General features: G+C 33.2%; 6 protein-coding genes and 2 long non-coding RNA genes across 15 annotated transcripts in view; 5 read left to right on the top strand and 3 right to left on the bottom strand.

The window, feature by feature from the left end:
* The window catches only part of LOC108469192 (FCS-Like Zinc finger 8-like), a 2,198-nt gene extending 752 nt beyond the window's left edge, over positions 1-1,446 (top strand). For 2 of the 4 annotated variants that reach the window (XM_053031629.1, XM_053031628.1), the window contains exons 2-3: positions 366-1,082; positions 1,172-1,446. In XM_053031629.1, the coding sequence (XP_052887589.1) occupies positions 366-1,082; positions 1,172-1,241 (787 nt within the window). In that variant the 3' untranslated portion in view covers positions 1,242-1,446. Of the gene's footprint in view, positions 1,083-1,171 lie in introns of all 4 variants that reach the window. The other 2 variants (XM_017770088.2, XM_017770089.2) reach the window with 2 other exon arrangements.
* Positions 1,447-2,616: 1,170 nt separating this feature from the next.
* On the bottom strand, positions 2,617-5,980 carry LOC108469766 (uncharacterized). Of its 2 annotated transcripts, none has more exons than XM_017770788.2 (3): positions 5,106-5,980; positions 3,010-4,986; positions 2,617-2,904 (listed from the first exon to the last, which is right to left on the bottom strand). In XM_017770788.2, exon 2 carries the CDS (start codon positions 4,635-4,637, stop codon positions 4,008-4,010), a length of 630 nt encoding a protein of 209 aa, XP_017626277.1. In that variant the 5' UTR covers positions 4,638-4,986; positions 5,106-5,980; the 3' UTR covers positions 2,617-2,904; positions 3,010-4,007. The 2 variants fall into 2 exon arrangements, with proteins under 2 accessions (XP_017626277.1, XP_052887587.1); XM_053031627.1 differs by having other exon boundaries at positions 3,010-4,645; positions 5,106-5,407.
* A 12,610-nt stretch (positions 5,981-18,590) lies between these two features.
* LOC128296425 (uncharacterized) lies at positions 18,591-28,960 on the top strand. Its single transcript, XR_008287045.1, has 2 exons — positions 18,591-18,676; positions 28,663-28,960. It is a non-coding gene; the product is annotated as an uncharacterized LOC128296425 (long non-coding RNA).
* A 3,712-nt stretch (positions 28,961-32,672) lies between these two features.
* LOC108469309 (uncharacterized) lies at positions 32,673-33,700 on the top strand. The gene is made up of 2 exons (XM_053018387.1): positions 32,673-32,767; positions 32,848-33,700. The coding sequence occupies exons 1-2, from the start codon at positions 32,684-32,686 to the stop codon at positions 33,148-33,150; spliced, it is 387 nt and encodes a 128-aa protein (XP_052874347.1). The 5' UTR covers positions 32,673-32,683; the 3' UTR covers positions 33,151-33,700.
* Positions 33,701-34,011: 311 nt separating this feature from the next.
* On the bottom strand, positions 34,012-34,598 carry LOC128279431 (uncharacterized). Its single transcript, XR_008269582.1, has 3 exons — positions 34,335-34,598; positions 34,184-34,219; positions 34,012-34,093 (listed from the first exon to the last, which is right to left on the bottom strand). It is a non-coding gene; the product is annotated as an uncharacterized LOC128279431 (long non-coding RNA).
* LOC108469530 (late embryogenesis abundant protein D-34) lies at positions 34,585-37,119 on the top strand. 4 transcript variants are annotated; one of them, XR_001869124.2, is made up of 4 exons: positions 34,730-35,364; positions 35,450-35,621; positions 36,376-36,618; positions 36,783-37,119. XR_001869124.2 is itself a non-coding variant. In XM_017770403.2 (3 exons), exons 1-2 carry the CDS (start codon positions 35,215-35,217, stop codon positions 35,609-35,611), a joined length of 312 nt encoding a protein of 103 aa, XP_017625892.1. In that variant the 5' UTR covers positions 34,730-35,214; the 3' UTR covers positions 35,612-35,621; positions 36,376-36,744. The 4 variants fall into 4 exon arrangements, 2 of the variants coding, with proteins under 2 accessions (XP_017625893.1, XP_017625892.1); XR_001869123.2 differs by lacking the exon at positions 36,783-37,119 and having other exon boundaries at positions 34,730-34,966; positions 35,080-35,364; positions 36,376-36,744; XM_017770403.2 differs by lacking the exon at positions 36,783-37,119 and having other exon boundaries at positions 36,376-36,744.
* A 21,482-nt stretch (positions 37,120-58,601) lies between these two features.
* LOC108469341 (transcription repressor OFP12-like) lies at positions 58,602-59,624 on the top strand. The gene has a single exon (XM_017770230.2). It carries the CDS (start codon positions 58,751-58,753, stop codon positions 59,348-59,350), a length of 600 nt encoding a protein of 199 aa, XP_017625719.1. The 5' UTR covers positions 58,602-58,750; the 3' UTR covers positions 59,351-59,624.
* A 1,011-nt stretch (positions 59,625-60,635) lies between these two features.
* LOC108469771 (uncharacterized) lies at positions 60,636-68,741 on the bottom strand. Its single transcript, XM_017770797.2, has 8 exons — positions 68,513-68,741; positions 65,678-68,416; positions 64,884-65,019; positions 64,652-64,734; positions 63,929-64,167; positions 63,187-63,273; positions 62,688-62,787; positions 60,636-62,299 (listed from the first exon to the last, which is right to left on the bottom strand). The coding sequence occupies exons 2-8, from the start codon at positions 68,231-68,233 to the stop codon at positions 61,256-61,258; spliced, it is 4,245 nt and encodes a 1,414-aa protein (XP_017626286.1). The 5' UTR covers positions 68,234-68,416; positions 68,513-68,741; the 3' UTR covers positions 60,636-61,255.
* Positions 68,742-72,089: the final 3,348 nt, after the last annotated feature.

Raw genomic sequence — 72,089 nt, 5'->3', positions numbered from 1 at the left:
TGCGGGGTTGAGTGAACTGAAGCTTTTGTTTTTATCAATATTTTGATTTTATTTACCTGGAACTCCCAGGAGTGTAGGATCAATGATCATGTGCTGTGGATGATGTATGTTATGATGGGTATCGATTCCTTTCCTTGTTGAAGCAGTTGATCCACCAAACTGACACAAAAAGACAAATAGAAATAGGAAAACTGACTTCATTTGTTTATTTACTGTTCTGTCATGGAGCCTATGGAGATTTAGGGATCCATTTCAATTCCCCACCACAGTATGTGTTTTGTTTTGGTTTTTTTATATAAGAAAATTGCAAGGATTTGCAATAGATTTTCACCATTCTTCCCTTTGCTTTTCTGGGTTTTTTTCAGTTGTTTTTCAAGTTACATTTCTGATAAGACAGGCAAAGTTATGTTGAGGAATAGGTCCAGGGCAGTGACCAGCAAGCAGCAACCATTAATGGCTGATCACAGTTCTCAATCGTCGTCCCCCTCACAGAATCACACCACACCAATCCCATCTTTCTTTGGTTCTCCAAGATTCAAAGCTTTCACTACAAAATGTCTCCCCGACACTGAACCTGTTGTACTCAAGAGCCCTACTTCAATCCTCGACAACAAGCCATTGTTTACCTTTGGCAACCTCTTTGGTTTCGATTTAAACCAATCAAAATCCCCCAAAACATTCATCTCACTCAATAACAAGCGCCACCACACAACCCAAACATCGGAACCAAAAGGTGTTGGTCTTGCCATAGTCGATACTCTCAATGATAAGCCAACTAAAGACAACAAGGTTCCTCCCAAGACAAGTAACAACAAGGTTTTATTTGGGACCAAGCTCAGAGTTCAGATTCCTTTCAATTGGGGTGTTCCCGTTAAAGAGATGGAGTTGTCTGAGGATTATACATGCGTGAAATCCCACGGACCTAATCCCAAAACAACCCATATATATGGTAGCTGCGTTGTAAAGAGCTACTGCAGTAGTGTATTGGATGAGCTCAAGTGTGCAGAAGAGAGTGATTTCCTCAGCTTTTGTCACACATGCAAAAAGAATCTTGAACAGAAAATCGACATTTACATTTACAGGTTCGGTCCCTTTGTCCTGCTTATGAAAAATCCAAACATGTATTTGAATCCTGTTTGTTCTGAATTTGATTGCTGGTGCTATAATGCAGAGGTGAGAAGGCTTTTTGCAGTCAAGAGTGCCGCTATCAGGAAATGGTACTGGATGGAGAAGAGAAATAAGAATTTTTCATTTCATCACTACTTTAGATCATAAAATTATTTTCAAGTTTGATAATGATTCCATAAACCAAATCTCTTTGTAGTGTTTAATTTAGCTTTGGTTTTTAAAAACCCTCTCCACTGCAGATAGTGATAAGAGAGGATGAGATGATGTAGATTTAATGTTAATTCTTTATATGACTGCCAATAGCCTTTATTTCCTCAATCATCATATTGAGATTCCAACTTATAATTAAATTAAGCTATGGTTGATTACAGGAATAAAAGAATTAAATATTAGCAGTAGTTGGGAAATTTTGGATACTTTATGCAGAGTTATCAACAAAGAAGCTTTTTCAACGTGAATTATCAACCCACATCATTGCAAGGTCCCTCTACGGTTGTCCCATTTTTCTTTTTCACAAAAAAAAAAAGAACTATGCCAATCATGATGATAAGGAAGAATAATGATGGTGTCCCTCATACAAAGCATTGACAAATACGGTAAAATCCTATGATTTATTGTATTGATCAAGTATGGTTTAGATAGTAACCACGGCATAAGCAAAGATTAGGAAGGTTACAAAGGAAATGGATCAAAAATGATACATGTCATCATCCACCCCTGAAAACAGCTACCACCTTGCCTTTAATTGAAACCAAAATATGCAGGTGATACTTGAGTATGTCCGAAAATGCATTGAATCTTTTTGTCAATAACAAAATTGGTGGAAACAAGTAAAAGAAAAAACCCCAACCATAGGCCATTGAGATTAAGGGATCAGGAACCAAGGTGGTATAAGGTTTTAACATCATGGACCAAGCCCCTTTGATGTTTGTGAGTTTAGATGGCTAATCTTTTCCATTTGATCAAAGGCTTGAATCTTTTAATATCGGAAAGGAAACTAAGAGCCATTTACCAAAGGGAGCCAAGCCCCTACTCCACTCTTTGGTTAATCCATTTAATCTTCTATGAAAGAAAGCAGCTCCCATGTCTGGTGGCTACGAGATTAGGCATTAGGTTTGGGTACTGTTGTTTGAATTTAATATAAGATAAAATATGGTGAACGGTGGTGCTTGATTAGATGGGCCGATTCGATTTACTTCTACCTATATGCCTTGTCGCTCGCTTTGTATGGAAACTATGGTCCAAAAACTCATTCAACCCGCATTAATTGATCTCATTTATGTGATTGGCCCATCAAATAATGAAAACAAAACAAAGACATGGTAGGGACCGGGACCGAAGACCAGAACAGCTCCCTTTTATTCCGGGGATAACTAGCTGGTTCACACATGCACGATCAGCAAATCACAATTTAAGGCTAACAGTGATAAAGACCCAAGTAACGTTACGACTAAAATACGATAATATAATATTTCCATTAAATTCATATTTCAACGCACTTAAAGCATTCATAATGCATAAATAAATAAAAAGTGAGAAACACCAGTACCAAAAGAACATACTGCACTTTGAAGTTTGAACATTAACATGGCACTTTAACCAAAACATAAGACCCTGCTCAAACTACTCAACAAACAACAGACACTGAAAACAAACATTCCCGAGACAGTCCCTGGATACAGATGGTTTCCTAAAGGCTTGCATTAAAGACATCTAACACGAGCACATCTCTACTTTTAACAAAAAGCCTTCTGAAATACTTATCCCAGTGGCTACCTGTTGAAGAAGATTATATTAGAGAAGATCGTTAGTAATAGTTTTATCAAAGATTTCTAAAACAAACATGATTATCTAAAATCAATATCATGGAAAAGAAAATACCTAGTAAGTAGCTTGGCACAGTCGACAATCTCCATGATAGATGGCTCTATGAAACGTTACAGAGTGGCATTACCCACTAGGATGAACAAGACACAAACAACACTTTCAACTGGACATGGAACTGATTAACCTAACAAGCTTCAGAGGTGACAAATAACCACTTTACTTTTTTCCCTTCCTACCTTTTCCTTCATAAAAAAACAGAAAAAGATGGCGAGGAAGAGAAATCCCAAGTAAAAGAAAAGAGTATTTTGAGGATATTTGATTGTTAAGCAGCCAATTGAAGGCAATGCTGGAGAGAGGAAAAGAGTTGCAAGACAAAGAAAGAACATCTAGGATGGCTAATTTAGACTAGGTTGTAAAAAGAAACAAAGGGGCTAATCCAAGTTAGACAATTAGAAACAAAGGACACTAAAGTCTAGACCAAGGAAAGAAGGATAATGGGAAAAAGAATAAGAAAAGAAACCTAAGGATTTGGGGTAAGCAATTTAGAGGTGAATCTACAAACTACAGTTATATACATTGTATCAGACGCTTAAGGAAGACATTAGCTTAAAGACAACAACTGAACAGACACTAACCGCTGAGGACTTGATATAGTAAAGTTTCATATAACATGTACATAGTTTCCTTCAAGTCCATGATTTAAGAAGGCAGTCATCAGTGCGATTTCATGTCATCGAAAGAGAGCACACAATGTTTGATTCTAATGTAAGCTCCCCTTTAGCTTCCTGAATAGTTTGAGTCATCTTCCATCCAAGCTTATAAAACCTGTATATCATGTACCTTGTGCATCTTGTCATTTTCTCGTAACCAACACCAAACTCTCATAAACCATCATAAAGCAAAATCTGGAGATTGTCGACCTACCATTGCCATTAATTCATACTGACTCATGCTACCAACCATCTTATTCAACCTATATACAATCTAAAACTAACTTCGGAAATTTGCACAGTAAACTTATTTACAGGAGCTGAAAAACTCCTACACTCTTTTCAGTCATCGGTATTGTCAAGATTGAGAATGCGACGCAAAGCCTTGGTCGCAGAGTCAGCACTACAAAAAACTTCAGCTACAGAAGGGTCAAGCTCCCTGGTAGGAGATGCAGGTGCAGACTTGGCAGTTTGGTGAACATCAACAATGGGGTAAGCAGCAGGCAAATCAAGAGACACTGTCCTCTTCACCCGAAGAGAGAATTTGGGTATTGGCAAAGAACTAGGCGGTGGTGAATTGGAATAAGCAGGTCCGGCCCAAAGCTCAGAGTACAGAAAACCTTCCCCAGGGATTTCCACATTAAAGGGCTTCTCATTTCTAGGGGCTCCATTGCAATTGATAGGAATAGGAGAGCTTTTCCTTGTAGCTTTCGAATGTGTTCCATCAGCAAAAGGAGATGGCGTTTTTGGGGAAGATGATGAAGAGGGAGGGGAAGATGGCCGTTTGGTTAAAGGAGTAGAGCTATACTTAAACGGGGTCGGGAGTAATCCTGCTCCAGACTGAAAAGTCCTACAATTAACCCCTCTGAAATTTCTAGATGGTTGTGATGACCCAAATCTGGCAGGCCCATGTGGCTTCACCCTGCTACAGTACTGATTCCTATGCTGCGCTACCACAACAAGAGTCTCCATACTTTTTCCTTAAATTTGATGATAAAAACCACAGATTCAACAACACAGTTCGGTCCTATTACAACCCAACAGAAAAAAAAACAAACCAAATCCTTCTAAAATCCCCTAAATCCTTGTTACAGATCACTGAAATATAATAAAGGAAACAACTTTAAGGCCAAATCATGCCCAGAACAACATCGTAAATTTCTCCGCCATCGCAGATGCGATAAGATGGTACTAAAATCGAAGTGATTTACTTACTGGATCAGAAAACCCCTTAGATTCAAAGGAAAATCACGGGAAATAACAAAAATTCACAACTTTATAACCTCGAATCAGACAAGATCTTCATAGATCAGTCATCAAACTGTAACAAAAACAAATTACAAAACCATAAAAAATAATTCAAAACTTAAACTAAAAGCAAGCATAAATTACAGGGTAAATTTCTCAAGAAAAAAAAAACTTAAGGAGTGGAAAAATTACCGGAAAAGTTCTGGAGTGAAGTGATGTGATATTCGTTAGATCTGAGAAGGGAGTGAAAGTTTCTTCTTCTTTCTTTTTCTTGTTCTTCTTCTGGGGAAGGATGATTTCATGTAAACTGGTGTTGGGTGAATGATTTTATCCTTCGGTTTCAGGATTTTTTAATAAAAAAAATTGTTTTGGGGGCTCAAATCATCAAAATGCCATGGAGATGAGATTGTGGAGAGCGTTAGAGAGAGAGAGAGAAAGGCAGCAAAGTCCCACGGATCTGAAATGACTTTCTCACAGTTAGATTTAAATATTGTACAGGTACTGGGGGGTTGCTCTTTCACGTTTGGTTTTACGAAACTAGTCCTCGTTTTCAACCCTATTTACGATTTTGACATTTTGTCTTTCTTCGGAATGCATCCCAAACAAAATTAGAAAGTAAAAAAAGGCGGTTAAGTATCCATTCCTTCCTTGTGATTACACTTTTTAAGTTTTAGGGTAAACTATCACCTATACTCGTCGAATCATAAAAAAAAAACTCATTTTAGACACTAAAAAATAAAAATTGGTAATTTAAATACTTACGTTACATAATTCAATTATTTTGATTTGTCAGAAATCTAACGTGGCAGTTAAATAAATAGTTATAATAATTAAAACAAAATTTAATCACCATATTTATAGCTTTTCTCAAAACTATAATCCAGCAATGGCCATGCCACCTTTCTCCTTTAGATAGTTGCAATGATACCATTTAGCCAAACATTTTAATGGGACATGGTGAGAAAATATAGGAGAAAGAGAAAGAAAAGAGCTTGATTGCGATCTCTGTTGGAGCAAGATCTGATACATCTCTATAACTTAGTTTGCCTGCAATTTCTGAAAATTTTGTAATTTAAGAGGAGAATATGGCAGAAAAATAAGTAAAGAAGGAAAGACACTGAGATCACATGATATTTCATAATATTTAAAGAATGTAAACAAGCAACCAGCTAACAAAGGCTTCACACCATCTCGTCTAAACATGGCGTACACCATAAAAGTATGAGAGTTGAGACGCATACCTTCCAATCAACCTGGGCATTTGCTTTAGCAGAATTTTTATCCCGAGGGGTGTGAGATTTTTATTTTATTTAATATTAGTATGAAATTTAAATTTATTATTATATATTTTTAGAATTTTTATAATGAAGATCAAATTAAAATATTTGTAAATTTTAAAATTAATTTTTAAAATTATGATTAAATTAATATAATATGTAAAAGTTGAGGGCTAAATTTATCATTATATCAATTTTTTAATTGGTTTACCTTAAATTTTTAAATTTTCTTTTTATGTTTTGATTCATCTTCAGTCTTTTCTTAGTATATATTTTTCTTCTAATTTTTCTTGTTGTTTATAAATTTTAGCGTTAATAGTAGTTTCATTTTTTAAAATTTATTTAAACACAATTAATAATAAATCAAAATTCCTTCTTAATCCACGTGTATACCAGTTTACAATTAATTATTTTTAAAAAAAATATATATTTTTATTCTTTTATAATAACTTTAATAATTCTTAAAAAATATTATTATTTTTAATTTGATAAATTTTAAAAAATTAATTAAATGTTGATATGTCATCCACATGTATGTCACATTAGTAAAGTCGAATTAACTTTTCTATTTATTTTTGAAGTGATTTGATAAATAACGCAAAATTAAGGACTAAAAGAGATGAAATTAAACGATGAATTAGAATGACTTTTTTTTAAGTTAAAATAGTTAAATAAATCATTTCCCCTAAAAATAAATTTACAAGAGCCTTCTTTTGGACAAGAAGGAAGCATGCAAAACAAGAAGTATAAAAGGGCATTACATTAACCGAACCCAACTTAAATTAACTTTTTCATGTATAATTTATATAATATAGAACTCGAATATAAATACTTCAAATCTCAAATTTTGAACTTTAATATCTTAATTATGTTAGAATTAAGTGACCTGAATCCTTATTTAAATAAAATATAGTGGTAAAATAAAATAAAAGAAGAATCTATATAGAATTACACTTCTTTTATTTTATTTTAGAATAAGGTTTTTAAACCTTATTAAATTCCATCTATTTAATATTGATTAGAATAAGATGTTTCAATTTTACTAGAATGTGGCTTTACAAGCCTATAAATAGACATAGTTTATTCCTTTTGTAATAATTCGAATTCGAAATAGTGAATTTTCTTCTCCTCCGCCCGTGGTTTTTTCTCGAAAGGGTTTCCACGTAAAAATATGTGTGTTCTTTATTTTATTTTTTTATTTTTTTTCAAATTGGTATCTGAGCTTCCGGGTTGTTCATGTCGGTCACGGTTATGACGTCTTTGAAGTATAAAATTCTGCTGTTGGATCGCAACACCAGATTTGCATTATGGCAGATAAAGATGCAAGCAGTTCTTGCACAGATGGATCTGGAGGATGCCCTGCTAGGGATAGATAAGATGCCTTCGACATTAACAGATGAAGAGAAGAAGCGTAAGGATCGAAAGGCATTAACACAATTACATCTGCATTTTTCCAACGAAATTTTGCAGGATGTGATGAAAGAAAAGACCGCCGCTGCATTATGGAAGAGGCTAGAACAAATATGTATGTCGAAAACTCTAACAAGCAAGTTACATATGAAGCAGCGTCTTTATGCTCATCGTTTGGAGGAAGGTGCGTATGTGCACGAACACTTAACAGTGTTTAAAGAAATTCTCTCAAACTTGGAGGCCATAGAGGTTCAGTATGATAAGAAAGATCTAGGGTTGATTCTACTTTGTTCGTTGCCCTCGTCTTATTCAACCTTTAGAGACACGATTTTATATAGTCACGAGTCTCTCACAGTTGATGAGGTTTATGATTCTTTAACCTCGTATGATAAGATGAATCATCTTGTGGTTAAACCTGATTCTCAAGGAGAGGGTCTCATTGTTCATGAGAGACAAGATCGAAATGCTGATAATGATCGTGGTAGGACACAGGAACGAAATCCTTGTGGTAAATCTAAGGGTAGATCAAAGTCTTCAAACAAAGGTAAAACTTGTAACTTCTGCAAGAAGAAAAGGCACATTAAATCTGAGTGCTATAAGCTACAGAACAAGATTAAAAGGGAGGCTGCAAATCAAAAGGGAAAACAACCAGAAAATTCTAAAGTAAGCGATGAGTGGATACTTGATTCAGGCTGCACCTTCCACATGAGTCCTAATCAAGATTGGTTTACAACTTACGAAACAATGTCTGAATATGTTGTTTTGATGAAAAATAATGCTTCATGTAAAATCGCAGGTGTTGGAACAATTAAAGTTAAGATGTTTGATGGAGTTGTCAGAACACTTAGTGACGTTCGACATGTTCCAGAATTGAAAAGAAATTTAATTTCGTTGAGTACTCTTGATTCAAAAGGGTACAGATACACAACTGAAAGTAGGGTTTTAAAGATTTCCAAAGGTTCCCTTGTTGTGATGAAAGGGCAGAGAAAGACTGCCAAGTTATATATTTTACAGGATTCTACTGTTACTGGTGATGCAGCTGTCGCTTCTTCTTTCTTGTCAGATGATGATATTATTAAACTTTGGCATATGCGCCTAGGGCATATGAGTGAGAATGGCATGACAGAATTGAGCAAAAGAGGACTTCTAGATGGGCAAGGAATTTGCAAACTGAATTTCTGTGAGCATTATGTTTTGAGGAAGCAAAAAAGAGTTCGATTCACCAAAAGAATCCATAACACGAAGGAAACGCTGGAGTATATTCATTCTAAACTGTAAGGGCCATCCAGAGTGCCTTCAAGAGGTGGAGCTAATTATATGCTAACATTTATTGATGATTTTTCCAGAAAAGTTTGGGCTTTCTTCTTGAAGCAGAAAAGTTAATAGATTGTTCCAAATAAAATACCTCCGTACAGACAATGGCTTAGAGTTCTGTTCTGATAAGTTTAATAGATTGTGCAAGTTAGAAGGAATCGTGGGACACTTGACAGTTTGTCATACTCCATAGCAAAATGGCGTTGCAGAACGAATGAACAGAACGATCATGGAGAAGGTTTGATGTATGTTGTCAAATGCCAACTTATCAAAGTCGTTTTGGGCTCAAGCAGCCTCTACTGCATGTTTTTTGATCAACCGATCCGCATCCGTTTCCATTGAGAAAAAGACTCCACAAGAGGTATGGTTTGGTAATCCTGCTAATTATTCTGATTTAAAGATCTTTGGGTGTCCTGCGTATACTCATGTTGATAATGGAAAATTGGAACCGAGATCCATTAAATGTGTTTTTCTTGGTTATAAAGCTGGTGTAAAAGGGTATACATTATGGTGTCCTGAAAATAGAAAAGTTGTGATTAGCAGAGATGCTGTTTTTGATGAAACTGCTATGCTACCTAACTTATCTTTTAAAGGCTCTTCCAATAAAGAAAATCAAGAGCAGGTGGAGCATCAGATTAATACAGAGTCTACTCTTCAAGCCAGTACAAAAATTGAGAATAGATTTGCTTCTTCACCACAATACTCTATCGCCAAAAATAGAACTAGAAGAGAAATTAGACCTCCAAAGAAGTATGCCGAAGCTGATCTAGTTGCTTATGCTTTAAATGTGGCTAAAGATATAGATGCGAATCAAGAGCCATCTAATTATTCTGAGGCGATTAGCTGTAAAGACTTAAAAAAGTGGATGTTTGCTATGCAAGAAGAGATAGAATCACTCCACAAAAACAGAACATGGGATCTTGTAAAACTTCCTAAAGGTAAAAAGGCTGTTCGTTGTAAATGGGTGTTTAAAAAGAAAGAAGGGACTTTAGGAGTTGAAGAACCCAGATATAAAGCAAGGCTTGTTGCAAAGGGTTACAGTCAAATTCCAGGAGTGGACTTCACAGATGTGTTCTCCCCAGTTGTTAAGCATAGTTCGATTCGAGCTTTGCTTGGTATTGTGGCCATGCATGATTTGGAGCTTGAGCAGTTAGATGTAAAAACTGCATTTTTGCATGGAGAACTTGAGAAGGATATTTACATGCAACAACCAGAGGGTTTTACAGTCTTAGAAAAAGTGGAATATATTTGCTTGCTGAAAAAGTCCATTTACGGTTTGAAACAGTCACCAAGACAGTAGTACAAGAGGTTTGATTCCTTTATGACTTCTCATGATTTCAAAAGAAATAGTTTTGACAGTTGTGTTTGCTTTAAGAAAAACAGTGATGGTTCTTTTGTGTATCTACTTCTTTATGTTGATAACATGTTGATAGCAGCAAAAGATAAAAGAGAGATAAGAAAGGTCAAAACCCAACTAAGTGAATAATTTGAGATGAAAGATTTAGGACCAGCAAAGAAGATACTTGGTATGGAGATTCTCAGAGATAGAAAAGCAAGTAAATTGTACCTAAGTCAGAAAGGGTACATTGAGAAAGTTCTTTGCAGGTTCAATATGCAGAATGCTAAGCCTGTTAATACTTCTTTAGCAGACCATTTCAGACTTTCATCAACTTTGTCTCCACAATCATATGATGAGATTGAGTACATGTCACATGTTCTATACTCTAGTGTAGTGGGATCTCTTATGTATGCTATGGTTTGTTCACATCCAGATTTATCATATGTAGTTAGTGCAGTTAGCAGATATATGACTAATCCCGGTAAAGAACATTGGAAAGCAGTTCAGTGGATTTTAAGATATTTACGAGGTACTACAATGTTTGCTTACAGTTTGGAAGAACTAGAGATGAAGTAATTGGGTATGTTGATGCTGATTTTGCTGGAGACCTTGATAGAAGAAGATCTCTCACAGGTTATGTCTTTACAATCGGAGGTTGTGCAATTAGTTGGAAAGCCACTTTACAAACTACAGTCGCTTTGTCTACCACTGAAGCTGAGTACATGGCGATTATTGAAGCTTGTAAAGGAGTTATTTGGTTGAAGGGACTCTTTAATGAACTTAATGAAGACCTTCAAATTAGCACAGTATTTTGTGACAGTCAGAGTGTCATCTTTCTTACAAAAGATCAAATGTTTCATGAGAGAACAAAACATATTGATGTTCGGTATTATTTTGTTCGTGATATTATTGCTCGTGGTGATATTGTTGTGAGCAAAATTAGTACTCATGAAAATCCTGCAGATATGATGACTAAGTCACTTTCTATAACCAAGTTTGAGCATTGCTTAGACTTGGTTGGTGTTCATTGTTGAAGTTAAACCCTTAAGGGGTTTTATGGAAGAGGTGGAGAACTTGTTCGTTGAGAGTTCGCGATGAAGAACTTGTTCATTGAGAATTCGTATCAAGGTGGAGATTGTTAGAATTAAGTGATCCGAATCCTTATTTAAATAAAATACAATGGTAAAATAAAATAAAAGAAGAATCCATATAGAATTACACTTCTTTTATTTTATTTAAGAATAAGGTTTTTTAAACCTTATTAAATTCCATCTATTTGATATTGATTAGAATAAGGTGTTTCAGTTTTACTAGAATATGGCTTTACAGGCCTATAAATAGACATAGTCTATTCCTCTTGTAATAATTCGAAATCGACATAGTGAATTTTCTTCTCCTCTGCCTGTGATTTTTTCCCCAAAGGATTTCCACGTAAAAATCTGTGTGTTCTTTATTTTTATTTATTTTTTCTCAAATTAAAATCTCGTTGACATCAAATTAGTTATTTAATTATTCACACGTAAAATTTTACATATCTTTTTATTTTTTATTATTTAATTTTTTTATTTTCGCTCAAGCAAAGCTTAAAGGAAGAAAAATTTCCATACAAAAAAAATTAAAAAATGAGAAAGTTGTATAGTTTGATACAAGTATCAATTTCAAATTTCAGTATATCGAGGATTTGATCCATAAAAATATACATAAATGGGGCTTTAGTTCAAATAGTCTTACATTCTTCGAGGAGGTAATGTAACATTATGAAATAATATTTCCTTATTTGGATTTTAAAGATTATCGTGAGTCAATAATCTTTTATTCCCATTAATGTCAAGATTCCAAAATATGAGAGGTAACCTCAATACCACATTTTCCTTGGACAATCTAACAATCCTACGATAATGTGAGATTTTTACAACTTTATTTCTTTTTAATGACTTTGATTATTTTATTTAAATCAAAATAAAACAATAATAACTAATAAATTAAATTCTCTAGTTATTTGGTATATTATTTAAGTAACATTTTAAATATATATTATTATTAGTTGATAATTAAAATAAAAAATTAATTTTTTTCTAGTTCATCCTACTTGAAAAGCTAAATTTATTATAACAATTTTACTATTTTTAATAGTGTTAGTCAAATTTGTCCTTATATAGTCACAAGTAGCTGATTGTACAAAATCCTTTGCCTAAAACAAAATTAAATTTCGTACTAGGGAAGTAGAGCCACGATTGATAAAAAACGAAATTTCGCAATGAAAACAAAATGAAATAAAAGTAAAACAAAATAACAAAATTTCAAAGTAAAAAAGAAAATTAATATATTGAGAATTTTTGGACACGAGTTTTGAATTGATCACAGATTATGGATACCGTCACTTGATAGTAATAAGTTATAGGATCGAGAAATAGCATAAAATCTCTAATTCAATGGTAATCAATTATAGAGATTGAAGAACAGTCTCAAACATTTGATTCTTCTATAGTGGTACAGTATTAACTATACGAACAATCTTATAGTTAACTCTTGTTAAACAAGTAACCTAAGATCAATTTCTACAATTTAATTTTTCAATAGCTCAAGACAACGACTTTAAATGCATCAACCATTTAAACTAAATTACTAATCCCTGGACATCACATAACAATATCGAATCAAACTACACCAATCTGTTTTGAAAAACCTAGCTTAAGTCAACCACATCAATTGCACAAATCATTTAATCTAAATCAGTAACAGCCTTGACATCACCTAACTGCATCAAATCAAACCATATTTCAGCTTGTATTCTAACCCTTTAGACATGCGATGCACCTATCCAGAAAATAATAAATAATGTACTGAAATTTGTAGCTTCCATGTCCAAAATTAATTAGAATAAAAGACAAGCATATTATCAATAGCATGTTTCAATAATAAAAAAATTTCTTCTCATGACACTTTAATCAAGGAGAGGCCCTAGCTATTTATTTTTGTTCTGCAATTTCAGTTTATTTTTTTTGAGAAAGAGATAGGTAGTTAATTTATTAGATAAATCTATTATTTATTGGGTGAGTAAAATTTCATTTGACTTGTAAAATTGAAAAAGTTTAAATTTTAAATTATTTGAATTGAATTAATCGAGTTAATTAAATTAATTTGATTTTTTTTTTAATTTTAAGTTTGAATCGAGTTAAATTTTCGAATTCGAATAACTCAAATAAGTAAAATACCAAACCCTTTTACTTTTCCTCAAAAATTTTACTTCCCTTGTACCCTAAATTTTTTTTCTTTTCTTTTCCCCAAAAAACTTATATTTCCCATTAAAAACTTTTACTTCCCCCAACCCCCCAAAAAAATTCTTTTATTTTCTCCCCAAAATTTTTACTTTCCATAAACTCCCAAAACCTTTTTTTTTCCGAATATATATATATATCTATTATTTATATTATTGAATTATTTAATAATACCGAACCTTTATTAATTTATGTTAAAATTAAATTATTAATGATGCCATAAAATATTCGTGTTAAATTTTTTGTTTGTATCAATTTCACATTTTATCTTTAAAATAATTTTATTAAAAAATCACTTTTTTATATTTAATATATTTTAAAATTTTAAAATACATGGTGACAAAATTAGAAGATAATTGAAGCAACTAATAAGCAAATAAGCTAACCCATACATAAAAGATTAATAAATAAATTATGAGGGGATGAAAGTTAATAACAAATTTAATTATGATGGGTGACAGTGATTAGGACTCAAAGTCATTTCTTTAATTTAACTCGTACAAATATAATCAATTTGATTCGATTTGAATTTCATCTCACCCGACTTGATTCGAAAAAATTTCAAATCGAGTTAGGATGATAAAATAGAAATCATCAACTCGATTAACTCAAAATTTATTTATTCGATTCGATCGATCGCTCACCCTTAATTATTTACAGTAAAATAAATAAATAAAAATAAATTCTATAAAAATAATCTAATAAAATATACTTTTAATTAATTTTATTTTCCATCAATCAACTAATAAAATGTTACATTCAAATCAAATAAAAATAATATAATATATTTGATAAAATGTAAAAATCAAATGTTGCTAAACATCATTTTACACTGCCTTGTTCAAAGCAAAAAAAAGTTGAATTTATCCAATAGAGATGTTTGGAGAAAAAAAAAAAGGCAGCTTTGAATAAGGAAGTAACTTTAGGCACCGATTTTGCAAAAAAACAAATAACTATTTTAAACACAAAACACGTGCAACTAAATAAGGATTTTAGCCATTATGGGCTTACTGCATGTGCAACCTGAATGATAATGTATAAGCGTCAGAATTTAATCGAGTCAAGTCGAATTGAGTTAAAAAATTTCGAGTCAGTTGAGTTGAAGAATTCTATTTTAATAATTGAACTCAATTTAAATTTTTTTCGAATTGAATCGAATCAAGTCAAGTCAAGTCAAGTCGAGTTAACAAATCATATTGTTTATACTAAATGTTACGTCTATATGAACTAATTATTTAACTAGTAGATGAAATACAAGATTATTTAACTACGTAATAAAGGTTGTTGGGTAAACATTTATCAAAATGACATAGTTTTGCCTTTTAATTTAATGGTTTTGACTTTTAATTTTAGAAAAGATAAATATTTATCAAAGCGACGTAGTTTTATCTTTTCTTATTTGGATTTTTGGATAACTCGAATTGTGTAATTCATATTCGAGTCAAACAAAAAAATTTAATTTTTTTATTCAAGTTGATCCGAATAACTTAATTAATTCGAACTATTTAATTCAAAATTTAAATTTTATCGAATTTTTTCAATCGACACAATTTTACTCATTCCTAATAATGTTGGGAGTTGTTAAGCTATAAAATTTTTAAAATAGAGTTTCTTGTTTTAATGGCGATTTGCATTTTATTTCATTATTACAGTAAGGGATGAAATTGATTTGGAAAAAAAAAAGAATTTTGAATCAATTTAAATAATTAAATTAATTTTTTGAGTTCAATTCGAGTTAAATTTTTACTGACTCGAATAATAAAAATGAGGTTGTTTCAAATTTAAGTGTAATTTCAATTTTAAAGTCTTTTATGGTTAAAAAAAAGCTTCAATTAAAGTTTTTTTTTTTTTTTTGAGTTTTTAACTTCATGCTGCTGCTGCCTATCCTCATTTTCTTCCCCACCCTAAATTTGGAATCCTATTTAATATATATTTTAATTAATATTTAAAAACTAAAATACATTAATGAAACACGTAAGTATTATTTAATTATGATTATAAAATTTAAAATGTATTATTAATATCTGAAATAATTAATAAAATAATACCTGAAATAATTAATAAAAATTATAAATAATAGACTATGTCACCAGTAAAAATTATGTAAAACATATATTTATAAATATCTATATAGAAGAAAAATAAAATTTTGATTCCATGAGAATTTAAAAAAATTATTTTGAGTTTAAATTATATAAAAAATAATTAAAGGTTTAATATATTATTTGGTATCTATGTTTAAATTTTTTGTGGTTTTAGGTTAATTTGGTAAAAATTAATTGTTAATATTTTATGTTTAAAGTTTTGATGATTTTCAGAATAAAATAAATTTAGTATTAATTGTGAATTGTGTAATTTTATATTTAATATTTGAATACAATTCGATGAATGTGATTTAATTCTAGTTCTAAGGTTGATTTAATGAAAGCTAATTGTTAATAACTAATTATAAATTCTTATTAAATCAACTCTAAAATTCTAATTAAACACTAAAAATTAACATGTTACATTCAAATACCAAAATATTACAATACGATGATATAAGTGATTAAAATGTAATTTTAAATAAATAAAATAACTATTTTAATAATTTACACTATTACTTAATAAAAAGTGAGCAAAATCAAAGTGTAATGGCTACGTGGGATGAGGACAAAAGAGTAGTAGTGGTTGGTTTGGTTGGAGTGTAGTAGGCAAAGGGCGCTGATTCTTTGATATAACACATCCACCAAATTTACGCGTGTCGCTCTCTGTTACCCCCATCTGCCTTGCTCTTTTACTTTAAACCGTTTGATCAGAAAATTGAACAAATTTAGTATCCAAGTAGTTCTTTTCTTTGCTTGGTGGGTCGGAAAAAGGACAAAAAAAAGCTGGCAAAGGAAAACAAATCGTCTCATTGAGCTTTTACAAGTTCTCACGCCGAAAGCTTCCTTTCCTTTCCTCTTTTTTTTAATTTCCATTTACATGTGACTCGGTGGTGTATAAATAACGTTAAAAATAAATAAATATTTTATTTTTATCCGTTTAAAAAATTATCAATCAAATTTAAACTTTAACCGAAATAAAAGAGTAACTTTAAGATTTAAAGTAAGAATATTAATAAATAATAAAAGATAAATAACTTATATAATAAATAATTAAAAAAGATAATTTTAAAAGCTTTACAAACACAACTTTATGCATATGTTTTTATTGAACTTTCATTTTATATATTTAGTATAAGATTATTTTATTGTAAATTTTATAATAATGTTGAGGATATTTATTTATTTTTTGGTTTAATGCGTGGGATGGTTTTTTCTTGTTTACTTTAGATTTGTTAAATGATAAAATTTTATTTGTAAAATTTGTTGATGAGTATTTTTATAATTAATTAATATTTTTATATTAGAAATTATTTAATCTAATTCATTTGATATATTTAAATATTTTATATATTATATATTTTTCTAAAATATCAAGAAATCCAAAACGGTATCTTGAAACAAATCAAGATGGGTACAATCGATGCGGTATTGACTACCTTGATATGTGTTTTAATTTAATTGATAGAGCTCAAAATAACATATAGGATCTCTGTGGACAACATAGAGTAGTAATTACACTTCCTTGTTATTACAAAGAATTGTAATTTCCTAAACATGTTTAGCTAACAAAATGTAATTGCATCGTAACTCCTTATGTTATGTTTAGTAACACAAATTGTAATTACTTAAGTTATACTTTTAAAAAATATTAATAAGATAAAAATAATTTCTAAATAAGTAAAAATATTAAAATCAAATTATCGTATGTATTATGTTAATCTAAAAGCGTAGTTGATAATATGATTACCAATAAAAATAACAAAAAAAATAAACATCATGTGCAATTTATCCAATTGCTTTAGTGCATATTTGTTGGGTTATTCCATCTTTAATATTTAATATATGTTCATTTTTATCATATGTTGGTCCTTGACTAAGTTCGTCATCATCTTAATTTGAATTTGCATAATTAAAATTATTAATATCTATTTTTTTCATGTATTCTTCAAAGTATGAATCATCTCAGTTCCACTTATAATTGAAGTTGTGAAATATGCAACAACTAGTCCAATCTAATCTTGTTTTTTATGCCATACTATTGAGTATGCCACGTATTTCAGTCAAATTTGAAAAATAATCTCCCAATTAATCTCTGTTTATTTGTTTCAATCGAACTTTGATTATTTTAGATTATTTTTTTATTATTTGACCTATGAAATTAACCTAGAAATAGGCTCTTTTACAACCTTAAAAAATGCACCCATTAAAATATTAGAACTCATAACACTTTTGTAGAATTTGTGTTTACGTTTTGAAGGTTCTTTGTTTTTGAGTTTCGAGGTTTAGTTTTTATCTTCATCTTTTGTATTTTCATTCTTTTGTCATTATAGTAAAATTATCTTTGCTCGTGATTTTTTTTATCCTTTTTGGAGGGACTTTTTCCATGTTAAATTTGTGTGTTCAATTTCTCAATTTCTTCCGTTATTTTTTACTTGTTCGTTGCTTAATCGGGTCGATCCTGTAACAGCCTAATTTTCAGTGGTATCGGGAATAGAGATTTGAGATCACTAAATCTGACGGGTGAGTTGAAAATTTAATAAATTAATACCTATGAGTCAAATGTGAATATAAAAACATTTTTGAATTAGTGAATTTGGTGATTTAAAAGAATTAATTAGGTAAATTGGGTCGAGAATGAGGTATCGAGACCTCGACTTCATAAATCGAGCCATAAATATTTTTAGAAATATTTATGGAGTGTTGGTGAGGTAGTAATAAAATTTAGTCAGAAAATTTTAACGTTTGGGTGGTTAATTAAATAAAAAGGACTAAATTGAAAAGGGTGTAAAAGTTGCTAAAAGGATTAAATAGCTCAATTTTCAAATGAGTAAGGACCTAAAGTGCAAATAAGCCCAAAGGAGATATTTTGGGCAGCAATAGCTGAGAAAAATCAGGAAATGGGTGAAATAAGGGCAAAATTGGAAAATTGACAAAATTGGCTAAATAAAAATGGGACTAAATTGGAATATCTAGAATTCTCTTCATTTCTCTTCATATTCATCAGCTGAAAAACAGCCATGGAGGAGGGTTCAAGCTGGTTTTCATACTCTAGCTTCATGTAAGTTTAATTCTTGCTTTCTCCTTGAAATTTTTATGTTTTTGGATTTTTACAATTGGGTCCAACTTACTATTTCATTAGTTTTTGATTCCATGTCTAATTTTTGAAGTTTTTATGGATTAGTGCTGGAAGTACATGATGATTTGGAATGGAATTAGAGCTTTAAATTGTTTATATTCTGATTTTATTGAAAGAATTGAATAGAAAGTGAATGTTTGGGACCTAATTATAAAAGAGTTTGAAGTTAGAGTTTTATGTGGAAATTATGAATTTCAATAGTTATGAAATAACTTATAATGTCTAGAAAAAGTATTAATTGAGAAAATTATCTTAATTGAGGGGTTAATTGAGCAAGGAGTGAATTGTATGGGGTGAAATGGAAATCAACATTTTGCACTAAAACTGTTTTGGGCAGCAGCAGTAGTTTAACTTTGAAAAATCACCAAAAATTTTAGAAATCAAATTAGAGGATGAATAAAATATGAAATTAAAGCTTATTGAGTCTAGTTTCTTATAAAAGAAATTATGTAAGCAATGGAGTTGTAAATCATGAGATACAATAACTTTTGTGAGATAAGGTCAGAATGATTTCGGGTTCCCCTATTCTGAATTTGGAAAATCATAAAAAATTAGATAAATATAATTAGAGGCTTAAATTTATATTTTTAGAATCCTGAATGAGTCTATTTTCAATAGAAATAAACGAGGACATTATTCGAATCCTGTACAAGAAGATAATTAATTTTTAGTGAAGAAGGGTCGGAACTGTCAGACAGCAAAACAGGGGAGACTTCAATGAATAAACTGTATTAATTGGCCCAACCAAAAATTATGAAATTTTTATGGTAAGAATACATATTAGTCTAGTTTCTTGGAAAATTTATGGATCTTAATTTGGAGTTCTGTAGCTCAAGATAAAAATAATTTAGTGACTATAACATGGATGGACAACTTGAATATTCACATAAGTAGATAGTGAAAATTATGGATAATGTTACCTACAAGTGTGTTGTTTATACTAAGGATGTGGATGAAGAGGAGGAGGAGGAAAATATACAAAAATATATGAATGACTCGTGTATAAATTGATCACATGCCCGATTATAATCGATAAGTGTTGGATTAGAAATGATATAATGTTTTATTTGGTATATTTATTATGAAATTATGATTATCGTTATAATATAAAAATTGAACTTGTGAGTTTATATGGCTAAATTTTAGTGATTATTTGTTAATTTTATGAATTTCATGATATGTTATTTCATATGTATTGATGATAAAATCGTGAATAATGTAAAAGCATGAAAATTGAATAAATGATCAAATTGAGCATTTCACTTCAGTGACAAGATGAATTGAAGGAAAAGACCATGGTTGGACTATGGCAACAAGTGATAAGTGATAGCTTCGGCTACACTTATCTGATCAAGGAAAAGTGAAAGTGAAAGTGATAAGTGATAGTTTCGGCTACACTTATCTGATCAATGACAAATGACAAGTGAAAAGTGGTAGCTTTAGCTACCTGATCAGTGAAAAGTGGTAGCTTTAACTACCTGATCAGTGAAAAGTGGTAGTTCAGGCTACTTGATCAGTGAAAAGTGGTAGCTCCGGCTACCTGATCAGTGAAAAATGGTAGCTCCGGCTACCTGATTAGTGAATAGTGGTAGCTTCGGCTACAAGTGACAAATGACAAGTGATTTCCGTATAAGACCATATTTGGGATATGGCATCTGTATAAGACCATATCTGGGATATGGCATCAGTGAGATATGTGATTTGTGTAAGACCATAGCTAGGCTATGGCATCGATATATGAATATGTGTAAGACCATAGCTGGGCTATGGCATCATTATGTGAAGATGTGTAAGACCATAGTTGAACTATGGCATCGAGAAAACGAAGTACTCAATTCCGTAAGACGTTCACTAATTTGACAAAATTTGGTAAGTGTTACATGGAATTATGCGATACAAGGAAGTACGAGTTGATAAGATACGAGTATAGAACTTGGTTGATAAATGAATTCATTTGTGATTATATAATTGTTCATTTTGAATGTACTGTCCATATGTATTGATAATTCAAATGTTTTAATGAATAAAATTCTGATATGGAATAAATTGAACACGAGACAAATAATTATGAAATTGAACTCGGAATTCATGAAAATGACGGTTATTGATATATGGAGACATGAGACATTGATATATGAATATGGAAAATGTTTGATAAATGTGTTTATTCATAGTTATAGAATTATATACCTCATGTGTACTATTTGCATAAAGATGATATTTCAAATACTTTGGTTATTTAAGCTTAAATATGAAATAGTCTGAAATCAAGATAAGTTGTTATGAAAATATATTTAGATTACAAAGATATGGCTGATATATGTTGTATGATTACATAACGTGAAATTGTGTATATATATATGAGAAATTGAATGAGAATTAAGCCCATACATGTTTTTTGTTATTTATATGAAGTGTACGACTGACAAGGGTGATGAAGTTATAAACAGAGAGTTACACGGGTTGAAAACACGAGCGTGTGACTCTCCAAAGTGTGAAAATTTTCTAAGTGTTGCAAAAGTTTCATATGTTTACGGTTTAGTCCCGAACCACCCTGAATGTATGTTTTGGGCCCTGTAGGCCCATATAAGGGACGTTAAACATATGTATGAAAGTTTTTAATTTAGAAAAAATTTTATGGCTGATTTTTTTTACATGATTGATCATATTAAGTTTGGTAATGCCTCGTACCCTATTCTAGGCTCAGAATATGGGTAGGGGGTGTTACAGATCCCCAACAAGTGATATCAAGAGCTAGTTCAATTTTCATGGATCAGCTTGTTCAAAGATGTCAACAACAAGGTTTGACATTGAGAAGTTTGACGGTGTCGAAAATTTTAATCTATGGCAAGTTCAGATGATGACAATTTTAGTTCAGACCGGCCTGGAAAAGGTCGTTACTGGGAAAAAGCCTAAGAGTCTAGATTAAACAGAATGAGAAGAGCTTGATGAAAAGGCCCTGTCTACAATCCAGTTGTGCCTCGTGAATAAGGTATTGCAGGAGGTATTGATAGAGAAAACTTCATCCGCCTTGTGGAATAAGTTAGAAACACTTTATGCGACTCAGTCTCTGGCTAATCATTTTGTGTTAAAACAACGTCTATTTACATTTCACATGAACGAATGTGAGCTTCTTAGAGATCACATTAGTTAATTTATTACTCTTTTGAATGATTTAAAGAATGTTAAGGTTAAGATTGATTATTAAGATCAGACTATGCTATTATTGTGCTCTTTACCCTTTTCGTACAAGTTTTTCAAGGAGACTCTAATTTATGATAGAGACAAACTCTTTTTTGAGGATATGAAGGGTCATTTGTTGAGTAAAGACAAACTCAACGATGATTTTGGCTCGGATAACAAAGCAGATAGACAAACTTCTATTTTGGTAGCGTAAAAAAAACAAGACAAAAGGTGCCGCTATTGTAAGAAGTTAGGTTATGTCAAAGCATATTATTATAAACTGCGAAATAAAAGGGCTGCTAAGAGTAACAAGAAAGATGTTGTAACACCCCGAAAATTTCTACAGTAATATATTATCCTTGATATAGTAAAATGAGGAAATAAAGTGAAAAGAAGAGGAAATTTGTGTTATGTCATTGGGAAGTATATTATGACATATTAATTCAAGAAAAGACTAAATTGTAAAAGTGACAAAAGTTTTGTTTCCCAAGAGTAAATATTTAAAATTTAAGGGGTTAAAGTGTAAATATAAAAAATTTGAAAGACCAATAGTGCAAATATTTTATGGGTGGAATGATCTAGAAACTAAGAAAAATGGATTAATTAGGACCAAATTGAATAGGTGAAGAATTATGAGGGACTAAATAACAATTTTACCAAATTAAGTGATGACTCAAGGATGGAATTTTAAAAGATCACAAAGGGAAATATGGTCAATTGGAAGATAGAGAAATCTAGAAAGTAATGATATGTTGATGATATTTTATAATTATTTAATTAGAAAAATATTATTTTATTAATATTTAATAAGATATTTATTATTATTTTATTATTTTATTTAGTATATATATATATGTGTGTGTGTGTGGAAAGAAAAAAAGAAGAGAGGGAACAATACCATCTATTTCCATGCATCCCACGTTAGAAGGAAAAGAGAAGAAGAAACTTTCCTTTCTTTACAATTTAATCTTTTCACAAAAAATTCACCATTTCACCTAGAAATCAAAAGAATTTCCATAACTACCAAGAGAGAAAAATGTTAAGGAGACTAAGGGGAGTTAGAATATCAAGTTGGATTCAAGAAACAGAAGCTGGAGGAGAGAGAAAAATCAAGTTAAAGATTGAAATCAATAGGACAAGGTAAGAACTTTAAGATTTCAATATATTTTAAGTAGAGTTTCTCAGGTAAGGTAATATCAAAGCATGAAAATGATGTTAAGGTAGAGTTTTCTTATATAAGGTTCTATGTTCTTGATATATTAGTGAAGGGAAATAAGAGAAAATGATGGGAAATATGGTAGAGAATGGAAATAAGGGTGTTATAAACTTGGTAATCAATATGTTGCACTAAAACAGTCTTAAACAGCAGCAGTAGTCAAATTTTGAAAAATCACCAAAAATTGTGAAAATTGAATTAGAGGTTGAATAAAATATAAAATTAAAGTTTACTGAGTCTAGTTTTTCATAGAAGAAACAATTTAAGCAATGAAATTGTAAATTTTGAGATATAATAAATTTTATGAGACAGGGTTAGAATGATTTCGGGTTCCCCTATTCTGACTTTGGAAAATCATAAAAAATTGGAGAAAAATAATTATGGGCTTAAATTTATATGTTTAGAATCCTGAATGAGTCTATTTTCAAGAGAAATAAACGGGAACATCATTTGAATCCTGTACGAGGAGATAATTAATTTTTAGTAAAGAGCAAAACTATCAGACAACAGAATAGATGTGACTTTAAAGAATAAACTGTACTTATTGGCTAAACCAAAAATTCTAAAAATTTTATGGTAAGAAGATATGTAAGTATAGCTTTAGGGAAAATTAACGGATCTTAATTTAGAGTTTTGTAGTTCAAGATATAAATAATTTAGTGACTATGACTCAAATAGACAGTTTTGAATATACATATAAGTAAATAGTAAAATTATTGATAATGTTATTTATAGCATGTGATATAAATTAAGGATGTGGAATCGAGAGGAGGAGGAGGAAAATATTTATGAATATTCAACTAGCATGACTAATTTGTATGTTTTAGGTTCAGGGACTAAATTGAATAAAAGTAAAACTTTATGGGTAATTTTGTAAAAATGTTGGAAATGACCATTTTGTATGAAATGGATTATATTATTATTTAAAACTGTAAGAATTTTATTTTCTGAGCCTATGGATGAAATCGTCATTAATTAAAAGTTTAGGGGCAAAATGATAATTTTGTTTAGAGCATTAATTGAATGTATTAGAACATAAAATAAATGAAAACAATTATCAAATTTATTTATAAAGATCCGGATGACTCAAATACGAGACTTGAACGTGGAAAAGAAAAGTTATCAGATTAATGAAATTATAAACATGAACAAGCAACGAGGTAAGTTTATGTATCTTGAATTGTATTTTTTTTTAAATGCCAGATGAAATAAAATGTCTAATAAATAAATTGGTAACTCCAGTAATGCTCCGTAACTCTATTCCAATGACAGATTTAGGTTAGGGGCGTTATAGATGTAGTGGTGCTAATTTGGTTCAACGAAAGCGGTGATGATTTCTTATTAGTGTCAATGGGCGGTACCTCCGAGCTTACGTCTGAGTGGATTTTAGATTCGGGATGTTCTTTCCACATGTGTCTCTATAGGGAATGGTTCTCCACATACAGTTTCGTTGAACGTGGATTTGTGCACATGAGAAACAATTCATCCAGTAAGGTAAGTGATATTGGTAATTTTAAAATTATGATACACGATGGGAAGATTACGACACTCTCAGATGTCAGGTATGTACCTGATTTACGAAAGAATCTCATTTCCTTGAGTATTTTAGACTCAAAAGGCTGTAGAATCAACATCGAGTCGAGCGACATTAATGTGTCTCGTGGGACTCTCATTTTGTTAAAAGGTAAAAAGATCGATAGTCTTTATATTCTGGAAGATTCTACAATGACTGGTGAAACCGGACGTCCCTCGTTTGTTACAGAGTCAAAATCAACTCGTTTGGAACAAAGAAAACTTGGTCATAGAAGGAAAAAAGGTATAGCCATTTCGTTGAAGAGAGGTTCTCTTTTAGATGCAGATTTTGAAAAGTTAAGATGCTTTGTTCGTGAAAATCAAACCCGTGTTAGTTTTGATTTGGCAGTGCAAAAGTCAAAGGCTGGAAGTCTTTTACCTTTTAATCATAGATTAGACTCAGTTAATTCCCTACATAGTTCAAGATAGGCCCGTGGTAGGCTTGGCAAAGATGACGTTGTGGAAAAACGAGTCAAGGTGGATATTTGTTGAGTATGCCATGTGTTTTTGTCAAATTTAAAAGATAACCTCCCAATTAAACTCTGTTTATTTGTTTTAGTTGAACTCTGATTAGTCTAGATTATTATTTTTTATTTGACCTATAAATTTAGCCTATAAATAGGCTCTTTTACAACCTTAGAAAATACACCCATTAAAATATTATGACTCATACCACTTTTGGAGAATTTTGTGTTTACGTTTTGAGGGTTCTTTGTTTTCGGGTTTCGAGGTTTAGTTTTTATCTTTATCTTTTGTGCTATTCGTTCTTTTTGTCATTATAGTAAAATTATCTTTGCCCGTGGTTTTTTTATCCTCTTTGGTAGGGTTTTTCCACGTTAAATTTGTATGTTCAATTTCTTAGTTTCTTTCGCTATTTTTTTACTTGTTCGTTGTTTAATTGAGTCGATCCCCAACACATACCAAGGTGATGTTGTTAATATGAGAAATATCAAATGTCATCTTAACCACATTTTGAAGCCTTAAATATCTCAAATTAAAGAGTTCATGAGCTATCTATGGTGCTTGTATCTAGCATCACTCTTTCAAATGGTATCATACCTCACGATATGGTGCAAGAAAATCTTTTTTATTTGCATAATTAGCATCAACCGTAAAACATTTGGGTTCACAATCCAAATAGTCTCTAGCTTTAATTATAAAAACTTATATAAGCTTGGTTTGGAGAAAGACTTATGCTAAGTTTTATCCCTTTTATATTACATAAATTAAGTAAAACCAATATAAAATTTATAATGTATAACCTTTATAAAAAAAGTTTTTGTAAGTTATTGAAAACTTTCATAATACTTCCTATAAATAATATAATTTTTCCTTAACTTTAGAAAATTATTTTTATAAATAAGTTATGATAAAAAATTATAATATTGTTTTATGAATAAGTATATTATTTTATAATATAGTATGGACACATAAAAAGTCATAGGCACATAAATAGTCTATATTTCTTAGCTATGACTTTTATAAATAAATATTTTATAACACTTTTATAACATTAAAATATTTTTATAATAAAATTTTTGGCTGTAACTTTAGATTTTTTAGGATTTAAATAATATATATTTGTTATATCTTTATAAAATATAAAAATATTTTCATAATATATTTTTAGGATTTATAATATAAGAAATTTTAGACATAACTATCCAAACACTTATATATATTCATGCTTATAGTATAATTTTTTTGAAGACGAACCGGTCATTTATTGTTGTTAGCAAAAGAAGTGACTTATAACCAGAAAAGAAATCAAAACCCAACAAAATTCAGCCTAAAAAACCACAATAAAGACCCAACCTAGAAAAGAGCTCCACACCATCCCCAAGGGCATTTAGAAAATGAAAAACCAGCAGTTCTTTAGAAACAAAAATGTCTCTTTTCAATAATGGAAGTTAAAGAGACTTTCTTTGTAACAACCCATTTTTAGTGAAATCAAAATAGTGGTTTCGAGACCACAAATTCGAGCCGGAAAAAAATTTATTTTAATATTATAGCATGATTTGTATTATGATAGGATTGTTACATGAAAATTCTGATAAGAAAATTTTATCGATTATGTGCTTAATTATAGAAAGGACCAAATTGCATAGAATGAAAAAGTTGAATTCTAAGTAGATAGAAGGATTAAATAGCCATGGAATTCAAAATTTGATGTCCTTATATGGTAATTAGACCATTAAAGAAAAGTTAGTAGATATTTTTGGTGATTCATCCATGGAAAATTACAAAAAGGCTAAGGACTAAATTGGAAATTGAATTAATTAAAAGATGATAATAAAAAAATATCATCTTATTTTCATCATCTCCCCAAAAATTTGCATGGAAACCCTAGAAGAGAGAGGAGAAACTAATCAAGCTTAATTAGGTATGTTTTCTTGTCTCGTTTTTAGTAATTTTTATATTTTTGAGATCGAGATAGTCTAATCTATCTATTTTGGGGATTAATTTAAAAAGTTATCTAACTAACAAAGTTTTTCCATGGATGAATATGCTGAAAATTTGAAACTTAAGGTAGAAAATGAAAGGTTGTTGATAGATAAACAACTTTTACAAAGTGAATTTTGATGAAACTATGATTTAAGGACTAAATTGTAAAGATGTGAAAGTTGAAGAAAAATTCTAAATTTTATGGAATACATGTGCTGTAAATGTTATACTAAAATTTCGGTTAGGCTTGGAATAAGGATTAAATTGCATGAATTTCATTTTCTGAGTCTAGGGATGAAATTGGAATTTATGAAAAGTTTAGGGGCAAAATGATAATTTTTCCTAGGGTGTAAATTGAATCCAATTGAATATGAAATATGATAAATTGATGATTAAATTCATTTATATAGATATGGAAAACTCAAATTTGAAGCTAGATCGAGGAAAAGAAAAAGTTCCAGATTAGTAGAATTTCTTGTACGAACGACTATTAAGGTAAGTTCGTGTAACTGAATTGTATTATTTATATGATTGTATTAAATGTATTATGTGATTGTACGAATTATAAATTTTTAAAGTATGAAATAAATTATATGCCCGACATAACTTGAATAAATGTCAAGTTCTTTTTGAATAATGAAATTCGATGGATATATGTAATTTCCCATATTGAATGTGAATCTGCATATGTTGCAAGCAGGATTTAGCTCAGACGAGTAATCCTGATATAGCCTTCTCGAGCATCATGTTATATAGTTCCTGCGAGCATCCCAATGGGTAGTGATTTTGCATGTGTTGCGCACTACAACTCTATATGAACGTCCTATTACATGATTTGATCGGCTGTGATCCAGCATATAATGCGGACACAAACACAGCTTTACGTGAGTGTCCTGATATAAGCTATTATGGGCTTTCTGACATGGCTCGCTTGGACTCCCTGTTACCTTATCCGGTGCTCCTTAATATTAACTCTTCAGAGTTATCTGTTAAGCTCTATGAGCTCCCTGAGTAAAACTCTCATGAGTTTCCTGATTATTCTAGATAAGTGTCCTGTTACATGGCTCTTTTGAGCATCCTGATATGTGGCTCGAGAGTGTGCTTTTTGATTACGTGTCCTAATGGGTACCCCTGGTTATGAATTGACGGTTTATAGTTTTGTACACCTTGAGTATCCATCGAAATTTCAATAATTCAATGGATAAATCCCTAAAATGAGAAATTATAAGATTAAATGAATTATATTTCGAATGATCCCGAAATACCTGAAAGTTTGTAACATGATAAGCTCATCTATACTTACTTGATGTATATGTGAATATTGTGACTAATTTGCTTAATTGAGTGTATGTAATTAGGCAAATTTTCCAAATTGATGGAAAGCATGTTATTGTATGCTTATTATAATGAATGTGATTGGTAAATTTATTTTCTGTTATACGAACTTACTAAGCATTAAATGCTTACTAGATTTTATTTTCTCTATTTATAGTGCTCGGAAGCTCGTAAAGGTTGGAGGTTGGTCGGAGCAACATCACACTATCCATCATCTTGTTTTGGTATAAAAAGTAATCTTATTTTGATATAATGGCATGTATAGGTTATCTTGGCCAATGTTGGCATGAAAATAGTTGTTGTAACTTAGCCATTGGAATGGCTAATAGTGGTTTGTTTTGGCAAATTTTAATAGGGTTATATATATATCATATCATGTTTAACTTATATGTATGTGGTTTGATTTGATTGAATTATGTTAAATAAATGTGTTTATAAAAAAATAAGGATATAAACATGAATACATGTAATGATATATCATATTAGATGATAGAATTTGCTTGATTTATATGACTTGAAATGGTTGGCAAATATATTGTTGTAGGTTAATGGCAAATTTGGGTGAGAAATAAAGCTAGGAAATGACTTTATTTTGTCCACACGGGTAAACACGTGTGTGACACACGGCCTAGCATATAGGCATGTAGTTTGGTCGTGTGTCCCCTGCATTTTAAATTTGAGAAACAAAATGCTCAGAATATGGCACACGGGCAGATACACGGGCGTGTGTCTCAGCTGTGTGTGACACACGACCTAGAACACGGTGTGTGGCTGGCTGTGTAGCACAAGTCAAAGAGTTACATGGGGTTGGACACGGCCTGTGGCACGGGCGTGTCCTATGGTCACACGGGCGTATATGCCTTGCATATAAGAATTTTTTTTTAAATTTTGTGAAAAATATTCTGAGATCCTGATTTAGTCCCGATTAGTTTCTAATGTTTAAATTGGGCCTTAAGGGTCCATTCAAGGGATAATATGATGATTTCCGGATATGAATAGTAAATGACATAAATTATCTGTAAAATTTCTATAAATTCTAGTAATACTCTATAACCCTGTTCTGGTAACGGATACGGGTTAGGCTTGTTACATTCTTCATTAACCTTTCTCTTTTCCCCTTCGAACAACCCCAGATCTGGTTACCGATTACCATTTCCTTGTTGTTCCGTCTTCTCTGACCACCAATTATCTCTTTCCACCACTTCCATCACTGACGAAGGCATTATATCAGTCAGATAAATAGTTCATCCTCCTCTTATGCCTTCTATAGGTAGTTAATGACTTGTTTTATTTGCCTTTCTGTCGATATACCTAAACATGCATTCCTCAAATCCTTGATTGGCTCATTTTGCATCTTCAATGTAAGCACTTATCACAAAATCATCTTGTCATTGTGTCTGTAGTTTCCTAGTCATTATGAGGTTTTCTCTTTCAACAACCACTTTCTTGAACCCAAGATCCAGATCCATTTAGACTCTTTGAAGGCAGAATAATGCTTTAGTTGCAAAAAGGATAGGTATATGGTAGTTTATTATCAATATTAAACCCATAATCTTACCTTCTGAAACTCATCCCACTAACCCCGAACAAGATTTATTCAAAATGCCTAGAAAAGATGCATAAAAATTTATCTTAACAAAAGGTGGCTCTGGTGGTCTCCATCTCTCTAATTGAATCCATCTTTCTAGGTAAAAGAACATTGATCTCATCAATATCTTGTACATACGATGTGATAAAATGTACAGTTCTTGTGTTTGGTCGATGTCTCCTTTCATGCACCTGTCTGTTTCTGTTCCCCCAAATAGCCCAGATTGCACATGTTATTTCCCTGCATTTATCCTTAGAATGCATAGAGAACAACCAGTCTATCCATTGTCTAAATCCCTCATTCGACTTATCTTGAGGCCATTGTATTTTTAACTTACTCTATATTTCCTTGATAGATGTGTAATATCGAAACACATGTTTAAGGTCTCCTTTCCATCAGAACATCGGGGGCATGCTACCTAATCCCTTAATATTCTTTTTTGTAGGTTATTATAAGTGGGAATATATTTTTTGTAGATTCTCTAGGATGTAATTTTTATTTTTTTCAGTAGCTCAATCTGCCATAGCCTCTTGTAAAACTGTCTAGATGTAATTTGGTAGAGATTAGGCGAGATATTACTAGACTCCTGTAAAAGCACCTTGTATCCACTTCTCACAGTGTACTCCCCTGTCGCTTCTCCTCTCCTCACTTTCCTATCATCATGAGAATGGCAAGAAAGATGGATGTTCAAGACTTTTGTGGCCTCTTCATCATACATAATACTGGTAATCAAATCTTCTTTCCACTCCCTCAGATTTTGATCAATTAGTTTAGAAACCATGCTTGGGTTTTGATATATTGGATTTCTTTGAAGCTTGTAGTTTTCTAAACTTGGCACCCATTCATCGTTCTATATCTATATACTGGTTCTCGTTCCCACCCTCCAACACATGCCTGATTGAAGCAATACTTTCACTACGCAAACACTCTTCTAGGTAAAAAAGGTTTGTTTCTAAACTCAAATTCATGAAATTAGAATCCGGGTAATATTTTTCTTTCAAAGTGGGGGCTAATAACGAATTTGGATAACATGACAAACACCACCCTTGCTTCGCTAATAACGCAATATTAAATTTGGCTAAACTCCTAAAACCCAAACCACCATTGCTTTGTTAATAACGCAATATTAAATAATTATCTATGTAATTACTCTAATCTCATTCTCTAAGAATTGAAAAGTGTAATTGGGGTGACCTAATTACACCCAATTTAGTGGGACCCATCAATTACAATGATTACCTAAACATGTCGTAATTGGGGTGACCTAATTACACCCAATTTGGTGAGACCCATCAATTACAATGATTACCTAAACATGTCACTCTTATGTAATTACAAGCAATTATATTTAAATTCAATTATTATGTGGCTCTCCAAACACTACCATATTATTTTCTTATATTTTGAAGGATTTGGGTTTGAACTCATTAGTAGTGGTAATACAATCGATCTATTATAACAAAGATGGCGTTAGAGGGCTAGAAGTAGTCTTAACTCTCTTAAAATGAAAAAATTATTTTAACTTCCAAAAATAATGTTTTTTAATTTAATCCTTTAAAATTATAAAACTAAACTTAATAAAATTTAATTAAGTTCTATAAAAATATGTAATTTAATTCATAAAAAATCTAATAGTTAACATTTATTTGATAAATTTAATTCATTAGAATTTGTAATTTACTTAATATAATAGCATAAAAACTGGGAAAATATTATTTAATAAAAATATAATGTGTTTAGTGAACAAACTTCGTAATGTAATATGATTGCTTGCAATGATGCAAATGGAGGGATCCCACCTAAGTTTGGTTAGATAAGCTTTGATTCTTTTAATGCCTTAAAAAACAGTTTAAAGCAATTTTCAGACAATCTTCAACTTTAAACTCAATGACTTTGACTCTTTCTAATTTTATTTTGTTGTGAAATAAAAACAAATTGCCTAATATCTAAAAAAAAGATGTTAAATAAATCTAACCTATAAATATTAACATTAAGAAAGAAACAATCACATTACTATTTACTTGATAAGCCCAAATCCATCCCAAGGTTGAGGGGCCTAAATGATTCGGCGTTCTTAAAGCTTGGACCCAGCCTAGTGTATATGCCGAAACGATCAACTTTGGTTCAGCAACTTAGCATTTATCCTCTGTCATGTGTCACTCTGGTTCGCATCTGGTAGCTAGATATGGAGCCCGACTACCACCCGCACCACCCCTTGTCAACTCGACCTCCAAATGTCACCTTCACTATCTAAAACCTGTAACACTTAATTCAACTCGAATGCCATCTCTTAAACCTTCCACAGTTACTGCTTTTTCTCACGAATTCCACACAAAAGAAATGAGCCAGGGACAGCCCATAAAGCCCCAAGCCGACCGACTTTCCAACCAGGAAGGTATCAAGTATGGTGATGTTTTTGATGTTACAAGCGGATTGGCATCTAAAACTATTGCACCACGAGATGTAGCTATTATGCTCGAGGCAGAGACTGAAGTGCTGAGAAAGCCACTGGACAGCTAATGCTGTCATGTATTCCGCAGCTACTGCCAACCTAAGAGTCGGTGTTGTTGGTCCCGATGAGAGCAACGAAATGGTCGAAAGAGAAGACGTAGCTGTATCTAAATCAACAGATGCCCAAGGGAAACTTGTTGTCAACGAAGCTATTGCTGACCATGTAATTTCATATCCATTTTCAGACAAGCTGTTATAATTATATTTAAAACCTAATGGATTGATTTTTTTTTTCTGGAGCAGATGGTATGTGAGTGTCAGTATAATCCATATGATTTGCGAGGCATTACCCTTTCTCCATCTCCATCTCCATCTCCATCTCCATCTCCATCTCCAACGATAATAAATGTTCAATGGACAGCTCCATCTCTGTCCCCGGCTGCGGCTCCCACCACGGGTGATGTTGTTGATCAAAGTGGCATCGCCATTAGAGAAGCTTTGGAGGCAACAATCCTCTCTGTTGGTGACAAACCGGTTGAACAAGGTGATGCCGCTACAATACGAGTGGCTAAAGCGAGGGCTGCTAGCAGCAGGAACTCAACATAGTGGTCTTGGCACTAGAGCTCAAGCTGCTGCCACTTTCAACGACCGTACGACTTATTGTCATAATAAGATCACTATATCAGATATTTCATCGATAAGTTTAAAGATCAATCACGAGGTCATTTGGTTGGATTGTTTGTTATTATTAATTAATTTTCAAAAACTATTATTTTTTGAATTTTCTTCGAGATGTGTACAAGATCTATGGAAAAGCTGCCTACGGTTAAAACGGTGAAAAATGAAGATGCAGAAGAGATGAGAGGGGCGAAGAAAAGAAACAAAGCTGACGTGATAGCCACGGCTGGAGGAGTGGTGGATACCATGGCGACAGCTGCGAAGTTAAACAGGGACATTCATACGCCTTGATGCTTGTCTTACATATTTATATATTATATGGTAGACTTTTTTAAGGACCACAACCGAATCTTTATCGTCCGAGTTTTATTAGCGTAAGACTCCATCTGGGTTGTACGGTGGCTCGTGTAGCTGTCTTCAACTTTCTGTATCGAAGCCGTTTTACCTGTGAATCTTCCTACCTTGATTAAATTAGAAATTGAGCCTTCAATTAAATTGTGAAAAAGAAACTCATTTTCATCATCACATTCACAGTAAGAGTGCTATTAAATCTAATAATATTTATAAGTTGAATAAAAACATGGCAAAAAATAAATAAAGTCTGTAGTTTAAAAGGAAAGAAAAAGAAAACATCATCATCAACTCCACTTCTTACTCCACTTTTGTTCAACAAATTTGCCAAAGAGGTAGTGAAGTTGGTTGGCTACCAGATCATTATTTTAAGGCTTTGGCTTGTGGAATTGAGTAATTACCTTCTCTTGAGATGCTATTTCAACATTAAAGTAGATAAAAGGTTATGAGTTCCTGGTTGATTGCCAACTGGAGTAGGCACCTACTTCCTTAAAATTAACTCCATATGTAGGCAGGCTTCCTAAATTAATTACATATTACATTATTAATTTTAGAGTTTTTTTTAAAATGAATCTAAAAAATCAAATAAGGAAAGGGAAAACTCTCTTACCATGCTTGATGATCTCTTGATAAAACAATATTTGACCTATTAAGCATACACAAATTGATTAAAAACCAAGTTAATGTATTTATTTTTCAAAATATAATTTCTTTTACCATTTAATGAAATGATAAGGAATGAGGTTCTCTCATACCCATACCTACAATATAATACTGCCATTGTGTCGATTGATTATTCACAATGAAATGATATTCATACAACCGCGAACCGCCAAAGCCTAACGAGCCAAGTACTTCCGCACTATCTTCTTTATATGCCATTTGTCAAAGTGGTTCCACAGCTCTCTTCACCACGCTGACACCTGTAATCCCAGGACTCCACTGTCACCATGGTTGTTTGCTGCACCGAACCAATGACTTCGTCCTTAAAGCACCCTATGTGATTCCGTCAGCAGCCACAGTGCTCAATTGCTTCCCTTTCTCACTTCTCACTAGTCAGTTCAACACGCATTACGCTAAATATCCGATCAACAAAACTATGAGCCAGCAACAACCATAACGGCTTAAGCCCGACCATTCTCATGATCAAGAGCCTATTAAGTATAGTGACGTTTTTAATGTCACCGGTGAACTCGCTTCGAAACCTATTGCACCACAAGATGCGGCCGCCATGTAGTCGGCTGAGACCAGGGTCCTTGGACAAACGTGGAAAAGTGGTCCCACAGCTGTCATGGAATCTACAACTGTAGCCAACGAGAGGGCAGCCTCGTTCGCCACGATCGAGCAAACATTACCGGATATGAAGGTGTCACCGTAACTAAGACCAACACAGGTGGTGAAGCTTGGATCACGGAAGCCGTTGAGGGACATGAATAAAATCATTATAAAATAACTTTAATGAGTTACGTTAAGCTTTAATTCTAATGTTGTTTTGATGAGAAAAAGGTTGTTGGGCAATACATTCAACCTGAAGTTCCGGCGGTGAACAATCCAACGGTTACTCCTGACCCAATAACAGTCGGAGAGGCTTTGGAGATGGCGGCCTTATCTACTGCTGATAAAGCAGTGGAGTAGAGCGACATGGCTGCAATTCAAGTAGCTGAAAGGAGAGCTACTGGCATTAATGAGACGTTGCCGGGTAGAGTAGCCGCTGAAGCCCAGTGTGTAGCCACTCGGAATGCTCGAACCATGCAGTTTGAAGATAAAACCACCCTGTCCGACGTTTTATATGTAATAATCTTACACCTAAAGCAAATTAATCATAAAAATATTGTGATGATCTTTTTTGTTAACAAGATTTGGAAAATTGGTGTAGGATGTAACTACGATGTTGCCTAGGGACAAGGCAGTGACCCCTGAAGATGCAGACAAGGTGGTAGCCGCGGAGCTGAGAAATAATCCATACATGAGTACCCCACCAGGGGGAGTGACTGCTTCCATGACTGCTGCCAGGCATAATGAGAACTCCACTACTTAAATCTTTGGAGGTATATATCCTACTTGTGTGTTGGTTAGTTGTTTATTTGAAGCCAAGTTATGTTTGGTGTACAAGCTTTTCTAATTTTGGTTGTGGTTTCGAGTAGTATGGTGATATATATACAGTTGGTTTTGAAATATATGCATACATATTTCCTGCTTTCAATGAATGCTCATGTTTCTTTATTGGGATGGGACCTGTCATTAGTATTTTCCCAAGGGGGCAAAAACAGTAAGCCTCCAAGTGTGATGCATAATCAATCATGGTATGGAAAGAGAAAACTGAAAGCATTCTACCAAAAGCAAAAAGAGAAATGGTGGATGGTATTAGTGTTGGCCCAAGCAATAGACTTCACATAAAATAGTTAGCCCTGGTTAGAGTCTCTAATCCATTTGGGGACTTACGACCCCTTGAGATGTGTAAAGCAAACATCGTTTCTGAACTTGGTTTTTTTGGTCGATTCCTGAATTTGGTAATGCAAAGCCTAACTGTGGCACGAAGGAGATTAATTCGATTATTTTCAATAACTCTTAAACTATGTTCAAGATTAAATCTTTTCTCAAGCAATTAAAATTAAAATTCCAAGTTAGATTATTTATCAATATATGGTCCATTGGCACATGAATGAAATACAGAGCCAATAATCAGTCTCATCAGTTTTAAGATTATTTTCTCGACTGTATAGCTAATCGAAATAGCGTTCCCCAATAGAAACCTGGATCTGAAATATATATGTATATATATATGATTCAATTATTTTGCAGTACCATGTTGGTTGGCAGCACAGTAAACATGTGGGAAGTTCCATAGACTGACCACGTTTGGGGTGGGTTATGGGCTCAGGCCTCATACTTTAGAGACCGCTCCAAGCAGGACAATTTCAACAGCTCAGCTACAAGATCTGAACCTTAGGATCCATTCATCTCTCTGGATTGTCACTGTACCAAACACATCACAAATCTTCTCTCTTTTTTTTATAGCTCAATGGTTAATGGCATATTTTGTAGGTATATCTACTCTGGTCTTTTCTTACATATAATTCATTAGAATTTGATATCAAACCGACGCACATGATTCTAGCCAAAGTTTGGCAATATTGTTGTTGCTTTGAATTTAGTCTTGCTATTGTAATATTGATTTTTGAGTTTTTATTTTCTTCTTAATTGTGAAGAAAACACAGAGAGAAACTAAATAAAGCAGGCGGGTAGTATAGGCGACGACATGCGAGAGGCAGTTTTTGAGATTCATTGGAATTCAGGCAAAGAGATTGCAGAAAGAAATAGTTTGGTCATTTTGACGTTGATTTCTCGAGCTGTCTTTTCGTATCTCGCAATGCGTTAGTGGTCACACTGTTGCAATAATGTCGTTTCTTTCAAACAAAAAATTTGGTGTCCAGTGCTTCTATTGGAGTCCGGTGGAGTTAAGTTGGGTTATTTATAAGACTCCATTTTCGGACTTTACCTCTAAACCCAACATCACATTAAAAAAAAAAAAAAATCAATAGTTTTAATATATGAGTAGCACTTCCTTTCGCAATTTATTATTATTATTATTGTTATAAAAAATTATTTTAAAAAGTTTATAAATGATGATTGAATTATTCGAAAGTTTTCATTTAAATTATTGGGTTATATTAAAGTTATTGTTGTATGATTTTTTCTGTTTGTATCGCCTACAACAATAGAAAGTTTTCGTTTTCATTCTCTTTTATAATTCAATTTTTTCATGAAACAACTTTAAATGTTACAAATTTATGAATTAAAATTGAAACAACTTTCTGCTCTAATCTATGTGAATAAAATAAAATAAAATAAAATAAAGAAAAAATAAAATAACACACAAATTTTACGTGGAAACCCTTTTGGGGAAAAAAATCACGGACAGAGGAGAAGAAAATTCACTATGTCGAAAATTTAAATCAATACAAGAGGAATATACTATGTCTATTTATAGGCTTGTAAAGTCATATTCTAGTAGGATTGAAACACTTTATCCTTATCAATATAAAATAGATGGAGTTTAATAAGGTTTAAAAAACCTTATTCTAAAATAAAATAAAAGAAGTCTAGTTCTATATGGATTTTACTTTTATTTTATTTTCCATCGTATTTTATTTAAATAAGAATTTGGGTCACTTAATTCTAACAATCTCCACCTTGACACAAATTCTCAATGAACAAGTTCTTCATCGCGAACTTTCAATAAACAAGTTCTCCACCTCTTCCATAAAACCCCTTAAGGGTTTAACTTCAACAATGAGCACCAACCAAGTCTAAGCAATGCTCAAACTTGGTTATAGGAAGTGACTTAGTCATCATATCTGCAGGATTTTCATGAGTACTAATTTTGCTCACAACAATATCACCACGAGCAATAATATCACAAACAAAATGATACCGAACATCAATGTGTTATGTTCTCTCATGAAACATTTGATCTTTTGTAAGAAAGATGGCACTGATCGTCACAAAATATCGTGGCTGATTTGAAGGTCTTCATTAAGTTCACTAAAGAGTCCCTTCAACCAAACAGCTTCTTTACAAGCCTCAGTAATCGCCATATACTCAGCTTCAGTGGTAGACAAAGCGACTGTAGTTTGCAAAGTGGCTTTCCAACCGATTGCACAACCTCCGATTGTAAAGACATAACTGTGAGAGATCTTCTTCTATCAAGGTCTCCAAGAAAATCAAGATCAACATACCCAATGACTCCATCTCTAGTTCTTCCAAACTGTAAGCAAACATCAAGAGTACTCGTAAGTATCTTAAAATCCATCGAACTACTTTCCAGTGTTCTTTACCAGGATTCGCCATGTATCTGCTAACTGCACTGACTGCATATGATAAATCTGGACATGAACAAACCATAGCATACATGAAAGATCCTATTGCACTAGAGTATGGAACATGTGACATGTACTCAATCTCATCATCTAATTGTGGAGACAAAACTGATGAAAGTCTGAAATGAGCTGCTAAAGGAGTATTGACAGGCTTAGCACTCTGCATATTGAACCTGCAAAGAGCTTTCTCAATGTACCCCTTCTGACTTAGGTACAATTTACTTGATTTTCTATCTCTAAGAATCTCCATACCAAGTATCTTCTTTGCTGGTCCTAAATCTTTCATCTCAAATTCTTCACTTAGTTGGGCTTTGACCTTTCTTATCTCTATTTTATCTTTTGTTGCTATCAACATGTCATCAACATAAAGAAGTAGATACACAAAAGAACCATCACTGTTTTTCTTAAAGTAGACACAATTGTCAAAACTATTTCTTTTGAAATCATGAGAAGTCATAAAGGAATCAAACCTCTTGGACCACTGTCTCTGGATCGTTTCAAACCGTAAAGGGACTTTTTCAAAGAAGCAAACATAGTCCTCTTTTTCGAGATCAGAAACCCTCTCGTTGTTGCATGTAAATATCCTTCTCAAGTTTCCCATGCAGAAATGCAGTTTTTACATCTAACTGCTCAAGCTCCAAATCATGCATGGCCACAATACTAAGTAAAGCTCGAATCGAACTATGCTTAACAACTGGGGAGAACACATCTGTGAAGTCCACTCCTGGAATTTGACTGTAACCCTTTGCAACAAGCCTTGCTTTATATCTGGGTTCTTCAACTCTTGGAGTCCCTTCTTTCTTTTTAAACACCCATTTACAACGAACAGCCTTTTTACCTTTAGGAAGTTTTACAAGATCCCATGTTCTGTTTTTGTGGAGTGATTCCATCTCCTCTTGGATAGCAAACATCCACTTTTCTCGAGTCTTCACACTAATCGCCTCGAATAATTAAATGGCTCTTGATTCAGATCTATATCTTCACCACATTTAAAGCATAAGCAACAAGATCACCTCGGCATACTTATTTGGAGGTTTAATTTCTCTTCTTGTTCTGCTTTTGGCGATAGAGTATTGCGGTGAAGAAGCAACTCTATTCTCAATTTTGTACCGGCTTGAGGAGTTGATTCAGTATTAATCGATGCTCCACCGCTTTTGGTTTTCTTTATTGGAAGAGTCTTTAAGAGATAAGTTAGGTAGCATAGCGGTTTCATCAAAAACAACATCTCCGCTAATCACAACTTTTCTATTTTCAGACACCATAACTTATAACCTTTACACCACTTTATAACCAAGAAAACGCATTTAATGGATCTCGGTTCCAATTTTCCATTATCAACATGAGCATACGCAAGACACCCAAAAATCTTTAAATCGTAATAATTAGCGGGATTACGCACCATACCTCTTGTGGAGTCTTTTTCTCAATGGCAACGGATGGAGATCGGTTGATCAAAAAACATGCAGTAGAGGCTGCTTCTGCCCAAAATGACTTCGGTAAGTTGGCATTTGACAACATACATCGAACCTTCTCCATGATTGTTCTGTTCATTCGTTCTGCAATGCCGTTTTGCTGTGGAGTATGACGAACTGTCAAGTGTCTCATGATCCCTTCTGACTTGCACAATCTATTAAACTCATCAGAACATAACTCTAAGCCATTGTCTGTACAGAGGTATTTTATCTGTTTTCCCGTCTGTTTTTCAATCATAATTTTCCAAGACTTAAATGCGGAAAACACATCGCTTTTCTGCTTCAGGAAGAATGCCCAAACTTTTCTGGAAAAATCATCAATAAAGGTTAGCATATAATTAGCTCCACCTCTCGAAGGCACTCTGGATGGCCGCCACAGATCAGAATGAATATACTCCAACGTTTCCTTCATGTTATGGATTCCTCTAGTGAATCGAACACTCTTTTGCTTCCCAAAACACAAGGCTCACGAAATTCGGTTTGCAAATTCCTTGCCCATCAAGAAGTCCTCTTTGCTCAATTCACCATGCCATTCTCACTCATATGCCCTAGACGATATGCCAAAGTTTAGTAATATCATCATCGACAAGGAAGAGGAAGCGACAATTTGATCACCAAGAATAATGAGAACCCGCAAAACATATAACTTGGCAATTTTTCTCTGCCCTTTCATCATAACAAGGGACCCTTTGAAAATCTTTAAAACCCTACTTTCAGCTGTGTATCTGTACCCTTTTGAATCAAGAGTAGTTAACGAAATTAAATTTCTTTTCAATTCTGGAACATGCCGTACGTCGCTAAGTGTTCTGACAACTTCATCAAACATCTTAACTTTAATTGTTCCAATACCTGCGATTTTACACGAAGTATTATTTCCCATCAAAACAACACTGTTTCGTAAGTTGTAAACCAATCCCGATTGGGACTCATGTGGAAGGTACAACCTGAATCAAGTATCCACTCCTCACTTACTTTAGAATCATTGACAGAAGCGACTAGAAGTTCACCATCGATGTAGTCTTCTACAACATCAGCTTCACCGAAATTTTCTGGTTGTTTTCCCTTTTGATTCGCAGCCTCTCTTTTAATCTTATTTTGTAGCTTATAACACTCAGATTTAATGTGCCCTTTCTTCTTGCAGAAGTTACAAGTTTTACTTCTATTTGAAGACTTCGATCTACCCTTAGATTTACCACGAGGATTCCGCTCCTGTGTCCTACCACGATCTTTATCAGCATTCCGATCTTGTCTCCCACGAACAATGAGACCCTCTCCTTGAGAGTCGGGTTTAACCACAAGATGTTTCATCTTATCATACGAGGTTAAAGAATCATAAACCTCATCAACTGTGAGAAACTCGCGGCTATATAAAATCGTGTCTCTAAAGGTTGAATAAGACGGGGGCAACGAACAAAGTAGAATCAACCCTAAATCTTCCTTATCATACTGAACCTCCATGGCCTCCAAGTTTGAGAGAATTTCTTTAAACACTGTTAAGTGTTCGTGTACAGACGCACCTTCCTCCAAACGATGAGCATAAAGACGCTGCTTCATATGCAACTTGCTTGTTAGAGTTTTCGACATACATATTTGTTCTAGCCTCTTCCATAATGCAGCGGCAGTCTTCTCTTTCATTACATCTTGCAAAATTTCTTTGGATAAATACAGATGTAATTGTGTTAATGCCTTTCGATCCTTACGCTTCTTCTCTTCATCTGTTAATATCGAAGGCATCTTATCCATCCCTAGCAGGGCATCCTCCAGATCCATCTGCGCAAGAACTGCTTGCATCTTAATCTGCCACAATGCAAATCTGGTGTTGCGATCCAACAGCGAAATTTCATACTTCAAAGATGCCATTACTGTGATTGAGATGAACAACCCGGAAGCTCTGATACCAATTTGTGAAAAAAATAAAATAAAATAAAATAACACACAAATTTTACGTGAAAACCCTTTCGGGGAAAAAAACCACGGGCAGAGGAGAAGAAAATTCACTATGTCGAAAATTTAAATCAATACAAGAGGAATAGACTATGTCTATTTATAGGCTTGTAAAGCCATATTCTAGTAGGATTGAAACACCTTATCGATCATCAAATTGACTTGGACTTAAGATATGTCTTTCTATTCATTGATGGGTACTAATCCACTATACTGATCACCGCTTGGAGTTTGTTAGTCGAATTAAAAAAAAATTAACAGCTTAGTAACTCAGATAAAAACTTTCGAGTAGTTTAATGACAATTTTTAAACTTTTGAAGTTAAGATACCAAAACATATAATTTATTAATAATTTAGTGATTTTAAATATACTTTACTCGATTCAAATATACCTTTTTTATTACTTTAAAATGAGGATTTTTACATTATTCCTTAAAATGTACTTTTTAAGTTTTTAACATGGTAAGAGTTTAAAATAAATTTTTTACAAAAAATCAAGTCACTAAATATTAGAAAAGAAATATTAATTTAAAAGTGATATCTCAAAATTTATGGTGTTAAGCTCTTATTAAAATGTCCTAAACTCTGTAAGTATCTTCTCCTTCTTTATATATTTACACAAAAGCATAAATTCTTCTAATATATATATCCAAAGTATCTTATCTATTTATCTCCTTATAAATTACAAAAAAGTAAAATTTTAAACTCGAGGTATCGAAATTTTAAAATAGATCAAAAAAGTAAAATTTTAAACTCGAGGTATCGAAATTTTAAAATAGATTTATTGAGATTACAAGAACGACATATCACTTCTATTATAACAACACATAAAGAGTTGATGTTTTGGTGTTATCAAAACTTTAAATGAGTTAGACGAGTAAATCATTGATCATTTACAAATTATTTATTTTTATATAGCTATTCAAATGAGCAAATCCTTTTGCAAGTTGCATGTTGTAAGTACCTTCTCCTTCTTTATATATTTAAACAAAAGCATAAATTCTTCTAATATATACCCCAAACTATCTTTATCTATTTATCTCCTTACAAAATTAAAAAAAAGGAGTTTCAAAATTTTAAAATAGATTTATTGAGATTGTGATAATGACATATCACATCCATTATAACAACAACATATGAAGAGTGATGTTTTGGTGTTACCAAAATCTGGCTTTAAATGAGCTGGACAAGTGAATCATTGATTAGTTACAGATTGCTTATTTCTACATAGGTACTCAAACAGTCAAGTTCTTTTGCATGTTGCAATTTCTTTTTGCTTTAGTGGACTAATGGATGCCCGAGACCTAGTTGGAAAATGTGTCAGAGTTGGCGTAGTAGAATTTTAAAAATTTTCTAAAACAAATCATTGTCATTATATCTAGACTTGTAAATAAACTAAAATCGAAGCTAGTATGTCTTAATCTTTTGACCAATTGATTTTCTCCATTATTCTGGAACTCATGATTGCTTAGAGAGTGAACTCAACAAACCAAATTTAGAATAAAACTGAGACTCTCCTTAAAAAGATCCCTTTGCGCAAACATATATAACCAAAACTAAAATTTTCAACTTCTACATCCGAATTATAATTATTGAATGATTGCAATTATATTTGCTCCTAATCTAGAATCCAAACTCAAGAAAATAGAATTATTTGAGTACAAAAAAATACTAAAATAAAATATCACTGAACTTTTGCAAAGTTTTCCTTTAGTATTTAATCACTTGTAAATTTTGCTTAGGCTAATATATTTAGAGAGGAATTTAAGCAAAAATTTAATTCTCATTTGGAGTTCTAAATTAATTAAAATGGAGGGATTCGAGTCCAAGTATGACTCTTAATGGTGTATTGGCTGACAACTCCTATGGGGAAAAAGTCTCCATGCGACCACCCCATACCCGAATATCGAATGTTACATCACAAAAAAACTTAGCCAAAATTTTACAATCGGTATAAAGCCATTCTAAAACATATTTCTTCTTCCATTATAATACAAGAGATTAATAAAAGAGAATGTTTAATAGTACATCAGATTTTCAAATGCAGCATATGATGTTACAATTTAAAATTTTATTAAAGAAAAACTTCTCATGGTGTAGAGTATTAAGCACCACATTTCTATGGTTTCTCTGTATGTATAATATCGCAACTTGAACTGCTACCTTGGCACATTCCTGACTTAATTCCTCCTAGCATAGCAACACTTGAATTAGAACCTGCATTAAAAATAGACATTTATAAGTTCAAACAAACTTAGTGAATATTAACCCAAATCACCTTGGCATATTTATCGTTGCATTCCTCAACTTGAACCTGCATTAAAAATAGACATTTATAAGTTCAAACAAACTTAGTGAATATTAACCCAAATCACCTTGGCATATTTATCGTTGCATTCCTCAACTTGAAGATTCTAGATTTCTTTTCAGTCTTTAGTGGATACTTTTCTAATATCAGTCTTATACATATGCGCCAACTTTCATACTTGACCACCACGTACACAATTCACTCCTTAGACATATTATAGATATCACTACTCAATACGGATCTCATTTTTTTTTCTAAAAATGGATGCATTCCTTTGAAGGATATTCATGCAAAATCTATTTTTGACGGATTCTCACATATACAAGCGTTGAGCACTTCACCCAAAATGGTGTACTCTCCGATATTGTTCTTGGCAGATACTTATACTAACTGATATTTTAAGATGAACTTAAAACGAATCCTATCTTTGGCAGATTCTCATACTGGAATTGGCAACCATCAGGGACCAGTCAGATCATATCTCAAAACCACCCAACTTACAACCTGTTTTGGTGGATACAACATTCTAAGTCATCCCAAGGACCCCAGACAACCATATTACATATAATGAGAACACTCAGTTTGGTAGACAACCTAAACTTTAGATAACTTTTATATAAAGCGTGAAATGCTCAAATTTGGTAGATATTATAGAATTTAAATAACTTACATCATAATGTAGACAAACTTAGGTCTGGCAAACACTAAACCACCCTTAATTACAAATCTGCCAAATTTTCTGCACTAACGAACTACTATGGTGGATTCACCCTTCAGAAACACTGTTGAGAACTCTTTCAAGAAATACCCTTAGGTTATATTCAGAATTTCTTCATAAGGCTATCCAAACAGGAATATCTTCAAACTTACCCAAATTTCTGCCACAGAGTCAATTAGTGGAGAAGTCTAAAAACTTACCCGGATATCACCACAAAGGCGGTTATCCAAACTTCACCTCAGGGGTATTACAGAATATGCCACAAGGGCATCACAGAATATGTCACAAAAGCATCACGGAATATGCCACAAAGGCTTCACAGAATATGCTACAAAGGTTTCACAGAATTCTATGTTTACTATCCAGATAGACTATCACTGTGGGTACCATAGGATTTCTCCCACATGGTCTTATACATATCATCATGTCGTAATCTGCTAGTTTGGTTTACATCTCACTGGAGGTTACACCATGATTATTCTCATTACTATAAAATTCCACGGGTCTCCACCATATGGTATTACACGTATTGTCATATCGTGATCTACTAGTCCGACTAGTATTACAACTGTCCTATCGGAGGCAACACAAACGAATCCCTTTTTCACCTTTTTACATATCCTAAATTTTTCAAGTACTGGAATTAGTTAACGAAACAACATTTGGCCATAAATATGCATAAGACAGCAACAATATTTTATTCATGCATCACATCGTATAGCTTATTTGTAAACATGCAAAAGCCTCGTGATACTAAACTTGCACATACACTCGTCAACTATCTGAAAAGACATCAATATTTGAATGACCATTGTAGATTTACATCCATGCGACAGGTTAAAGACTCATCTGAACCCACTTGTACTTTAGGTCAAAGATCCTATTATGATAGTCCTACCCAAACTAGTAACAACGATTGCTTAAAAGGACATGGAATCACCATTAAAATCTCATTTACAAACAATTTACTAACATCTTAATTACACCCCATGTAGGGCCTCCTATTCACACCCTACTATTTTTATGCCTCTTAACATCCTTACTCTTTCAAAATCACAACATGCAGAGCTATCAGACTTAATAGGAAGTTGAAACATCCACTGATTCATCTAAAGACCTTAGCTTCTAATTTAATAAAGAAGAAAAGAATATTTAGTCTTAAGAAGAACTAAAGCATAGAAAGGAAGGAAGAAAAACCATCTGAATGTTCTTTTCTTACCATATATATACTCAGTTCCTTTTAGTGGATCTTGACAAGTATCAAATACATACACAAATTGCCCCTTAATTTCCCTACAAAAACTGGGAAAAATATAAAAAGGAAATCTGAATATAGATACCATTTGACTAGTCAATCCATTCAGTTAACTCCCAACCAATCCCATTGCAAAACCCACTTTGCACAGTATTCGAGCAAACCGGGTTACCATACCTCTATTGGTAACTCTCATAAGGCGTATTCTTAAAGACGATTTAATCTCCCGGTATTTTTTTATACATTTGATATGCGCGTCATGCTCTGTCATATTCTGAGGTGTACGCTTCGGTTGGTGATTGGCTGCGCACTTGTACATTTATTGAATTTATAAAAATATTTTTAAAGTCTGATTTTACTGCAAGCGTACAATGTTAGTTGTAATATTTATAGTTTTGATGGAACACAAAGTATTCTAATGGGTCAAACCTAAAGGAAGAGGCGATTGAGCAATAGCTAGAATACACAATAGAGTTTAAGAGGCTACTAACACAATTTTATAGTACGACAATCCATAACAAGAAGGATTTGCAAGAAAATTAAATATTCTATTCTAAGGACTAACTTACAAAAAATATAAAACTAAGGGACTATCTAAAAAAACTAATGGGGGTTGATTGAATTCAATATGGTTCACCGAACCTCAGAAAAGGGACCTAAATCGCGTAAATTACCAAGTGGCTCCATTTTATCTTTCAATCTCAACTTATACAAATTAGGTCTGATTTATCTTCCGATCTCACTGGTTAATCCGAGACTACTTGATCTGCCATAATTTGGAGTAGCAGATTAAAATAGTTTTCACATTTAAGGAGCTTTAATACAAGCATTTTCGTTATGTTTTAGTTAAGTTTCTTTAGTTTTACTTACATTCAATAAAATATGCACATCGAGTCTTTTATTGATCTTAAGGGCCGAACGAGGCCTAAGAGAGAGTTAACGTACTTCGTGAGTGTGCAAGAGACTATTAGAAGATATTTCGGGCCAATATTGGACACTATATCACCACATGGGAAATCCAATGTCGCAACATAGAGAGCAGAATAGAGAAAGTGAGAAACTACCTTCAACGTATATACATTTGGTTCGAATGTTGCATATTTTGTATGTGAATTAGTTAACATTTTTACTTGAGATTAGGTATATACATTTGGTTCGAATTTTGCATTAAACTGACTTGAATCTCATAAATACCATTGAGCTTTATTGCTCAACGTATGGTCTGTATTTCATGTGCAGGGTAGGTCCAATTTCAAGGTTACAAGCATTGACTTTAGCATCCAGCCAAAGATTCTAGACTTAATAATTTTTGTATAGGTTTCTTTTGTTGGTTATACGGCATGTACTTAGGTTGGGTCAATTTTGGTACAAAACTATGTTTAATTGCACTTTTGTTTTAAAATGGTTAATGCATGTATTTGGTTAAATGAATATAAATTGTAAATAGAGTTAAATATGATTTAAAATGGTATGAAATGCTGTAAATATAGATGAACTTGGTAAATTAGGTAAGAGTGTAAATGATTTGAATAACTTGCATTGGATAGATAGCTTGTAGATGATAATGTATTGGCATTGTAACACCCTAAACCCGGCCTAGAAGTTTAGACCGAATCTCAGATGTCACATTGATCACCGAAGTGATCGTGGTAAATTTAAAAAAAAAAACTAAGTTATCACATCAATCCAAAACATTTAATCGTTTAAAGTTCAATTAGTAGAATTTCAGTTAATTCTAATATATAAAACTGGAAATAATAAAAACGAATAAATCTTAAAACAGAACTTGTACTGTAATACCCAAAATTTATGATTAACGAATTTTTGGGTCTCCGTTTCTGAAAAATGGATTCGTAAATATTTATTAGAAATATTTACGAAGTTGATTGTAAGGTTAATTAGATTTTGGTTAAGTGAATTAGTTTGAATTAAGATTAAATTCAGTGTGAGGACTAGATTGAATGTAGGGTAAAAGTTGAATTAAAGAATAGAGAAAAGTCAAAAGACTAAACTAGTAATTAAACCAAAACATGACAAGTGTATGGTGATGGTGGTGACATGTGGATTAATTAAATACATATATTAGTAATTATTATTTACTTATAATATAAGTAAATATATTATATTATATTATATTATATTATTATTATTATTATTATAAACATAAAATAAATAAATTAAATTAATACAATTGTATGGTAATAAAATGTACAATTGTAATAAATACATACATACAATTGTAATATATATGTATTTACTTATTATTTAAGAAATAATAATTATTATGTTATTATAATATTAAATTAATATAATAAACATAAAGTAAATACAAGTGTATGGTGTAGGCAATGACATGTGTAGTATTTATGTACATATACTTGCAAAAATATTATACATATGTAAATAATAATAATAATTGAGTAATATATATTTTATTATATTCTAATAATAAAGTAAATAAACAAAAGAATAAAAGAAATGAAAGAATAGAAAAGAAACAGAATGTGAAACGAAAATAGAGAAGAAAAGAAGGAAAGAAAGAAAGAAAGGGAAATTAGGGATTTCAAGGTTCCAAGTTCAATTGATAAGTCAATTTAGTTATTTTTCTTGTAATTTTTGAGTTTTTAGAATCCTAGAACAAAGTACTACTTGATTTAAGTGGAAAATTTGAAAGTTATTAGATTTCTAGATATTGTTCATGTTGAATAAATTGAAGAATTAGGGGTTAAATTGATAGAATTTCAAGTTAGAAGTGAAATAAGGATTGAATTGTAGAATAAATCATAAGTTTTGAATAGTAGGGACTAAATTGAAAGAATTTCAAAATTATGGTTTTATGGTGAAATTAGAGAGTTGAAATTAGTTTAAAGTGGAAATTGAATAAAAATATTGAGCTAAATGTGAAGAATAAAAATTAGTCTCGGTTTAAGGACTAAATTGGAATTTAGACAAAAGTTGAATAAAAATTGAAATATTCAATGTGAAATTGAGTGGTAGTGTATTGATAATTTTTAATTGTTTTAATTTCCGTAGCTAATGTTGTTCCGGAAAATTTTGAGTAAGGAAGGAAAAAACAAAAGTCAACGAGGGTTAGCTCGAAAATTACGTTTTGTATTTCTATAATCCAAACTTAATATTTAATTGCTAAAATTATTATTTAATATATATGGTAAATGCATTGAAATGATTGTTTGAATTGGAGTGAACATTGGTTGAAATTGAAAAGTGAATTTAATTATTAATTATTGTATTTTGATTAAATGTTATGCTAAGTAATTAAGGTGAGAATTATTTGTATTGTGTTTTACAATTGAAATGGATTGATTTGGTATGCAATAAATTTATTGAATTTATATGGGTATGTGTGATTGATGTGGAAATTGAATATTAAATGTATGTTATATTGAAAATTAAATTGATTGGGAATGTGATGAAATAAATATGAATATGTGATTAATGTGGAATTTGGAATATTTGTTATTGAAAAGTGAATTGAATTGTATTGAATTATGAATTTATGTGATTAATTAAAATGTGTATTGATTGGAAAAATTGAAAGTGAATTGAATACCCTATTAACTGTATTGGGCTAAGTCGGATATAGTTGGCATGCCATAGGATTGGAAGTGTTCAGGGATACTTCGACCTTGAGTCGATGAGGCACTAGTTACTTTGACTTCGAGTTGATGAGGCACCATGTGTGTCATACTGCTACTGTTACATCGGTTTAATCCGATGAGGTATCGAAAATCCATCGTTATCGCTTATTTACTTGACAAAGCCGATGAGGCACTGAGTGTCGTACTGGTGTGTTGGTTGCATCCGTGTATCTGTCAATGTCCGAGTCATGTTAATAGGGGTAAATAAAAGTACTGAATAACTGATTTCTCTAATGATTGACTGTTACTGAATAATAAAGATCAATTGATTGTTACCCAAAAATACTGACTATTACTAAAATGAATAAGTACAAAATATTGATTGAGAAGTGAATAGTTGAATATTACTTATTGATATTGAATAGTGAACTGAAGTATGAGTGAGACATATGAATTATGTATCTCTGAACTAGATATGAATGGAAAATATTATTGTTAAAATGATTTGTAAATTTATTTTGAAAAGCTAAACGAGTTAATAGATGAGAAAAATTGAGTGAGTTATAAAGGATTTATTTTTGTAGTGAACAAATATATAATTGTGATTGGCATATGATTTTAAGTGTATGTTATATTATTAAGTGTTCAGATTATAGAAATACCACTGAGTTCATACTCAGCTTACGGTTTATTTTCGTGCACAGGATAGGTTAAAGCCAGACAGTTGAATCAACATCCCAGGTCGATCTCGAACTCAACGTGGTGAAGTATATTAATTATTGGTAAAGGCATGTACTTAAAATGTCTGTGTGTGTCATTTTGGATTGTCAAGGTAAGGATGAAATAAGTAAACTTAGATTTGGTAATAGTACATGGTAGGAATTGGCTTATTTGGTAAGAAATTTGAACTATTTGATAATGTATGTGAAATACTTAAAATGATTCATCATATAAGCACGTAAAATGTCTAATTTGTCATGTTTCGAGTAGGTTTGAATATGATTTAAAGTGATTGAACTGTATTGACTGGTAATGCTCTGTAATCCTATTTCGGGGACGAATAAGGGTTAGGGGGTGTTACATGTACCATAGTTATATAAAATCTTACAGTTCAAAAACCGAACAACAAAATAGAAATTGAAACACAAACTGATAATTTATTTTCCATGAAAACTGTTCGAGACCTCTGCGTACCGAGCCCAGCGTCAGAATTCAAAAAAGGTACCTGAAAAGGAAACACTAAGAGGGGGTGAGCTACTCGAGCTTGGGGCGAGTTCGAAACAAGACGAGAAATAGAATTACAAATTTCAAATCAGTAGCGCAACATATTTTCAAATACTGCTAGAGGCAGAAAACATACCTGGAACCAACGTCTCATCGGAACTTAACAATCAGAGCATATCAAATTCACACAGATGATTCAGCACAAATGCAGTTTAGATAAATAGAATACAGACAGATAATCTTACAGTTAGCACTCTTAAACAGATGCGGATGAAATGCAGTTGAGTGATAAAACCCGCCCATCTAGTCAACACACCTCTCCGTCCCCCAATCACACCCTATAAGAGCTGTTTAAGCTCATCCAACCAAAACACACTGCATAGGACCTTGAAGGCCAATCCAACCCTACACACCACATATGTGGACTAGGCCACTCAGATATAATACGCAACAAAGCTGACATATATGCAATACAATGCAATGCGGTGGTTCACTGTACAGTCAAGTTGCAGTTTATACTGCTAGATCAGAATATGGCACTCAGCAAAGCTGACGTCCATACGGTACAGTGCAATACGGTAACCCGCTATACCGGTAAAATAATTGTTCACGACCCTCAGGGTATTGGGACTGCCCACGACCCTCTGGGTATTAGGGCTAACAGTAAGCAGATAAACTACCAGTTCAGTTTAGTTTCAGTCTCCTTTCTCTTCGTAAACCCACCCAAAACACTTTATGCAAGTAAATGAATGTATTGCATTCAATCTCACAGAAATAATGACCACGTTAATAGACAATCAAACAGAGCAGATATGCACACAAACACACCTAGATAACCGAGTTCAGAGTTAGACATTTCACCCAAAAATTACAATTAACACATAAGCCGTAGCCCAAATCAGAGTCTTAACTACCCTTACTAAGGTTTAGCTAAGGGTTGGAACACACAGAACCACAAACAGATCATAAACTAACATAATACAAACATTTCACAAGGCAGGACCACATGGCCGTATGCCTCAGCTGTGTGGAACTGCCTAGGCTATGTGGGGGTCTACACACCTATGTAGAGCCCACACACTCCTGTGTAGAGGGGCACACACCCGTGTGAACAACCCGTGAAACTCACTGTCCAAAAGTGCTAAAAATAAGAACAGATGAGACGCGACTGTGTGGAGATCTCACACGCCCGTATGGGATACATGCCTGTATGGCCGTGGTAACAAAAATCATTGAAAACCCTAAATTCCCAATCGCACATGCCCGTATGCCCAGAGAACACGGCCATGTGAAAATCGACAAGAATCCCCAATTTGGCCACATGGCCATGTGGCCAGGCCGTGTGGCACCTAATCTTGCCCGAAACCCTAATTCTTAATTCCACAAGGCCGTGTGAACAGGCACACAGCAGTGTGGCCACCATATGGTTACAAAACCACTTTGGAACAAGCCAAAATCATCGATTTAGCCATCGAAATAGCCCCCAACCTTTAAGGAAACAAGAGTGCATCAAAATATGTCATTTTCCCCATACTATTTCAACAACCAATACCCAACCTACAATTTATAGAACATTCGAGAATGTCGAAACAATAATTCACAAGAATAAAGAAAAAGAAATGGTCAAGATTGGAATCCCACACCTGTTTCGTGATCAAAAAAGTTCGTATGCCGACTCAAAGACTAGGAAACGAAGCTCTTCAAATACCGCAGACAAAAACCGATTTAGCAGAAAAGAAAAGAGCAAAAGGAAAAGCCAAGAGAGGGAGAGGGAGAGGAGAACGTGTAACCAAAATAATAATAATAATAATAAAATAAATTAAAATCAATAAATAACTAAAACTAAACAATTTAATTAAAATATTTAACATAACAACACAAGACGAAAAAAATATTCTTCCAAAGTGCACACACAAGGACTCAAACATGCGTCCCAGTTATACTAACACCCCCTAAACCACTAGACCAGCAAGCCCATTCTGTCATCTAATCACGCAACTAGCCACAATAGCACACCTCACGCACAGACCCTAGCCACCAAAACTCAAAACTTCTAGCCTAAAAATTCGAGGTGTTACAGGCCTAGTGTTGGATAAGGAATTAAATGGCACGAATTGATGCTTTATAGTTGTGTATGTTGGTTTATTAATATTTGAATGTACTTAGAATTTGGTTGGAAAATTTCAGGTTGTGATTCATGGAAAAATTACAGAAATAGAATGTCACGTCGCGACGTCGGGTACATGTCGTCAAACGTCAGGTACATGTCATCGTGATAAGATCAGGTTTTCATGCCACGACGCGATGTTTTGCATAGGTCATTGAGACAAGCCCCAAACAGAATGTTGCATCACAATGAAGAACCCTTGTCGTCGCAACATCAACCTAAAATTTTGAAGATTTTACAATTTGGTCCTACTTTTATCTCGAGTTATTTCTAAAGCTTATGAATTATTGTATATCATATTGAATTCATGTTTTGGTTGAATCTAATAATCTAATAGTATAAATTAAATGCAAATGATCTAGTTACTCCGATAATGAATATGGCATCCTGTGCTCAGACCCGACGGTCGATTCAAGTATGGGGTATTATATAGTGCATCATTGGATAAACAGTAGTATAATCTTGTACACAATCTAATTCTATGACATGCCAATTATATCTGACTTTACTCAAACAATTAATAGGTTATCAATGAATCAATACATATATGTTCATATTATAAAACAATTCATATATCATGATCTCATACCATTCCACCATCAATTCACATCACATATCATTTATCAATTCATATCATACTTATTTCTACTATATTCAATTCAATCCAAATTCTCGACATTTCAAATCACCAAATTCGAATCAATTCATTAGACAATTAATCATCTTACCTCAATAAGTTGATTTGCATCAATCAAATCTGTGTATATATGCATATGTATATATATATATGTATTGAACTCAAATCAGAAAAATACAAACCAAAATTGTCCTATACTCGTTTACGATTTTTTACTTTCCCTACTCTTGCGACAGGCTGATGTCATCTTTAGCTATGTTAAACAATTCAATAAAAAAAAGGTATTAATTTACACCCAATTCACAACCAAATACATACTCAAGCATATTTTTCATTTTATTCAATTTAGTCCTTATACTCGAGATACACATATTTTTTTATATCTAACATCGGATCAAAATCTGATTTCGCATTCTTTCATTAGGGACCCTATACTTTTCATTTGCAACATAATCTCATGAAAGTTTTCAATTTATTCAATTCAGTTTCTAATGTTACAAAGTTTTTTAACAAATTCAATTAGATTTCCAATTTAGTCATTATCATAATCTAAGCTTATTAACTATCAATTTCTTCAAAACAAGCTCAAAATCATCAAATCTTCTATAATCGAAACTTGCTAAATATTAACTAATTGAACAAATTGATACTTGGGCTAGCTAATTCAAGTTGTCATGATCAAGAAGCTATAAAAAAATTTATAAAAATAGCTTGATTACCTTTGCAATTTGGTATGGCCGAATGTAAAGTTCAAAACCATGGATTTTCTTTCTTTTCTTTCTTTTTCTAAGGTGGACGTAGAAGAAGATGACAAAGTTTTCTTCTTTCCATCCACTAGTTATTATATATACTAAGTCTAATATTTAGTTAAGTTAATTAATCATGTTTATTAATTTAATTTAACAATTTTATTCATTAATCATTATTATTAAGATTAATAGTAATCATCATCATTTCCCACTAACAATATGAAAATAATGGTTTAATAATCATTTAATCTCTTTGAATAATTGCTAACTATGTCGTCAAGCATTTTCAAAATTAAAACTCAATAGCGATTGAACTTTTATAATTTAGTCCCTGAGCTTTAATTAACAATTTTCTCAGTTAAATTGCTTAATCGATCTTTAATATATTTTCATAATAGCTTCATTAAACTTTATATTTCATCCTTATGGACTCGGTTTGCGAAAATAGGTTTCAAAACCTTATTTTTTGACACCATTGAAAATCGGGTTGTTACACGTGTCTGATTATACAATAGTTTGAACTAGTGGCAAATTGACTAGTTTCTTTCAAATTGGTACAAAATTTTGGCATAATTACCACTCATCGAATACAATCATTTAACTTTTGTATGCAAATAATCAGGGGTGAAGTTAGAAAATCTTTCTAGGGGGGTCAAAATTAAATTGTAATCTTTATGATAGTAAAAATGCAATTTCACCATTTTAATAGCCTATATCTTTATAATTTTTAAAGGATTACATCAATTTTTTATCATTTTTTGGGGGGCAAAGTGAAATTTTATCTTTACCAATTTAAAATTTTAAAATATTTAAAGGGACTAAATGGAAAATTTCCATCTTAGGGGGGCTTTGCCAGGCCCCCTAGTTACGCCCTGCAAACAATTTAAATGATATTTAGTCATGGAATCTAAGGTAAGTAGTGGTAATTTTACAATTTGGAGTTACATTCCTATGTTTGGATAAAGAAGATCACTTTGAGTTGGTAATATGGTATTACTCATAGTGTTAAGATTTGGTAATATATGGGCCAATTTCAATACCACATCTTCCTTAGGTAATATATATATATTAAATGTAATAAATATTGTACAATTACAAATACAAGTCCAAGTAATCACAAGTAGAGGTGCTCATGGGCCGGGCTCAACTAAAAAATTAGGCCCATTCATTGGGCTTGGGCCGGGCCCAATAAATAGGCCTAAAATTTTATCCAAGCCCGACCCAAATAAAAATACTAAAACTTGGGCCCGACCCGTATTTATTTTTATATAATTTTAAATATATATAATACATCAAAAATATTAAAAAATCAAAATAAATATTTTCTAACAAATTAAAAATAAATTTTAAAAATATGTAGACTTAAATAGCACTAAGATAGATGCAACTTAACAAGCAAATACCTCTAAAATAATAACAAAATCAACAAATGCCTTTAAAATAATAACAAAATTAATAATAAAATAAGTTTTATACAATATCCAAACAATAACAACAAAATAGTAGCAACTAATGGTAATATGGTAGCAAAATAGAGAGAAAACAACAAGAAAATAACATTCAAAAACAAAAAAAAAATAGCAGATTTTTTTTGTCATTTAGTGTATTTGGGCCAGGCCCGGGCCAAAAATACCTTACCCGAGGCCCGACCTATTTTTTAAACAGGCCTTATTTTTTTATCCAAGCCCATTTTTCGGGCCTATATTTTTGCTCAAAGCCTCTCACATTTCTGGCGGGCCTTCGAGCCGGGCCGGATAGCCCGACCCATGAGCAGGTCTAATTACAAGTATCAAACTATTACAAAAAGATGGTACAAGTAACCATCAATTAAAATCAAACTATTACAGTACAAACAGACTAAGACCTGATCCAATCTAGATTTAAGTCAACTAACTTGGACTAATTGAACTAAAACTCTCACACATGATGACACTTAGAGAACTATGCATATAATTATGCATGGTAGGTCTCAAACCTAGATATTTAGAACATGTCTTTGCCAACTGAGCTAAGACCTCACTGACACTTATTTTTTTTATTTTTTATTTTTACAAATTTATCCACTTTTAATAACTTCGATTCATTTTTGTATTTTCCTTAAATCAAAATTTTCAGTTATGTGATATATTGTTCAAATAACATTTCAACTTTATCTATTTTATTATTACTATAAGTTGAGAATTTTCAACATTTAATCTATTATATTACAATTTATCTATTATATTGTGTACGAAATATTACATTTATAACAAGCTTACCATTCATTTTTATCATCAAAATTACATTCAAACCATAATAAATAATAGTTTTAACAATTAAAAACATATTTTTCTCACTTATTTATTAGACTATTAGTATGGTAAAATTTAATAAAATATATTTTTAAGAAATCTTAAATTCCGTCAATTAATAACAAAATATCACATTCCAATCAAATGAATCAAATATAATAATAAAACATATATTATAGTATATTAAATAATTTTACATTCCTCTAATTTTATTAATAAAAAATATCTTACAAAGTTATGAACTAAATAAATCCATAATGTCACAAAGAAAAAAAAACAAAGATAAAAGAAACGAATATGTGTGAATTAGGGCGAAAATATAGGATGATATGATACATACAGTTAACTGAACTGAAGTGCAACTGAAGGGGTGGTTGGGGGTGGTTTAGACAGAAACATAAGCAAAACGTTAGTTGGTACTGGTGGTGGAGCTGCTTCTGCCTCTGTGCTCCCCCACCATGTGCTACCTATCTTCCTGCTAAGTTCTAATATTGCTTTGCTTCGGTTGGAACATCCCTTTAACTCATCTCACCTCTCCTTTTCTCTCCTTAATTATATCTAATTTCTTAAATGATTTTACACCTTTAAATACATTCAATTTTATATTTTTAAAATTTTTATTATAATAATAACAACATTTTATCCACTATTTTTATATTAAAAGATAGAGTAAACTATTAAAATAGTTATTTATATTTGCCTTAAGTTATATTTTATTTACTTATGTTTGGAATGCTATGTTATATACGTTATCGTTTTGTTACAATATGGTCACTCTGCCGTTAAGATTTGCACCTCCCAAACAACAGTTCGACGTGACCGTTAAAATGAGTTTTAAATGTCAGCGTAGATGTCCAGCTAGGATGAGAAAAGTTTAAAAAAATTTATGAAAATAGAATACAAAATTTACCCTAAAACTCAATTTTCTCCAATTTATAAAGATGCAACTGTTGAGTTCTTTTTGTTACGATCAAAGAAGAGAAGAGAAAAGCAAAACGACAAAGAAGAAGAAGAAGAAGAAATGAACACACCAATCTCTATACCTGCTTGTTATTGTAGTTGCCCACAATACACAAATCAACAAAGATAAAGCATACCATTTTTGTCTGTCACATATCCAGAAAAATATGAAACGATGGACCACCTTTTTGAAAAAAAAACCTATAATATCTTAACCAAAACCCATGTAAAGAACAAAAGAAACTTATTATTTACTATAATCCATGCTTGGGTCCTCCATTGAATTGATCTTTTATTTTTCTATTTTGAATAAAAAAATCTAACCGATTGATGAAGCACTCAATTTGATTTCTACTATTTCAATTCAACAAATATGACTATGAAAATTGATGGTTTTTTCAATCGAAATAGAAAGAAAAACTAAAAGAAAAAGGAGACCAATGATTCTTTTTCTCAATTCACGTCGGACTGTCATGTGAGAGATAACAAAATTTAACAGTAGAATAATTATTTTATAATAAAATAATAACATAAATAACTAAAAATAACATGAAATAAATAAAAATAACTATTTTAATAATTTACCTTAATCAGTGGATATTTTAAAAGTTAAAACATACAATAATTTATTATAGTGAAGTGAAGTGAGTGGAAGATGGTGCAGGGATGGGACCAGAAAAGAAGACAAGTCTTGTGGGGGGAGGTATCTTGTAAAAGTGAGAAATAATAATCATATGCTCATTTGATCCATCGCTTTCTCTCTCTCTCTCTTTTTCTTTTTAATTTTATTTGATAACATGGCTGATTATAAAATTTTATTCAATGAAAAGTTGTTCTGTTTTAAATATAAAAGAAATTATGTTTAGGATAATTAATAGTGGTGATTAATTATTTCATTGTCAAGAAACAATTTGGCAAGTATATATATTAATGGAGTTTCTCTTTTTTTTTTTCCTGTCTCAAACAGTTAATTATGCCAACCTCGGGGGGAAAAAACATCAATCTCTGCTTCATCAAGATCAGATTCCCATTAACGTCCTCCTCCCTGTTGACCGCCGCTGATAACGGCCTTCCACTTTCTTCCTCCGCCGCCACCCCATCATCCCTCCTATCACCTTCCAATTCCTTGAGTACCCGTTCTTCCTCCGACCCCAACCCAGAGCTTGAATCCCACTCCGAACCAGACTTCGCCACCATTTTTGCCTCGCAGCGCTTCTTTTTCACTTCTCCGGGCAGCTCCAACTCCATCATTGAATCAAAACCGACGTCAACCTCCGTGAATCAAACCTCAAACAAAGGCCACCACCAAACAAGGTCGACCGTTAAAGACGGTGTAGCGGTCCCAACTTTGTCTCCGAACCCATATATGGATTTCAGGCAATCCATGCAGGAAATGGTGGAGGCACGTGACTTAATGGACGTCAAGGCCAACTGGGACAACTTGCATGAACTCCTTTTGTGCTACCTTGCTTTGAACCCCAAAAGCACTCACAAGTTTATCGTAGAAGCATTTGCTGATCTTGTTGTTAGCCTAATGGCTAATGCTAGTACCCCACAACGGAGACGTCACTGAGATCACCGGCGGTGGGATTCTAAGGCTACCGTATTCTTGCCGATCGGACTTTGATCTTATATATGTTAGGTTTGGATGTTGGATCATTATATTTAAATTTTAGTATTGTTGATGACATGCAAATGATATAATTAATTAAGTATGTACGTCAATTTGAAAAATATCATTTGAAGAAGAAAAGAAAAAGTAAATAGTTACCCTTACCAATGAATTGTATCAAACTAAATTTGTAAGGTTAATCATTTTGAAGTAGCGGTCACTTGTTCAGATAGAAGCTACATGTCTTGGTTTTTTTTTTTAATTAAATTCTCAAAATAATAAAATTATATAAAAATCCATTATTTTGAAATATAAAATTCACACAATAATGTTTTTTTTACAGAACTTAAATAAATAAAAATTTAAATAAACTGTAGCGTGTGATGCATTGCCTCTACTTGTCCCAGTACAAGTGTGATATATTTATTCAAAGCATGTGAGTAATAATTGTGTACATAGGTCCATCTTGCAACTGAGATTGTTAGCAGTTTTGAATTAATGATGGATCATATGTCTTTAATAGTTGTACTTAGTTATCAAATACATCACAAATCATCCTTTAATATTTATATGGTAATTGTTTTTTAATTTATTAAGAATCGAGTTTGAGATGTCATAATTGCATCAAACCCAACATTAATTCAATCCCTTGCAAATTAGGGACCATCAAGAATGCCATTAAGAAAAATAAACCTTACAAACAGTCGATTATACAATTTTTTTAATTAAACGTATGAGGTAAAAATTGGATTAAGATCGTTCATAATTATCAACTTGTAAACATGAATTGAATAGGGTAAAGGCAAACCCATAAAAATTTAGTAATACAAAAAATACCCTATTTTAATTGTAAGATTACCCTTATCTCAACTCCTTTTAAGTTTCTTTTTATCCTAATAAGTCCTTCAAATTTTATTCACTCATATTTTGACCCAAAATATAACTATATATATATGATACTTTGGCCCAATGAAATTACGTAATTCCATTTATGGCCCAAAAAAAAGGACATGGACAATACTTGGTTATTTTAGAATTTTAAATAAAGTATATTTTTATTTCTTCACGAGATTTTTTTTTTATCTTTACACAAATAAAATATTATTCACGTCATTAGTGATGTGGAATTATGTGTCACGTGTCATATAATTTCATTCATCCAAAACATATAACAACAAAACTTTAGTGACGACTTCTGACATAATATTTTAAGTCAACCTAAGAACAAGATATAGTTGAAGAGTCATTTTACCATCAAAGCCTTCACCGCATTTGATTAATTAGAAAGAAAAAAACACTAGTACTAGAGCTCAACGATGGAAACTTGCATTCAACAAAGTGCATGAAAAGGCCAAAATATACAAAATGAAGAGAAAAAGGAAAACCTCGATGGCGTGAAGCTACTCTAGAGAATACTATTGGCCTATACTGTACATAAAGCTAAAAGAATTACCATTTGCATCCCTAAAGCTTGTCTACCATGGATCCATCATCCAGGCACCACATGTTAATTTTTTCCGTAATTCGCATCATCAAAATTTCTATACTAACCATACGGATATCTAGCACCTTAATGAGTAGCTGCTATTCAAAAGAGACATCTGAACTCAAAAGGATATAACGGAAAAAGGGAGCTCAGTTTAGACAAAAACATCACCTCAGTTTTGCGTGTGATTCACTCCTCACAGATGCACGGTTACGAGCCACTCCAGAATTAGAATGAGTTAAAGAACCATAATAGCGGTCAACTTGAGAACTCAATATGAGGTGCTCAGGAGATTTGGCATTCACCTGAGCCATATTAGTAACTATATTACCTTTTCAGATATCAGACTGTTGCAGTTGATGTTTCTCTGATCATGCATGTTAGTCATGGCAAACCTCAGAACCAGCTGAGACAACCTCTGCGGACTTGCACACGCGCTGCTGCATGTTTTCTCTCTCGGAAGCATCATTGCAAACCTCGTGAGTAATAGAATTTACATCAATTGTAGCCGAGACTTCTCCAGAAGCATCCATCTTGACTCCCTGTCTGGAAGGGCCACTTTTAATGTCATCAGTTGCAACATCATAATGGCCATTTGCAGCATGCTGAGCATCTAGGGTAGTTGATGGAGAAGTTTGGTTGGTTGCTTCTTCAGCAATAGCAAGGCAAATTTTTGCTTCTTCAGACTGAACGACTGTCTTAACAAAATCAGAAACACATTCTACCATCTCTAGTTTAGAATTTTCATGATGCTTGATGCCATTTGCTTCCTCAGACATCTGAACTGTACCATGAAAGCAGTTAGTAACAACATCCTTACCAGAATCATTTGACACTTGTACAGGAACTGCCACTTCATTGTCAGCATGGACAATATTGTCAGAATGTTTGACAGAACCGACATGGTTAGAATCAAGGTTCTGTTTAACAATGCTGTCATCAGTTTTCTCCTCTGAATATATGCTTTGAGAGTCAACTTCCAGCTTGCTTTCTTCAGGTGCTGGAATGCAAGAGGAAGAAACAGTAGCATTCTCTGGAAAATTGACAGTCTCAACCATTATATCAGAAGTACATTTCAAGGTGCATTCAGGAAGCGGCGCTGTAGATTCGACAACAGCAGGTTCATCATTTCTATCATCTGTTTCAGGTGCAGGGCTCTCAGCAGAAACATTCAAATCAAACACAACTGAACACTTCTCCACAGATTTATCGGACACCTCACCCATTATCTGCTCCTCCATAATATGCGTCAGCAATGGTTTCTCTAACATATCTACACCAGGAAAGACCACCATATTCATGTTCCTCATCTTTGGCTTGCTTAAAGTTTCTAGTGGTTGGAAACCAAAGACAGAAGTCCATGTTTCCTTGAGTTCTGGGACTGCAGGTATAACCAATTTCTCAACATTCAGGGATCTTAGGGCCTGAAATCAAGGGACAAGAAAAAGAAACATGAAAAACAAAATCAGGGCGAATTACATTAATAAAAATAAAAATAGACCCATTTGATATCACTCTATTGCTCTATTACTCTTTTCAGGCATGCATACAGATCATTGAATAAACACCTATTAACCATGAATTATCCTGTATCACTAGATTGAAGGAAATATCGATATCTGGTTTTCTCTTTTGAAAGAATAATCTAATTCTCAAGTATTTCTCCAAAAAAAATTGTGGCAGAAAGTGCCATGATATTGTACATATAAACTTGAAAATGTCAAATTTTAAAAATGTAATTAATACTCCAGCAATATAACAAAGAAATACAAATATAAAAATAAAACAAAGAGATCAGTGATTCAGACATACAGATTCAATTGCGCAAAGAAGCCGGCGACACATCCCTTGACGCCTATAAGCATACCGGGTGCCAATGAAAGGCATCTCAGCTAACTGGTTTCCATGGATCCTATTAACCCAATAAGTAAATAATAGTAATCATTAGGAATTAAGGAAACAAGTGCAACAGTTAGGTGAGTGGGCAGATTTATCAGTTTATGATTGGCAAACCTACAGTAATGGTGATTATGTACCATTAGTTGTATTGAAACAAACTGTAATGTGTTAAATCTTCAATCTCAGTGTATTCACACATAAATGGGCTTCCCGCATTTTGGATTGGGGAATAACTGAACAAAATAGCTTAAAATTTAAACACGTACTAGAAATGAACAGCAGAGGAACAAAAGGATGGTGACCAAGAGTGTTTACACTTATGGATGCTACCATATAATCACTCTTCAAATGTGAAGACATTTCCACATATTCTATACTATAATTCACAAAGAACTAAGAACAAAAGTAGTACCTGATGGATGCTGCACATATAATCTCATCCCCCCTTTCTAGAATTGCAGAGTAAAAACCACTGTAGTTTAGCCTAGTGAAGTTTGACCTGAGAACAAAAGGAGAATAATAATTCACTTGAAACAAGAATGCCTTCGTTTTATTCAATTTCAGAAGCACAGCAACAATAATTCTGCAGAAAAATCAAATATCACCTCACCATAAATATAGGCATTAGGTTGTATTTCAGATATTAACTAGCAATGCCACTCAATCACAAAAGATTAATACATGCCAATCTATAAAATATCATCCTTTAAATTTTTGCTTTTTTTGTTTGATTCCTAAACATTTCATATGGTTATAAACTCTTATAATGTATAAATGTCCCATTCAGCCAACATTACATATGTTGACAGATTTGATTGTTTTTATCTCCTATCTGCAGTCAGGCAAGGTTAACATTGCACAAGATTCTGCTCAAAAGTTCTAAGCAGTAAGGTAACTGTTATTCAACAAAACATACTTCTTCAGACATATCAAACTTTAAATTAAGGATTTTTTAAGAAGGTTAGTACTGGTCACATCTTTGTTGCCAAAACCCAAATACGATTACAAAAATAAAGAAGTGCATAGAGCAGCGAGCCAAAATATCAAACCATACTTTTCACATCATAGTTAGAGGAAAAGTCAACTTCTCTTGAAGAATGTAATTAATTTACAACAGAATGATGCTTCTGATAGACCAGTTTAGGTGCACATACCAAAAATTATAGACAATATTATGAATCAGATTGATCCCACTTCTGTGGTCAACAAGAGGCAAAAAGCACTCATCCATCACAGATAGTGCAACAGCTAGCTTTGAATTTGATTCAACCTTCTGATATGCTTCACTGAGACAAACATCTGAACTGATATCAAAGCGCTGAACAAGAGTCCATGAGAATCCTTCTGGCAGTTCATGTTTAACCCCAACTAGCATCTGAAGTCTCTCAAACAACTAGAAAAACAACTAAATGATCAACTTCCAAACACAAACACGTGCACACACGCGAACACAAAATAAAATAAAAAGCAAAAACTTCCCACTTGTTTCTAAAGGGTGCAATGTTCTGGAATTCTATGCAAGTCAGATCATAACATTCGTGCATGTGAGTAGCTCCCAATGAGAGCCAGAAATCAGTTGAATGCACAAAACAGGAGCATAGAGCTCCCTTCCCATTCTTGCTAAATGTAGTTCACAAGATAGGATCAACTTAGTGGTTGAGTTCAAAAAACATCTCTAGTAGATAGAGTTAGGCTCCTGGTTAAGAAACAGAGACAACAACCCTTAAATTTGATAAAGCGAGAACCACAATCAATTCATACCAGCAGACAGCTTAATTGACAGCAACAAATAGCAATTAAAACTATATTTACAAATCTAGCAAACCACTACAAATTCCCCACAGCAGAATTATATTGATTGCTAACTAAAAGTATACCTCTTTGCATCTCTTCCCACAAAAGAATGCACTACTTGAACCATCATCAAAAGCATCCATTGGCTGAATACATGATTCATGATCTACAAAATGAAGAAACAAAAGGTCCTTCTGAAATGAATGGCATATAATAGCAAGAACAATAACAGGTAAACCAAAATTAAAAATAAAAAGGTCAAGGGGAATCCACAATTGATATATAAACACAACTTGGAACTTGACAGATACATACATTTTTCTTCACATGAATGACATGTTAGAACTGTAGGATCTGCATCCTCATTTTTGCCCCCTTGATATGTATTTCCAACCATCCCACAATATTTGCATGTACAGTACACACAATTCCAGTTACCTGAAGGAAATGCCTGTGGCAAAGAAAAGAATATCAGAAAAAAAAAGTAGATTAAGCACAATCAAGATTTCAGTTTTCACTGAAACTAAAACCTACTTCTTCCTATAACTCCAAAAAGGAAAAACTATTGAAATAGAATTCTCAAACAGGTTTTTGGCTACTTTTCACAAATGATATGTAACAAGAAAGTAACTTCAACACAGAAATTCCTTTTTCCCGTCAACAAAGAATTCAGAGCTTAAGTTATAATCTAGCTCATTGCCCTATGTTTCAGTCACTCTTTGCTCTTCATTAGCAAGGCCCATGGGAAAAGCAAGGAAAACAAAAGAATGAACTCAAAGATAAATTACAGCCAGACTTCGAGCTGTAAATAAAAGAATAACACAATATTGTAGCAGAGGTTGATCTCAATGGATAAAGTCTTAACAAGAATAAACAGAACTTTATTGCCATCCTTATGCACCCAATCCCATTAATCAAAAGATTTCAGTGTCTGCTAACTTGAATGACAATGTATACCAAAATTATTAACCCTTTTTCCTTTCTTTCATGTGCTCTAGAACTGAAAAACTGATGCAGAGCAATTAAAAGTTGGGAAAGGATGCAAGGTCTGGGTGGGATGATCTAATAAAAGTTAGATACCATATGCATGCAATAAAGACATTGCTTACTTCTATATCTAGGCAACTTTGATGGAATGTTGATGGGCAGCTATCACAACAGATCAAGTCACCACCATCACCACAGATACCACAGGTATCGTCATTTGGATCCTCGCCACCAAAATCCACAAAATGGATGCCCTTACGCTCAGACTGCTGTTGTTTGTTCCATGCATCTAATAAGCATTGCAAGAGGGGAAGACCTGTTTCTAAATATATATTCAGAAAAGGTTGATGGGGTTTGCTCCCTGCATGAATTTCAAATTCTGCAATGGTGAAGACAACACAACAACAGTTGCATTGGATGCCATCCCTAGTTATCCTACCAGACTTACTCTCACGAGTTCGTGTTCTTCTTTGAATCAAATATTCCACCTTCCCATTCTGTGGAACAGTGCCTGAATCAATCATCCAAGAAAGCAGAGTTCTCTTTCCATCATATAGGACATAGCCATCATTATCAGATTCAGCTCCATCCATTGAATTACGGACCAACAAGCCATACCGCTTTCTCTTTTGTGTCTGCTGTAACTTATGCTTCCTGCTTGACACATGTGTTCCCCTTTGTAATGCACCATCAGAATTTTCCTCTTCATAAAGCAAAAGCTTCTCTTTGAGCAGCTTTTGTTTTTTCTTCTTTTTCTCATTCTCCTTCATTTTCCTTTTTTGTTTATTCATTTTCTTTTTAACTTGTCCATCATCATCGCTATCATCATCTTCCCCTTTTCGCTTCTTTTTTCCAACCCTTTTCTTTTGAACTACTCTTTTTAGGATGCTAAGTTCTTCTTCAGGAATTGGAGTAAATATGAAACCATTTGGACAAACCTTAGAGTCACAACCACCATTCTCATAATACCTTTTAAGCACCTTGTATGCCAAGGTAACTGACCAATGCGTCCTTCCTTGAGGATTAACATACACTGCATCATTGTACTCTCTCTTATTCCTAGGCCTGTAATCAATTGTCCAACCTGCTGCTTTCAGCAGATCCACTATTTTGTCTCTCACAGCTTGTTTTGCTTCTGACCTTTTCCGTTTCCCTTCATCCCTTGCTTTCTTTACCTGTTTTTTCCTGCCTTCTGCATTTACAGCCTTAGGTCTTGATATTAGTGAAGCCTTGCCATCATTCTTTTCCATATCATCAAATATATCCTTATTGGCAGATATAAACCTCTTAAGATTTGATTCTTTCCCAATCATTTTCTTCTCTGACAATGAAGTATTAGCAGACATATTAAACTTTGAACTCCCTCTCAACTTCTTTCTCCCTCTTCTTAGCCCACCCAACTTTTTTCTCCCATCTATAAGCCTACCCTTCAAGCCCTTACCACCACCCTGCAGCTTGGGTGGTCTTCCACGCTTACGGATCATACCTTCCTTTACCTTGCCATTATATTGATCACTCCTATCACTGCCCTGCACTTTAGGTGGTCTTTCACACTTATGATTGACCTCCTCCCTTGACTCACTATCATAGCGATCGCCCTCTCCCATTTCCATATCAACAGGTTTCATCTCAAACCCATCATTGACATCCATCTTGAGTGGCACCTCGTGCTTGTGGTTTGCTTCTTTCCTTGTCTCAATATCAGAGTGATAACTATCTCTTGCTTTAACCTCATCTGCTTCCTTCTCGGCCACCTGAGGCTTCTGTCCCTTCACTTGTCTCCCATGCCCACGTTTATGATTTGCCTTATTAATGCCAACATCATCAAACTGATCACGCTCACCTGCTTCCACATTAATTTCATTCTTCTCAAAACCACTATTCTCCAGCACCTTCCTTGGTCTTCCACGCTTGCGCTTTAACGGCCTACTTACATCCCCGTCCACGTGATTGCTTTCCACTGCTTTTATCGTAAATCTTTTCTTTACAGACTCGCCATTGCCTAGTACCTTGGGTGGTCTGCCAGGCTTGCGCTTGAGCTCCTTCCTCACTTCACCATCTGGGTAATCATTCTCTCGTACTTGCAGCTGAGGTGTCTTCTTTTCAAACCCATTCTTCTCCAGAAACTTGGGTGGTCTCCCACGCTTACGCTTTCCCATCTTACCCACCTTTCCCTGCACATTCTTCATCTGATCATCCCCCTCCTTAACCACCTCAGTTGTTTTCATTTCAGAAGTATTGCCATCCTCAATTTTATCAACCCTACTCTCAACCTTATCATCTTCAATCACACTCCTAGTCTTCACTGCAGACCTTGACCGTAAAACCCTGCCAGAAAACTGCACTTTACTTTGTAAGCCTTCCTCGTTGACTGTTTTCTTCACACAGTCTTCTTTATCAACTTCATCATCCTCCACAATTCCCTCTTTTTTCCTATCATCCTCATTCAATTCACTAACATTTAGATTACCCACCTGACCATCTTCCCTACATTCTTCAATCTCCTCTTTTTTCTCAAATTCAACCTCTTTCAAAGAACTTGTTAACGGATCATTGTTTAAATCGAGAACCATTAGCTTCAGATCATCCCCTTTATTTCCCTCAACGTCTTGCCTTGGCAAAACCTCACTTTCATCAGGTTTAAACTGCAAACAGCTAGTTTCTAAGCTCCCTCCCATTTCCTACAAAACCCTAGATTCAAAAAGGTTGCTGTTTCTTTTCTACGCTCACAAAATCATCTCACTGTATTACATATCAACACAAAACAGTAAACAAATCCCATGGGGTTCACTTTGACAATAGCAATTTTCACTGCCCAAACTACCCAACAGGATCTAGAAAAAAACTCTAAAATCCAGACCCTGAAATTTAAAAACCAGGAGAAATCAATAAAAATAATTATTTATAAAAAAAGTGCCAGAGAATCGTATCAAAACCAACAGAAAGTGATCACGAACCTTGCCCCAATGCAGCAGATTGAACGGAATCCTGTCGTCCGACGGCGTCGTACTATACTATCGAGAGAGAAAGGCAAAGGTCATTCCAATGGCGTTTCAAATCTTTTGGGAAGTATTTATTGGGGGTTTTAGAGAAGGAGAAATAGAGAATTGGGATTTTGGTTTTTAAGGTCTTTAAGTTAGATGGGTAAGATTGTCTTTTCCAATTGTATATTCATTTTCATTTTCCCTCCATATTTGCGCACAATTTATCTTTCTCCTTAAATTGAAAATTAAAAGTTGTTTTATCTAAAAATTTATAATAAAAAAAGGGAAAATAAAAAGTTCTTTCCTTATTTAAATGGAAAATTCTAATAAAAAATACTTTAAATGAGGTTTCCATACTTTTGAAAGAAAATTAATTATTAAATCAAACATTAAATTAAAAAAGGAAAAATGATAAATATACTATAAATAAAAAGAATAAAAGAAGTAAAAAGAAGTAAATTTAATAGTGATTAAGACAGAACTGTTCTAGAATATTCTCTTTTTTTATTTATAAGTGGTAGTAGTGGTGCTAGCGGTAGTAGGAGGGGTGGCGACTGTGCCACAAAGAAGGTTCACATGAGAGAAGAGGATCCCTCAGGCGAAACGGATGAAGAGATGGTTTCTTAAGCTACCCTGAATATATTGTTCAATGATACTAGACGAATAGAGGAAAGGCAAATATGGAAGGAGATTATATCAAACTTTTTGAAGGTGATGTAATCACAAGCATGGAGAATGGTATCCCTGCAATTAAGTTCTCAAAAATTATCTATAAATTGGTTGGTGAAAGTATGTCTAAGTTTGTCATTATCAAACTCATTGGCATGAGAATTGGCTTCGATGCTTTACATAGCAAAACTATAGCTTTGGAAAGTTTATCTACCTTTTCAGTTATAGAATTGGTTAAAAATTATTATATGGCTAGGTTTCAACCCATTGATTATTATACTAAAGTGTTAATAGGGGGTCATGGGTAATATTCAAACAATATCTCACGGTTCAACCATGGACACCTAGTTTTAGCACTTCTCAAGAGTATCCCCATAAGGGCTAGAAAAGCTAGTCAATCAAGGGAAATGTTTCGACTTTGGAAAATCGGGTGGCTAATATCGAGGAATCTATGGGGGATGTAAGGGAGGCACTCGAGGAAGTTGAGGGATGCATTACAGAGTTGGACTTGATGGAAGAGCAACTCAGTAAATTTGTGTTGGAGTCTTTCAGTTCCAATGTGGAAAGGATGCGAGGGATGCTCGATCCCACTGTGGATAAGCTAACAATAAGGGATGATGGCCTCAAAGCCACGGTGATGGCTTTGAAGGAGGAAACAATGGTAATGAAGAAAGCTTTGAACACTAGAATTGAGGAGCTTGAAAGAGAGCTTGTTGTGCATAAAGCTATCGTGAGTAAATGAGTGCTCCATACAACACTGAATCGAGAGATAGATGTCCCTAAACCGGAGAAATTTAAGGGGGCAAAGTCTATAAGAGATGTGGACAACTTCTTAGAAGAGATAAAATAATATTTTTGTGCCATAGGCATCAAGGACAATATTGCCAAGGTAAATACTGGTGCTAGATATTTTACTAATTTCACTCTTTTATGGTGGCAGCGAAGGTCCACAGATGAAAGGTGTGGTCAGGCCACAACTGAGACTTGGGTGGAGTTTTGAAAAGAACTCAATGGGTAGCTTTACTTAGAATATGTCGAGGATGAGGCTCAAGTTAAGTTACGTTGGCTTACCAATAAGACATGGTTAGAGATTATGTGTGGGAGTTCAGCAAACTCATACTCCAAATTTTCAATTTGGGTGAGGAGGCATTTTTCCCCTTTATGGATGGGCTGAAGCCATAGGTGAAGCAAGAGTTGCAACACTGTAGAGTCAAGGAACTTACCAAATTCATAACCATAGCAGAGTCCTTAATTGAGCTTGTTCTAAGGAAAGACAAGTTCGAGTCTTCCAAGTCTAAGGAGAAGGGCAATCATAGGGGAGATGAAGAACTTGTGAAAAATGACAATGGTGGCAATAATGACAATGGGAAACCACCTAACGGGAAATAGAGACCCAACAATTATCCGAGGGACAAGAAGAATGAAAAGAAGCCAGATACAGTTCTTCTTATGCAGTGGGTCACATAGGGTACGAGACTACCCATAATGATCCATGCTATCCGCTATTTTTAAAGAAGATGAAGTGGAGCCTAACGAGGAAAATATGTTGAGGCTTGGAGTAATGACACTCAATTCTGCTAAAGCGAAGAGGGATTACAAGCAAAAAAAGGTTGATGTTTGTGGATATCAACATTACAGATGAAGGAAAAGTGCTATTGTCGATACATGAGCATTTGATTTGTTCATATCGGAGAAAGTCATGGGTAAACTTGATATCTTGGTTAGGAAATCAATTAAGAAAACTAAGGCAGTAAATTCCAAATAGGTCTAAACTGTGGGAGTAGCATAATGAGCTAAGCTACAATTTGGAAAGTGGAAAAGTAAGGAAAATTTTTGAGGTAATTCATTTAGATGATGATGACATCGTGTTTGGCTTGAATTTCTTTAACCAAATTAATTCTCTTTAGGTTCTGTTTACCGATTGCATATAAATATTGGATACTCATCAACAATAATGTTTGGTGTCTATGAGTCGTGATGAGAAAGGCTGAACCAAGATACTATTGACAATCCAACTAGTTGAGGATATTCATTATGGTGAGAACATTAGATTGGTAGATCAGAGTGCTAACGAGACCCTATTGGAAATGCTAGAGGTGCGACAAACTGATCTAGAGTCTGTTGAGTTATTAGCGAGGCTACCACCTATGAGAGAGGTGGGTTATGCATCAGACTTTGGGGAAAATTTGTAACACTCCTAACCCGTATCCGTTGTCGAAATAAGATTTTAGAGCATTATCGAATAAATGTAACCTAAATCATTCATTTCTAAACATTTCAATAAATATAACATAATCCATCATTATACATGTATATTGTCCCTTGTTCGAGCTCTCGAGGCCTTAGGATCACTCTAGAAACGATTCAGGACTAAATCAGGAACATTTGAAATATTGAGGAAAAAGTTAAAAAATTCAACTACAGGGATCACACGGCCGTGTCCCAGCCCATGTTCGCTCCAGTGTAACTCTTTGACTTGGGTCACACGACCAAGCCACACGCCCTTGTGCTAGGCCATTAAGCCATGTAACTTTCGAAATGGCCTCACACGTTCATGTGTCAGGCTGTGTGCTAGCTGACTTGCTTCCTAAGCACTAACAGACAACACACAGTCGTGTCGCCTAGTCGTGTATCTCACACAGCCAAGTCACACGCCATGTGTCTGGCCATGTGGATCTAAAATGTACCTTAAATAACAAGTTTACCAATTCCTACTTGCTTGGATATTAAGCAACTCAAAAGCCAATCATTTAACCTATTCAAAATATGATCATACATACTCAAAACATGCCAAAACAATCATCTCAGGTGCCTAACCAATGTACCCTCATTGATACCACATTTTATATCATCAAAACATATCATCAATTCATCATTCAAA

This window comes from Gossypium arboreum, chromosome 8 (assembly GCF_025698485.1).
Source record: "Gossypium arboreum isolate Shixiya-1 chromosome 8, ASM2569848v2, whole genome shotgun sequence".
NCBI lineage: Eukaryota > Viridiplantae > Streptophyta > Magnoliopsida > Malvales > Malvaceae > Gossypium > Gossypium arboreum.
The sequence above is the reverse complement of the archived record's forward strand: the minus strand, read 5'-3'. Positions and strand labels throughout refer to the sequence as shown.

Bases quoted from the DNA above. Each gene is read 5' to 3' on its own strand.
- LOC108469341 (XM_017770230.2), top strand. From the start codon at position 58,751: ATGCCAACCTCGGGGGGAAAAAACATCAATCTCTGCTTCATCAAGATC.
- LOC108469530 (XM_017770403.2), top strand. From the start codon at position 35,215: ATGGCTGCAATTCAAGTAGCTGAAAGGAGAGCTACTGGCATTAATGAG. The intron at 35,365-35,449 runs GTAATAATCTTA...AAATTGGTGTAG, and splicing joins CCCTGTCCGACGTTTTATAT to GATGTAACTACGATGTTGCC.
- LOC108469766 (XM_017770788.2), bottom strand. From the start codon at position 4,637: ATGGAGACTCTTGTTGTGGTAGCGCAGCATAGGAATCAGTACTGTAGC.
- LOC108469309 (XM_053018387.1), top strand. From the start codon at position 32,684: ATGGTCGAAAGAGAAGACGTAGCTGTATCTAAATCAACAGATGCCCAA. The intron at 32,768-32,847 runs GTAATTTCATAT...TTTCTGGAGCAG, and splicing joins ACGAAGCTATTGCTGACCAT to ATGGTATGTGAGTGTCAGTA.
- LOC108469771 (XM_017770797.2), bottom strand. From the start codon at position 68,233: ATGGGAGGGAGCTTAGAAACTAGCTGTTTGCAGTTTAAACCTGATGAA. The intron at 64,735-64,883 runs GTATGTATCTGT...TTCATTTTGTAG, and splicing joins TCATTCATGTGAAGAAAAAT to ATCATGAATCATGTATTCAG. The intron at 63,274-63,928 runs GTATGTGCACCT...TTTTGTTCTCAG, and splicing joins AATATTGTCTATAATTTTTG to GTCAAACTTCACTAGGCTAA.